The 64475-nt window shown below is 42.4% G+C and overlaps 5 protein-coding genes across 5 annotated transcripts; 3 read left to right on the top strand and 2 right to left on the bottom strand.

Annotated features, from left to right (window-relative positions):
- Nucleotides 1-11428: 11428 nt before the first annotated feature.
- LOC137065774 (alpha-2-macroglobulin-like) lies at nt 11429-20841 on the top strand. The gene is made up of 18 exons (XM_067437303.1): nt 11429-11768; nt 12720-12814; nt 12858-12887; nt 13089-13254; nt 13340-13424; nt 13494-13608; nt 13683-13803; nt 13890-14239; nt 14319-14504; nt 14569-14781; nt 14860-14998; nt 16862-16980; nt 19527-19736; nt 20032-20153; nt 20267-20348; nt 20436-20519; nt 20592-20697; nt 20778-20841. Exons 1-18 carry the CDS (start codon nt 11429-11431, stop codon nt 20816-20818), a joined length of 2604 nt encoding a protein of 867 aa, XP_067293404.1. The 3' UTR covers nt 20819-20841.
- Nucleotides 15880-17532, top strand: LOC137065794 (alpha-2-macroglobulin-like). Its single transcript, XM_067437321.1, has 6 exons — nt 15880-16073; nt 16161-16284; nt 16351-16472; nt 16554-16771; nt 16862-17245; nt 17339-17532. The coding sequence occupies exons 1-4, from the start codon at nt 16071-16073 to the stop codon at nt 16653-16655; spliced, it is 351 nt and encodes a 116-aa protein (XP_067293422.1). The 5' UTR covers nt 15880-16070; the 3' UTR covers nt 16656-16771; nt 16862-17245; nt 17339-17532.
- Nucleotides 20842-23426: 2585 nt separating the features above from the next.
- LOC137065793 (alpha-2-macroglobulin-like) lies at nt 23427-30882 on the top strand. Its single transcript, XM_067437320.1, has 34 exons — nt 23427-23610; nt 23745-23928; nt 23999-24155; nt 24271-24323; nt 24446-24466; nt 24565-24730; nt 24808-24892; nt 24963-25077; nt 25153-25273; nt 25357-25466; nt 25537-25707; nt 25786-26013; nt 26079-26291; nt 26370-26519; nt 26743-26904; nt 26984-27059; nt 27239-27326; nt 27410-27635; nt 27723-27846; nt 27917-28038; nt 28120-28171; nt 28254-28337; nt 28428-28604; nt 28736-28811; nt 28905-29061; nt 29129-29203; nt 29274-29436; nt 29512-29696; nt 29764-29985; nt 30051-30172; nt 30273-30354; nt 30442-30525; nt 30598-30703; nt 30785-30882. The coding sequence occupies exons 1-34, from the start codon at nt 23531-23533 to the stop codon at nt 30823-30825; spliced, it is 4278 nt and encodes a 1425-aa protein (XP_067293421.1). The 5' UTR covers nt 23427-23530; the 3' UTR covers nt 30826-30882.
- Nucleotides 30883-40647: 9765 nt separating this feature from the next.
- LOC137065773 (uncharacterized) lies at nt 40648-42830 on the bottom strand. The gene is made up of 2 exons (XM_067437302.1): nt 42572-42830; nt 40648-42089 (listed from the first exon to the last, which is right to left on the bottom strand). The coding sequence occupies exons 1-2, from the start codon at nt 42828-42830 to the stop codon at nt 40648-40650; spliced, it is 1701 nt and encodes a 566-aa protein (XP_067293403.1).
- A 12647-nt stretch (nt 42831-55477) lies between these two features.
- Nucleotides 55478-63646, bottom strand: LOC137065788 (alpha-2-macroglobulin-like protein 1). The gene is given in 33 exon segments (XM_067437316.1): nt 55478-55560; nt 55641-55746; nt 55824-55907; nt 55992-56073; nt 56165-56286; nt 56361-56582; nt 56650-56834; nt 57431-57593; nt 57667-57741; nt 57812-57968; nt 58041-58116; nt 58333-58509; nt 58601-58684; nt 58783-58834; nt 58916-59218; nt 59301-59526; nt 59623-59764; nt 59848-59941; nt 60013-60138; nt 60558-60707; nt 60786-60998; nt 61071-61295; nt 61377-61547; nt 61617-61726; nt 61801-61921; nt 61998-62124; nt 62197-62281; nt 62363-62528; nt 62639-62659; nt 62772-62824; nt 62946-63102; nt 63172-63355; nt 63447-63646. Coding segments are annotated over 33 exon segments (4383 nt in total). The 5' UTR covers nt 63530-63646; the 3' UTR covers nt 55478-55519.
- Nucleotides 63647-64475: the final 829 nt, after the last annotated feature.

Genomic DNA, 64475 nt, shown 5'->3' with positions numbered 1-64475 from the left:
GTGTGGGGATTTTAATGCATATAATACTTTATGGGGAAGTGGTAATACTGATCACAATGGTAAAGTAATAGAAGAAATGATGGATTTAAAGGGTTTGGTATGCATGAATGATGGTAGAGCTACAAGAATTGATGTAACTCGGGGTACTTGCTCACATATAGATTTAACACTGGTGTCGGAATGTTTAGCAGGGATGTGCGATTGGGATGTTTGGGAGGACTCTACAATAGGAAGTGATCATTATGCTATTAGTTGTAAAATAGGAGTGGTGGTTAGTGAAATTATAGAGGATAAGATGTGTAGATGGAAATTTAAAAAAGCAAATTGGGAGGCATTTAAATATGTTAGTGAAGTAAAGTTACAAAAGTTGTTTTTTAATGAGGAATTGGACAGTGTAGAAATGCATAATGAGAAATTATGTCAAATTCTGTATAGTACAGCTGAACAAATTATTGGTAGAAGCAAAGGAATAAAAAGAAATAAGTCAGTTCCATGGTGGACCGAGTTATGTAGTGAAGCAATTAAAGCTAGAAATAAGGCTTTTAAAAAGGTTAGAAAGAAGTATAAATTTGATGACCTAATTCAATATAAAAAAACACAAGCCAATGTGAGAAGGGTTATAAGAGCTGCTAAAAAGAATTACTGGAGAAGTTATTGTGATTCCATAGGGGAGAAAGTAGATAACAGTCTACCTGTTTTGAATAATGAGGATAGAATAGCTGTGACTAATGTAGAAAAGGCAGAAATGTTAGCAGAGGTGTTTGTTAAGGTACACAGTAATGATAACTGTAGCAAGTTCGATATAGTAAGGAAGGAAGAGGACACAGGGGTCGGCTGGACTGTTGATGCGTATCTTTATTTTCTCTTTCTCAATGTCAATAACACACTTCTTCGTGTGTTCTCAGTCAAACTCATAAGCAACAATAACTTCCGGTTCGCGGCACTTCCGGCTTCCGGGTAAACTCAGTCTCTGTGTTCTCGCACCAACAGTCCGACTCTCTCTCTCTGGTCTCCGGTTCCGCTGGTGTTTTATCCCGTCTCCGCGCTCATTACTGGAACAAGAGACAGGTGTTATTGATCTGCGTCCAACCCACTCACTTACCGCTCGTCCCGCGGCCCTCTCTCCCGCTGCAGACCTCGCTGAACCACGCCCCCCTTGCCACAATAACATATCAGAAGAAATGAAAATAAATTGAGAGCAAAGTATAAAGGAACATCCAAATATTATGATGGAGAAAGAGACATCCAATGATAATTTTGATGTGGAATTTTCATTGTATGAATTAAAGAGAGCAGTTGGGGGAGTTAAGCAAACATCTCCAGGAAAGGATGAGATATGCTATACGATGATAAAAAATGTATCCGATGTGTCTTTGAATTATATATTGCGTCTTTTTAATAAAGTCTGGAGAACAGGGAGACTTCCTATATCATGGAAACATGGGGTTATTATTCCTATATTAAAGCCAGCTAAGAACAAGCATAATGCTACAAATTATAGACCTATAGCGTTAACGTCGAATTTGTGTAAAATAATGGAACGTATGATTGTATTCAGATTGAGCTATTTATTAGAAAGGAAAGGAATTATTTCACCTCATCAAAGTGGATTTCGGAAAGGACGCAGTACTTTAGATGCTGCCATATGTTTAGAGACGGATATAAGAAAGGCTCAAGTCAATAAGGAGGTGGTAATAGGTATATTTTTTGACATTGAAAAAGCTTATGACATGCTTTGGAAGGAAGGGCTATTAATAAAGTTAGAACAATTAGGGATAAAAGGAAGAATGTTTAACTGGGTAAAAGATTTTTTGCTGAATAGAACAGTCCAGGTAAGGGTTGGAACATCATGTTCTAGAATATACCGAATAGATAATGGTACTCCACAAGGAAGTGTGTGCAGTCCAATATTGTTTAATATAATGATAAATGATGTATTTCAAAATGTCAAATTAGATATAGGAAGATCTCTTTATGCTGATGATGGAGCAATATGGAAGAGGGGGAGAAATGTATCATATGTAACACAAATCATTCAAACAGCCGTTAATGACGTGGAAAAATGGGCCAATAAATGGAGTTTTAAATTATCAATTGCTAAAACCCAACTAGTCTGCTTTGCGAAGAGAAATAATATCCCTGAAATAAAAGTGAAGCTGTATGATCAGGTTCTGGAACAAGTTAAAGTTATTAGATATTTAGGGATATGGATGGATTCTAGGTTGAATTTTAATACACATGTACAGAAATTGTTAGAAAAATGCAAAAAGGGTATTAATGTATTAAGATGTTTATCAGGGATGGAATGGGGAGCTAGTCGAAAGTCGATACAAAGAATATATTGTGCCTTGATCAGATCAGTAATCGATTATGGATGTATTATTTATGGATCTGCATCAAAATCGCTTATTAAAAAAGTTGAATCAATTCAGGCACAATCATTAAGAATCTGTTGTGGGGCTTTTAGAACATCTCCTATAGCAGCGTTACAGGTTGAGGTAGGAGAAATGCCCATACATACACGTAAATTGAAATTATCAATGAATTATTGGATTAATATTAAAGGGCATTCAGAGACACACCCAGTCAAAGAAATATTAAAAGAGTGTTGGGAGTATGGAAATAATAGTATTACTAGTTTTGGTTGGACAGCAAACAAAGATGCTTTGACTTTAGGTATTAAGGAAATTCCAGTTAGTCCATCTATTGTTATTTCAGATATTCCTCCTTGGTTGCTTCCTACACCTCAAGTCGATTTTTGTCTTCAATATAAACTCAAGAATGAAAAATCCATACCTAAGGAGGTTGTTGTAAAAGAGTATTTGGAACAAGCATATTCCTCAATGCTCCATATATATACAGATGGGTCAAAGGATCCTATAACAGGATACACAGCAGCAGCTGTATACATTCAGAGATTCCAGGTCAACATTCAGAAAAGAATAACTAATTATGCATCTGTTTTTACAACTGAGTTGATAGCAATTCTATTGGCGATTCAATGGGTGGAGGATGTAAAGCCAATAAGGGTAGTTATTTGTTCAGACTCTATGTCAGCATTAAATAGTTTAATATCAGGGCAGTCAACAACTAGAACAGAATTAATATATGAGATTCTAATAAATTTTTTAAGAATACAGGAAATGGGTATAGTCCTGAAGTTCATATGGGTACCTGCACATGTGGGAGTACATGGGAATGAAACAGTTGACAAACTGGCAAAACAGGCATTACAACATAACAATATTGAAGTACAAATTCCACTAAGTAGGGTTGAAATAAAAGGAAGAATTAAAGAATACATGAATAAAAAGTGGCAAGAAGAGTGGGACAGGGAAATAAAAGGCAGACATCTTTACAATATTCAAAAACGAGTTGGCAAAGGGAGAGAGTGTTTTAATAGTAGGAAAGAAGATATCATCATTTCACGACTCCGAATAGGACATTCTGGATTAAATCATTCATTGTTTATAATAGGGAAACACCAAACTGGATTGTGTACCGCATGCAGTGAAGTAGAGACTATTGAACATGTACTTTTACATTGTGTAGTATTTAGCAGGGAAAGAGAAGAGTTTATTAATAAATTGAAAGATATAGGATTAGTAAATTTTAGTATATCAAATCTATTAAGTTGTGCTTCAGGAGAATCAAGGATACAGAGGGAAATACTTAGTTATCTCAAAGAAACAGGATTGGATAGCAGAATTTAAAATTTATATATGGCATAAATATTATTTATTTATTTAATTACCTTTAATTTCCTTTTTTTTTTTTTTTTTTTTTATTTATTTATTTTTTTAAGTCCCTGTTGATGCTTCACACTCCAGTCCAGTTGGTGGCGGTAATACACCATAAGTTGGATTGTCAACCGCCATTAAACAATACAAGAAGAAGAAGAAGAAGATGATTCAGAATTAAGTTGTAGAGTAGCCTTGCAGGTTTTTGAAAGACGTCTGTGTGGTCTTGGATGATAGCTCCTCATGGCTGTGAGGGAGATTTGTGTTTGGAAAGGGCTTATCTTAGTGATGGTGAAATGAAGCTTTGTGAAGCACCGAGGCTTTCCCCTCAACTGTATCGTAAAAAGGTTCTTTACTCGAAGCTTTTCAACACAGTGCACGCTAACGACATATTGTGGTCATAAGTTGAAGAGCTGCTTGTGCCAGAGGACCCATTCATTTTTTGACTGTTTCATGTAACAATTTACTTTGTGAAATCCACAAAAGCAATAGAAAAAAAAAAATTCTTCTATTTGTTAATTTAGTAGAATACTTATGACATGTGAACAAACGAGCCTATTAATGAATTTATAATTATTATTTTTATAAATGGGACAAATTAACATGTATAGAAACATTTTTTTGTGAATCTGCTTTGATCAACACATGCAGCCTTATTTAAAGAAACTTTAGCCTTAGTCCTAAACCTATGAATTCATAAGCAAGGCTCATGTAGGCATATATAATCAAAAGAAAAGAAAATAATTGTAGAATGGTGAAGTGCTTGTGAACTGGGGAGTTTTAATTTTGTGGGTAATCGAAGAAATCAAAGATTTTTATTAAGGAACAGAACTTGTTCAACAGTGTGGGGGCTAAGTCTATTTCTTTTTTATTTACTACTTCCCCTGCCTTTGAAAATATTCTCTCACATGGGACTGAGGAGGCAGGAGTGCATAAAAATTCCAGGACAAGATGATGAAGATGTGGGTAGACACCCTTCTGGGTAGCCCAGAAATGCAGAGGATTTCTGGGCTTTGCACTTGCACTTCAACTGTGGCATCTGCAGTTGCATTTTTCATTTTCCTGGTTTCCACAACATGGGTGTCCTGTAGATCCCACATACCTAATAGACAGAACAAAATAAAACTTTGATGGAATGTAAATGAATTCTCTGCAATAGCTATGCATGATGCATGCCAAATACACACACACACACACACACAATACAACAAACAGTACCTGAATGGGTTACATCGCTGCCTGTGGCTTCTGTTGTTTCTGGTTGTGGTGAGGGGATTTGAGAGGATGTGGATTGGGTATTTTGGCCTGCTCTAATGATTGCAGCACATTCTGCTGTGAGACGTCTCACAGCAGTCTGTGCATTTGACTGGCTGCAGAAACCTATAGTTTTAAAGCGTGGACCAAGCAGAGTTGCAAGAATCATGACACTCATAGTCTCATATGTAGACATCCTCTCAGAAGAAGTCTCATGAGGTTGTTGCACAGTTGCAAGGCCGTCTCATCATGAACCTGTGAGATCTTTGTACTGATTGCATGCCTCAGCATTCTTACAAGAGGAATCACCTTTGACCCTGACACTCTCTTCTCTTCTGACAGTTCAGTAGAAGCCTCATTGAAGTGACACATTACACCAAGACATTCATTTACTTGCTGGTACTCTTCTGAAGTCAAAGGTGTGAGGTTGGTCTTCAGAGTTACCAAAGCAGCACCTACTGGCTCCCTCTGAGCAAAGAGATGCTCTAACATGGCATATGTGCTGTTCCAACGAGTATCCACCTCCTGGATCAACTTATGAGTAGGTTTGCCCATCTGATTTTGTAAAACCAATAATCTATCTCTTGCTGTTGTGCTAGACTTGAAATGAGCCACAATCTTCCGTGCCTTTAGTAAATGTAATGCAACAAAGCTGACAACCATAAAATGCAAGTAGGCTTATGTTCACGCCCCGTTTGTTACGTGTTTACCGAGGCGATCAAAGCTGCAACAGTGTTAGTGCTGTGAAACTCATTTATGTCGGTGCATTTTACAGATACTGATGAATTTCATGTGTTCACCTTGATAATAAAACATTAATGATGTGTGCGTGTGTAATTATTTCTTTAGACAAGGACAGAAGATCAGACCAGCTTTAAAAAGCTGGAAACCATCACAGAAATTCTAATGGTTTCTATTAAAATACTTTACTTTTGGCTTTTACCATTTAAACCACTACAGATTTTTTTTTTTCTTCGTGTGTGGGACATATTCCATTAGGATGTGATGCCCCCACCAATAGATCCCAACACATATCAGTAAACCAATAAAATTCCCATGAAAACCATTACATGCAATAGAATTTCAGTAAAAGTGTTTTTTATTTATTTATTTTTTGTTTTATTTATTTATATATTTTTTAGCATGGCAGTATCATGTGTGGAAGCACACAAGAAATACAGCCGGCAGGTTTCAAACCTGTCAACATTTGGGCTGTCAAAGCAGTTAGGTGGTTCACTGCAGGAGTAAAGCAGTGTGTTTGCCTCAGAAGGCATTTTCACGTGACAAGTGACGTAATGATACAAGCTCCGGAGCAGTGGTTCATTTCAAGGACCGTTCGAGTTTGAAGCAAGCTTCGGAGCATTGTCAGACGTATCATCACTAGTTGCAACGTCAAAGTCCCCAACCAAATCCGACAACTGATTCCCTTTCCTTTTTTCTTTTTCTTCATGTTTTCACAGATGATTTATGGTGATGTTCCCTGTAGTGACTGAGTCTGGATCTGATGCCAAATTGTGTGCAAGTCTTCTGAAACCGCAAGAGAGTCTCATGATGACCCTTTCTCTGCTCGATGACAAAAATGGCACGACTCAACTTGTGCAGCAGGTTTCTTCTAAGCCATTTCATCGCTGCTTTAGTTCCCTTTCGAGAGAGGTTCCTCGTATTACGTATGGGGAAAACTCCTTTTCTCGAGAATATGAAGCAAAACTTTATTAATAAAGGTATCCATGTAAAGCGTAGTGCCGCTGTACGGCCATAGCCCAGCGCGAGGAGCGCTCTGATTGGCCAGGCCGCGGCAACTGCAGGAGCCTATGGTGAGGCGGCTGAGAGGAACGAACCAATGGGGGGCGTTCCAGAAAGCCCGCCGTAAAAGGTGCTTATATTTGCATGCCTCGCCTTCGCCGGTCACCTTCACTCAGGAGGAACAGCGCCCCTCTCATGCAGCGGCTTGTTCGGTTTTCTTTCGGGGGCCCGTCGCCAGAGGAAGACAAGGACAGCCTCTCCACAGCCGCTTCGGGTAGCGAGTGGTCAGTTTCTGTCTCGGAGCCCCCCGCTTCAACGCAGACCGCCACGAGCTCCAAAACCAATGCTGACGCGGAGCTTATCCGCGTGCTCTCTAAGGCCGTGGAAGACCTCGGACTCGAGTGGTCCCAGCCCGAAGAGCAGCAGCAGACTGGACGAGTGGTACCTAGAAAGCCGCCGCCTCTCTTCTCCTCAGAAGCCCGCGCCTTTCTTCCCTGAGGTACACGACAAGCTTACTAAATCTTGGAAGTCTCCCTACTCTGCTCGCGCGAGATCCGCCTTTTCCTCAGCGCTCTCTACCGTCGACGGCGCCAAGGAAAAAGGCTACGAGTCTCTTCCCCCCCTCGAAGAGGCTGTCGTCATGCACCTCTGCCCGCCCTCCTCCAGAGGATGGCAGGCCAGGGCGAAGCACCCTTCCAAGCCCTGCGGCACCACCTCTGCTCTCGCTGGCCGAGCGTATGCCTCCGTGGCCAGGCTTCCGCGGCCCTTCACACCATGGCTGTCCTTCAGGTGTTCCAGGCCAGACTTCTCCGCTCTTTGGACGAGTTTTGAAGGACCTTCGCAGCGCGATGGACTTGGCCCTTCGTGCTACTAAAGCCATCGCGCAAGCCATTGGAAATAATATGGCTAACCTGACGGTCTTAGAGAGGCACCTTTGGCTGAATTTGACCGAGATGAAGGACGCGGATAAAGCCTCCTTCTTGGACGCCCCCATCTCTACTATCGGTCTCTTCGGTCCGTCAGTCGTGGGGTTCGCGGAGCGTTTCACTGAAGCGCAAAAGGCTTCTCAGGCTATGAGGCACTTCCTACCCAAGCGCTCCAGCTCTTCTTCAGGCTCCTCTTCTGGAACGCGCCAACGCTCCCGCTCCACGAACCGCAGCAGGCAGCCTGAACGCCGGGGACCTCGACCCAAGCTTGTGTTGAACCCCGAGCCTCCGAAGCCGTCCTAGCCGCAAGGAGAAAGAGGAGATGGTCAGGTCTCGCCTCGGCCGGACCCCCATCTCTCCCTCCCGGTCTCCCAGTTCCCTGCACCCAGGTGACTGCCGACCTCAGTTTCGCAGCCAATGAGCCCGTTGTCAAACGCACTCTTCTGCACACAAACGCCGTTATGACGGCGACCCAAATAAATCTCAAAAAGAGCTTTTTCTCTGTAGTAAATGTGCCCACTTATCAGTCTGCACTCCTACACTCATATACCCCTCCCACCCATGCTATAAATGTCCCGGCGCCCACTCCACAGTGCACGCCGCCACACATAAGCATTACCCCCTCTATGTCACAAGCACAAAATGGCAGCACTACCAAATTCCCTCTAGTAGGCGACCCTTATCCGCGCCGGCTCCAGCCACTATCGCGTCGGGCTCAGGCCTGGCAAGCCATGCCCGGTGTATCAAATTGGGTTGTGAACATAGTCGAAACCTCGGTGAAAAGCAGCGTCAGTCACGTGCTTCGCACCGAGATTTTGAAACTGTTAGAGAAGGGAGCGGTGGAGCCCGTTCCCCCATCCCGAAGCGAGTCGGGCTTCTACAGCCGATACTTTCTCGTTCCGAAGAAAGACGGAGGGCTCAGGCCCATCCTAGATCCAAGGCATTTGAACAAAGCTCTAATCTCGCTCTTTCAAAATGCTGACGGTGAAACAGATCCTCGCGCACATTCGCCCCGGGGACTGGTTTTTCACGATAGATCTGAAAGATGCGTACTTTCACGTTCAGGTAGCCCCCCACCACAGGCCATTCTTGAGATTTGCCGTCAAGGGGCAGGCTTATCAGTACACGGTCCTGCCATTCGGGTTATCCCTGGCGCCCCGCACGTTTACAAAATGTATGGATCCGGCATTAGCCCCGCTCAGGCTGAAAGGGATGCGGGTGCTCAACTACCTCGACGACTGGCTAGTGATAGCCCAGTCTCGAGCACAACTACTTACACACAGATCCTGGCTCCTCAACCATTTAGACTGTTTGGGTCTCAGGATCAATATCGCCAAGAGCTCGCTGTCCCCCACTCAAAAGATATCTTTTCTGGGCATAATTTTAGACTCGAGACGCATGAACGCGCGGCTAACGACACAGCGCGCGCTATCCGTCCAGAACATGGCGGCTTCATTCAAAGCCGGGACTCGTGTTCCCCTGAAACATTTTCAGAGGATGCTTGGCCTTATGGCCTCGGCATCGTTAGTGCTCAGACTGGGACTGTTACACATGCGTCCCCTCCAGCGTTGGCTACACGCCTGTGTCCCTCCTTACGCATGGAAATGCCCTAGTGGAAAAAAAGTATACTTTATTGTATTTCAAATATATTCTCTTTTCCGATAGTACATTAGAAATATACTTACAAAAAATGTACCATTTCTAAATATATAAAAAAATATATTAGCATCATATTTCACAATACAACTTTTAACACACTTTAAGATAATAGTATTTTAGTATATTTAAAAAAATATATTTTAGAAAAATATACTTTAAATGAAAGTTCAGTGTACTTTTGTAAAGTGCACTGATTTGAACATTACTTTAAAATATATTTTTTATATATTTTAAACTTATGCTTAAAATTGTCATTGTTAACAATGCACTAAAAGCATATTTTAAAAATACAAAATCAATATCATTAAGCTGTATAAAAAGTTATAAATACTGTTTAAGGTTATTTATTCATGTTTAACTGTTCAAGCTTAAGCATGAATAAACAAGTGATGATAAATTATTATTATATAAATATATTATTATATGGACTAAAAGCCCATTTTTCAATATACGCAGTGTATGCTATAAGCCCTACTTTAGTTGTGATTTAAGTGTAAACATGTTTATTAAGTTTACACTGGCAAAGAAGAATCCAACAGCACACTTAAAATACAACGCAAGAAAATATGGGTTAAATAGTTGTTTCTTATCGGAATTCAAATGTCTCTTCATTGATCTGTGACCAATCAGATTGTGTTGCTCAATGCCTGCAGCCAATCAGACGCAGAGCTGCTGACGGTACTCGTCTGTATGACGCTCACTCGCGGGAGGTTTGCAGCCTTGCAGGTGAAGCACAATGTTTCGTTACATTATTTATTTAATAAAACACTGCGAGCGGAAAGTACATTGCTCATTCTTCGGACCAGATCAATTACGCCACATCGCTGCCTGACCTTGATGGTGACGATAAACTGTTTTGAAATAAAATGGCCAAACGTTACGCGATCCCGAAAAGCACCGGAAAAAGTCCTTCTGTTTGGAGGTAAGTAGCCTAATATGTAATGTCACTAAACGTGATTAAAAAGTTGAATGAACATGCACTTGACCTTATCTCGTATATTCTGTTAACAGATTGGGTTCTTCACGAGTTTGCTGTCAGCTCCCTGATGATGTGTAAGCGGCCATCAGACGCAAGTGTAATGAGCAGCTCACCAGAAATTTGAATATAATGTGTAATTTATACTTATGTATAGAGATGGTCAGTGGAATTAGTTCAATGATATGTTTTCCTACATCTTCCAGTGTTAATTTAATGAAAATAATAGTAAGTTAATTTTGTTTAGCTTTGCTGAAACCATGTGAAACCATTTATAAAAATCGTTGGGCTTGTTTAATGAAATGTCTCTTCATTAGTTATGTGTGTTAGATTTGATTTCATTTATTGTAATGTCCTTGAAAACAAATGCATTCAACATTGAGAAAGTAAGTCAGTAAGAAATTCATTAAAATGTAATGTAGCACATTTAAAATACTGTATTGTGTGACATTATGTAATTCAAAGTATTTTGTACAATGTATAGCTAAGTAATAACACATTGTATTGTTATGGACTACAAAGTGTATATTTTTAGTCATTTGAATGAGTCATGGTAAATAAAATATATATTATATTCATAGTACATTGCTTGTGTGTTCTGAATATACTGGTAATTAATTTGTAATTTATTAAAACACAAATAAATTATGCTACAACACAAAGTGTACTTATAATACAAATAAAGTGTACTATAACACGAATAAAGTATACTTATAATACAAATAAAATATACTTAACACAAATAAAATATACTTATAATACAAATAAAGCACATTTAATATCACTAAAGCATGTAATTAGTCATTATGCTTAAAGTGTACTAAGTATACTTAAAGTTGTTCCAATTTAGCACACAAAAGTATACTAAATACACTTAAAGTTGTGCTTTAACACAATTTAATTACAACTTAAATATACTTAGTACAAAATTAGTTGTGTCAAAATAGCTCACTTCAAGTTAACTAGTCATTAACACACTTCAAATATACTGAAAATGAGTCGGCCGCAAGTATACTTAGTATACTTCTTTTTCACTAGGGTGGGGCCGTCTTCCCGTCAAAGTGAACCACAGCGTTGTCAAAGCTTTGGCTCCTTGGACGGGGACAGAGTGGTATCGGAGGGGCGTGCTTATGGGCACGGTTACGAAGTTGAAAGTGGTCTCGACAGATGCCTCCACTCGAGGGTGGAGAGCCCTACACGAGGGCAAGCCGATCTCTGGCCTGTGGACAGAAACAGAGAAACGGCTGCACATAAACTGTCTAGAGATGAAAGCGGTCGCCTTATCGCTGAGAGCCTTCCTTCCACATATAAAGAACCACCACGTCTTGGTTCGTACAGACAACATGTCGGTGGTAGCGTATATAAATCGCCAGGGCGGCCTGCGATCACATTCTCTTCACCACATGGCGAAGCATCTCCTTTTATGGGCAGAGCACAACCTGAGCTCCCTGAGGGCGGCTCACGTGCCAGGTATTCTGAATCTGGGTCCGGATATGTTATCCAGGGGACCCATTCCCCCAGGGGAATGGTCTCTTCACCCGCAAACGGTTCTCTTAACTTGGAACACCTTCGGCAGAGCGAAGGTGGATCTCTTCGCCTCAGAAGACAACACTCACTGCCCAATATTTTTCTCCAAATGCAGGGACGCCCTGGCCCATGTCTGGCCCAGTCTCCCGCTATATGCTTTCCCCCCGATCGCGATGCTGCCGCAAACCATCAAGAAAATCAGGGAGACAGCATCCACGGTGCTCCGATCTGATCCAGCTGTCAGACACAGCCCCATGGCCCATTCCGCTGAGGAAAGACCTCCTCACGCAGGCGAAGGGGAAGATCTGGCATCCCAGTCCCGAACTATGGGCCCTCCACATATGGCCCATCAACTGGGAAACCTCTCTGACAGAGTTATGAACACTATTGCGGAAGCTAGAGCCCCCGCGACTAGGCGGCTCTATACTCTGAAGTGGTCGGAGTTTTCTAACTGGTGTGCCGTCCGAAATATCGACGCACGCTCATGTGAAACAGCAGAAGAGCTCGCTTTTCTCCAAGAGCTACTGGACGCGGGTCGTTCCCCCTCCACGCTCAAAGTTTACGTCGCCGCCATAGCAGCTAACCACGCTCAGATCGCGGGACATTCACTAGGGAAAAGTGAGCTCATTGTACGTTTTATTAAAGGGGCTAGGAGATTGAACCCCCCTCGCCCTCCTTCGGTCCCTATTTGGGACCTCGCGGTGGTTTTAGACGCTATGAAGGGTCCCCCCTTCGAGCCACTCCAGACCGCGACCATAAAGCTCCTCTCTCTCAGGGAACCGAGGTTACGAAAGTTACCGAGTACGTTTCCAGGTCTGTTGTCATGAGACGTCAGGGGTTTTTTTTCTTTCTTTTTTTTCTCTCCCTTGTCTGGTTTGTTGTGTGTTAACTGAGTTTCTCTGCAGGCTCCTCGACTAGTTGGAGAATCTGTGCAGAAGCTGAAGGTGGAAGTTCAAGGGAGTGTCTTCAGAGTGACCAAAGAGAGGAAAGTCATGTTCAGACGTTACCTGCCTTTGACCTTCATCCAAACAGACAAACCCATCTACAATCCAGGACAAACGGGTGAGCAGTGCATGACCCATGGTTGAATATTAGAGTTGTAGAGAATCCATTTACACATGGAGTTGTCTTTCAGTACAATCTGGTGGCAGTGGAGGTAAGAATTTGCTCCAGTGCAAGTCTTTGAATGGAGCTGATGTTTTTCTTGAATGGGTGTCTTTTTTGTTTGTAGTTTTTCCTCTGATCTGTTAGTTGTTTTCATAGGACAATCATAATAACCGGATTGGCCAGTGGACAAACGTTTCCTCAACGGGGTGGATCTTGCAGCTTTCTCACAAGTTAAACCCAGAGGCTCAGATAGGGATGTATACAATAAAGGCTTTTATTGGTGACAGAATGATCTCCCATGTTTTTGTGGTGAAAAAATATGGTAAGTCGTTGTTCCTATAATGTACAGCAGCAGTTCAACGACAGATCTGGGCTCCTAATCTGGGCAAGTTTGTTTCCTGCTTTAGTTTTGCCCAAGTTTGATGTTACCGCAAACACCCCACAGACGTACAGCGTTGCCGCTGTGGGACTGAAAGTTGAGGCTTGTGCCAAGTGAGTAAGGCTTGTATTTTCTTATCTTGCGGATGGTCAATTTTTGATGTTACTTGTGACGTTTCCCAGATACACGTATGGCCAACCTGTACCTGGTCAAGTGCTGGTGGAAGTGTGCCGTGAGCCATTTTCATATGTTGCGGTGCCTGGCGTTACCCGCCGTTGCCTGAATAAAACTGCACAGGTTTGACTCCTGCCTTAGAATGGAGGGTTTTCTTCTGCTTGTCTTAAATTTGACCTCCTTTGTTCTGCTACCAGATGAATGCTACAGTCTGTGCTGTCCTTGTTGTCGACACATCAGTGTTTTTTGGCACTACGCTTGAAAATTATATGCAAGTCACACTACTTGTAAATGTGACCGTCACTGAGGAGGGAACAGGTGAGCTATTGGCTGATCTGAACCAATGGCTGTGTATGGAGGGAGTTGACTTTATTTTTTATTTTTATTTTTTTCTTCCTTCCCAGATGTAGTGATGTCAAAATCTGCAATGGTGTCCATTACATTTGAAGTTGGCAAGGTCACGTTTGTGGACCTCCAAGATTATTTTGAACCTGGATTAACAAATAATGGAAAGGTAAATGTCTCCCTGGTTGCAGAAGCCTTTAAATTGGTTCCCCTTCCTAACCTTGGTCATTTGTACCAGATATCCGTGTCTCGTTTCGATGGGACCCCAATTGCAAGTAAAGCTGTGTATCTCCTGGATGGTACCAGCTGGCCAAACAAACTGCTGCTGAATCTGACCACAAACCAGAACGGACTGGCCACGATCTCCCTCAACACTGCTAATCTTCCAAAAGCTGATCTCAATCTGGTGGTACGATTTGCTCTTTATATTTTGTGACTGTAGACCACTCACCCTTGCAAGAAACCAATTCCATTCACTGTTTCCGCAGGTGAGTGTGACTCCAGTGGATGGTTATGGTTACAAATCCCCATACTTCACTACAGATACGAGGGTTGTTCAACTGACTATAGTGACACTCGAGCAGCCGCTCAAATGTGGTGCTGTGTTTCCAGTGACCGTGAAGTATTCTTTTTTTGGAGAGACTGGCGACTACAGCGCTGATATCGTCTATATGGTGAGTGGACATTTAATTTGTGTGCTGGTCTGTTTGTTCAGCATCTTGTATTGTCTTCTGTCAGGTCCTCTCCAGAGGAGTGATTGTCCTTCATGGATTTCAGAGAGTCAGAGCAAGCGCTTCTAATACTGTCACGAGTGGCTCGGTGTCGTTCCAACTGTCTGTCAGTGTCGCTATGGCTCCAGCAGTGCAGATTCTGGTCTACTGCGTTCTGCCCAGTGAGAATGTAGTTGCAGCTACGGTGTCTTTTGAGACGGAAAGATGTTTCCAAAACCAGGTATGATGTGCGCTAGGATATTTTGGCTTTATGTGGGGAATGGTGACATGCCCTACAGAGCATTGATCCTTGTTCCAGGTGTCTCTACGGTTCTCTCCTGCTACAGCTTTTACTGCTGAGGGAAATGTTCTGACGGTCTCTGCTCAAGCAGGATCTCTGTGTGGCCTTAGTGCTGTAGATCAGAGCGTCCGGATCTTGGAGCCAGGAAGACGCCTGAGTGCTGAAATGGTATCCATGTGCAGTTGCTCTTTAAATCCTTGAGCTTGCTTGACATTCAGGTTCAGCTTTAGAATTTGAGTAGTGCTGACAAACCTAGCTATTATAGGGCTGTTATGATTACAGCAGTGTTGTACCTTGCGCTGTAACGCCTTACATTATAAACTCTGAACATAACATGCCAAAAGGCCTTTAGTGCAATATTTTTACAGAAAGCAATTGTTTCATGGTCCCAGGTGTTTGACTTGCTCCCAGTGCGCTCACTATCAGGTTACCCGTACAGTGTTGAGGATGAACCATGTTTTGGTTTTCCACCCCGTTGAGGCTACAAATCAAGCCTACACAGCATTCAAGGTAGAAAACATTCATAGCCATGTAGTCACTGAATAAGACTCAAGTCAACGACTATTGTTTTGACTCGTTACTATTACAGAGCCTGGGAATGAAGATCGCAACAAATTTTGCTGTACGAGCCCCTCCGTGCCGGCTGTATTCTCGCTTTCCAGACATAGGTTATTTTAGTGAGAATCTCAATGACCTGGTGAACTTGCCTTCAGTTATTGGAGCTTATTCCTCGTTCTTTGTGATATATTCGCATAGTCTGCAGAATAAATATTCTAATATACCAAGAGTGTGTGAAATTGCTTGTCCCTTTCAGTGGTTAATCGTTGTTTTTTTATTACAAGCAAGTGCTGGAGGCGACGCTTCCTCTTCTGATGTGACCATCAGGACTTACTTTCCAGAAACCTGGTTCTGGCAGCTTGCTCAAGTGGGGTTAGTGAAGGATCTTGTTCCTTCTGAAGTACGTATTAGTAAACTCACGAATTCCCCTTTGTTGCTCTTCTGCTGTCCTTCAGAGCCACTGGATCCACACAAGTTCCCCTCGCTGTTCCTGACACCATCACCACATGGGAGACTGATGCGTTCTGCCTGTCCTCAATAGGTTTCGGTCTGGCTCCTCCCGCTCTGCTGACAGTCTTCCAGCCCTTCTTCCTGGAGCTCTCCCTGCCATACTCCATAGTCCGTCTTTTGATCTGAAGGCCACGGTCTTCAGCTATCTGTCCAAGTGTATCATGGTCTGTCATGGTTTATTTACCTTTTATATAATGGATATGTATAGAGAAGGTCCCATCTTTGCTTCATGTGCTCCGTTTCATTGGCAGGTTAAAGTGACTCCAGCTTCATCCACAAACTTCACTCTTACAGAACATCCTGATCCGTACTCATCCTGTCTTTGTGCCAATGGGAGAAAGACCTTCAAATGGGTTCTCTCAGCTCCTGTTCTCGGTCAGTTTTGTACCGGCATTTTCTAAATTTGAAGCGGTGTTGCTCACTTCCTGTCTGTCACCACAGGAACGGTCAATGTGACGGTCAACGCTTCAGCTGAGCCATCCCGCACTCGATGTGGCACTGAGGCCGTGACCGTGCCGTCAAGAGGACGCGTTGACGTTGTCACTCAAAGTCTACTTGTCCTGGTAAGTGTAAAACGGCCTTCAGGAGTTTGACATTGGAACTCGTTCTGCTTTACTGATGTGATGTTTTATTGCTTTTTATAGCCTGAAGGAGTTGAAAGGACAAACACACAGAGCTGGTTACTCTGTCCAAAGGGTTTGTTTGCACTCAATGATTTATCCCTGTTCAGCCAAACATTAGCCTAATGTTCAACGCTGATCCTTTGTTCGGTCTACACGAAGCGTTCTTTCTGAAGACATGACTGTGACACTTCCGAGAAATGTAACTGAGGGATCAGCCAGATGCTCCGTTTCAGTCCTTGGTAAAGCATTTCATGGAGTAGAAAGTGACGCATTATGTTTGGCTGAATAACGTTGTTTCTGATGTGGGCTTTATGCTTATTCCCTTGTAGGGGATATAATGGGTCGTGCACTGAAGAATCTAGATGAGTTGTTACAGATGCCTTCTGGCTGTGGAGAACAGAATATGATCATTCTTGCTCCCAATATTTACGTCCTGCTGTACCTGAAGGTCACGGGCCAACTCACCGCAGCCATTCGAGAAACCGCCACAGGCTACCTTCGAATTGGTATGGATGACCAATCCACTTTAAATGTCTAGGAGCCTAAATGACAAGAAGGTTTAGTCCTGCTCTTCCCCTTAGACTATCAGACTGTCGAACTGCCTGACCAATTTACATGTGGCTTTTGACCTAATCCGGATATCAAGGACAACTGAACTACAGACACGAGGATGGTTCATACAGCACCTTTGGTCATGACAAATCCAATACATGGTGAGCTGCTTCCTGTTCTACTGTTGTGAGTGTATGAGCTGTTATGGCACTTTCGGTTTAAGTTCAGTTTGTCACCACCTTCTTCACGGCCAGGTTGACTGCCTTTGTCCTGAGGTCTTTTGGTCTAGCGGGGCAATTCATCTTCATTGATCCAAATGTCCTGCAGAGTGCAAAGGATTGGTTAAACAGCAAGCAGCGTTCAGATGGCTGTTTCATGCAACAGGGAACTCTGTACCACAGTGACATGATAGACACGTTTTAAGACAATAAACACACAATCGCGGCAATATATGGTTGGTCTGTGTTCTTTATGCCATGTTGGGTGGTTTCATAATAGATTATATTTATAATGCAATGCTATTCCACATAGCTTTTAGCATTGTATATTTTCTGTCAGATTTTTTGACCCGAAGTTACATGAGATCACATATTGTTATATAAAACACTCGACTTATAAATTATAAAGTGATATGAAGCAAGTTTTGAAGCAAGGTTGCTAGGCAACGTGGGGGAGAGGACGCTGGCGTTGTCTGTTCGCCGCTTCTCCACCCACAACAAATCATGTTAATGTACTATTAGATTTACATTTTATTTTATGTCCTTATGTTTGTGACTAGTCTAACAGTCAGAGCTACAATTGGGACTGTTGCTGATTGCTGGCAGCCACTGAGAGGTCGTTGAGAGGTCGTTGTTCGTCGTTTCGCCGTTTTCAACCGCTTCTCTAATGTTTACGTTTGAATTGCTGCGGTTGGTTTCTGGTTTGGAGGACATTTGATGTTTCTCGCCACTGGTGCTCACTGGTGGTCTCCCTTGGGCTTGGGCTGCATGGTGGCTGAAGTTTGCACCGGGCTAGCGTCATCCGGGCTCTCGTCGTCGGCGTCCGGCATGATGTTGGGATGTTCTGCTTCTCGGCTGCGCCGCTGTTCCGTCCTGCATTGCGACCGTGGAGCGGCTTGGACATCTGCGCCGGCCCCGGTGTGTCCACAGAAGTGCCCGGAGGAATGTTCTGCCTCCTGCATGGTGCTGCAGCGATCCCCATCGTTTGAATCATCATGAAGAAGACCCATCATCTGGTCTTCAGCTGTCGTGCCTCGGCGATGTCATCGGGACACTGCCGCTGGGAGAAATCTGAAACATGGAGTGGACCACAGTGTGCTGCGGAGCTAACAGTGTGCTGCGGAGCTAACAGAGACTTCCACCATCAGCTGTTTTCTGTCCACCATCAGCTCTGTTTCTGTTCACCATCAGCTCTGTTTCTGTTCACCATCAGCTCTGTTTCTGTTCTGTTTTCTGTGTTGGTTGATTGTTTGTAGTATTCTATATTTTTACTTGTTATTCAAACCCCCCCCCCCCCCCCCTTTGTTGCACTTTGAGATTCTTCGGAATGAAAAGTGCATTATAAATAAAATCTATTATTATTATTATTATTATTATTATTAAGTTTTGAATAAAACATGATTTTAATCGTATAAATTTAATCGTAAAAAAAATCGCTTGCCCTAGATGCACCTGCCACTGAGTAAATACTTAATTTTTATGAACATTTTCTAAATGTAAAACTACTGAAATGCTTATTTGGACGAAATGCATTCGATAGAGTCTCAGTGGGGGTAAAGTAAGAGGTTTGATTTAGAAATGAGGTTTGAATAGAACAGTTTGAATAGAGAGTCGTTAGTAATTATAATGCAGACAAAAGAATAATAATTAGAGCCACAACCAGTCCGCAGAAGTGTGAATGTGTGCCGGGGAGACAAACTGAATGGGGCAGTTTGCACCTCAAAACAATAGAGGCAATATACTGAATGAAAGCTGAGAAGACATGGCAATAAACATCAGTTGATATTTTAGAGATATCTCAAAATAAAATCACATGAAACGATCTTGTAAAACGTTTAATAACATTCCGAGTTTTAGACTTATCATCTTCAGATCTGAAATACAGTATAACATGGTCAGACTTGTGGCTTTAGCTGTAGTGCATTTCTAGATTCCTCCAAGGCCAACTTCAATTTTATTTTCATAAAGATATTTCATACAAATAAATTTCTAATAACTTTACAAAATTTTGAAGCTTATTATAGATTTTTTTGATTATAAAAAATATTATCATTTTGACTGTACAGTAAACTGCCAGGTGTCTGCTTTCAAATGAGACCATAATTATGCTTTTAGTGCAAAGGATTCACCAACTGTATTTGTTTCAGTCTGAGTATGCATTTCCTAGGATTTTTTTTAAAAGTTGTGATTCAGGTTAACAGGTTAATCTGGTGCTTGTTTTCAGGACACAGTGGTGGCTCTTCATGCCCTGTCCGTGTATGCTGCTCAAGTGTTTAGTTTGGACAGCTCCAGCACCGTTACTGTACAGTCCTCTGTGGTAGGAGGAGACTCTTATAGTTTAACCGTGAATCGGGACAACAGGCTGCTGTATCAGGAGAAACCGCTGAAGAACTTTCCTGGCAAATATAGTGTTAAAGCCTCAGGATCCGTGCAGGTCTGTATCTTCACCTCCTGTGTCTTGTGCAAACCCAGTTTATTAAAAATCTCTCCGTACGTAAAAAAAAAAAAAAAAAAAAATATTTCCCCCTCTATTTCTCCTTTCTTCTTTCCTTTTCTGGTCTTTGCTACTCTGAGCCGTGTACAAATCTTAGTATTTAGGGCACTTTTTGTGTTTCGTTGCCTCTTCTTGACGGATCGCTTCCTGTTCTCCTGAGTTGTAAGTCGCTTTGGATAAAAGCGTCTGCTAAATGCATCAATGTAAATGTAAATGTAAATGTAATGTACTATAGATTGCATGTTTCTACAACATCCCAACACCCGTTAAAGTCACCAGGACACTGAGTGTTGAAGCGGCGGTTAAGGGAGACTGCCAACGGCTGGGAGCCAATCTCAAGTTGAACTTCATAGTGAAGTGAGGATGGCTTTGGCTTGGTTTCCTGAAACCAGCTCTTGTTTGACTCTTGCAAAAGGGAGCTGTGGTGATCCGGTTGACTAAACTACTAATTTCCCCCATTACCCATTCAGATACAACGGTGTAAAAGCAAGCACTAACATGGTTATCGTGGACATTAAGCTCCTGTCAGGCTTCACCGCAGATACGTCACCGGTTTGTGTTCAAGATGATTTAGTCCCAAGATGCTAGAAGCTCCTTCAAATATAATTGTCTGTCTGTAAACTATGGTTTTCCCCTCAGCTTGGATCTCCACCCCAGTCGTTTGCTCCGCTAGTGGAGCGTGTTGACGCAGATGATGATCATGTCCTAGTGTATCTGAAAGAGGTGAGACCTTGTACACTGGGTATATTCACTAGCTGCCATCTTCGAATACTGTTCATCCTTTCGGTCTCGTAGGTTCCCCAAGGAGTCCCCATGAGCTACACTCTTCGGCTGAACCAGGTTCTTGCAGTGAAAAATCTCAAGCCAGCAGTCATCAACATTTATGACTACTATCAGCCAAGTACGCTTTCATCCTAATCGTGCTTTGCTCTGGCTGAACTCACTGAAATTGATCAAGCTCACTTCATGTTCCTCTTTCAGGTGACGCGTTTGAGACCACCTACACGTCACCCTGTCCATGATTTGACTCGGTACTGGCTGCAAGACATGACTCAAATAAAGTTGATTTTATACAATCAGTCTTTGTTGCCTCGTGTGCACTCAAATTGTCTAAAGATTTATGCATGATTACATGGTTTAAAGTTGCCCTAGAATGATTTGAAACAATATTTCAAATTGTCCTGATATCTAAATAGAGGGTATGTGGCTTATTTAAGGTCAGCTTGTCCAGATCCGGTTTTACAGGTCCATTTACAACCCTAGAAATTCTCCCTAGGATCTAATGCTCTGTTTTCGCCTTATTTGGAAGGGCCGTGAATATTAATGCAGAGTTCTGCTCTGATTGGCTGTTTCACTGCACCGCTAACACATCTATACCATCTGTCATGGCAATGATTTGACAATGATAGCTTCTTAACTTTGAATCACGAACTGAACTGGGTACCGTGTAAATATGTTGTTTGTACAGTAGCGTTACCGTTTGACAGTAGAGTCCTGATTTAAAAGTTGCTTGAGTTAGACAAACAAAGTAATGTAGAAGCCACTCAAAATAGTCAGTGTCATGTTTGCTACTCACCTGCTGCAAAATAAACATACTTCAGTCCTCAAATGTATATTTATTTCACAAGTTGGCTAAAGCCTTGTCAAATGACTATTGTTTCAACTTGGATGGTGGAGAAGGTGACGTTAGCTACAAGGATCGAGTGAGCGACCTGTGAGCAACTAAACAGTAGTAGTTAGATCTAGACAACACAGGATATTATTGTAATGTTGTCTTACTAAGAAACTTTCAATTTAATCAGAAATGGGTTCGTCAGTCAAGAAGTGGATACAATCACTACTTACTGTTTGCAGGAATTTGGTTGTTATCGACCCTTTCTTCAAGACACTGAGCGAATCCTGCTTGATATTGTCCCAGGTTAGAAAAAACTCTCCGTGGTGAAATGGGCTTAGCAAACAAACAACTTTGAATTAAATTGTTGCAGTATCCAATAAACATCAACCATGACTGTTGACTTTTTTTTTTTTATCTGTGGGAAGAGGATGAAAAGTCCTCACATCCCCTGCACAGCCTGGAACATGACATTTATTTCCATGATCTGCCGTTTTCGCTATCCTCGCGTGACGCTTGTTTATCTGCTGAATTCCGCCTGAAAATTAACATGGGCTGACATGCAAATCTTAGGGGCGTACATATTAAGGATCCCAGCGATTGCGTCACAGGTGGCGTTAGGTTGAAAATGGACTTTTTTTTCCGTGGTGTTTTTCACAAACAAGATTTACATATAAAGGAGAAGGCAATAGTGTTTGAGACTCACTGTATGTGATGGCCAAGTACTGAACTCTTTTTATTTAACTATGGCAAGGTTAGTTAAATTTTTCATTCTAGGGAACCTTTAACATACAAATTCCTGAACTTAATGTGCATATAAAATAAAGAAATTGACAACATATTCAAGAGATCACGATTTTGGGTTTTTGCAAAGATAAAAAAGGATGCAACGGTCAGATTAGTAGGGTTAAAATGTATTTATTATGCTACAAAGACAAAATAAATGGGCAGCTGTTTCTTAAACAAGACCACAAAATGAGCAAGTTTAAGCCAATATTAATATATAGAAGATAGATGAATTAAACCTGTCACACAAGTTGTCGCGCTTGTGATATCGTCATGGGTCACATGATAACGTCAACATGGCGCATAAAGTGCGGATCGCATTCATACTTAACGAGATCTGGGGTGCTTCCCAATTCTTATTTGTGCAACCTCATTTCCTTTCCTAGCTTCCGAGGAAAAGACGCGAGGGCGGAGGAATTGAATCAAGATATATCCTCGCTCCCTTTAACGTCACTTCAAAGCGGCGTCAATTAATGATGACAGCTGGATTTAGTCGGGATTCTTGAACATTAGAGATAACTATTTATATTGTAAGCTTCAGCCTCCACAAAATACCATATTTGTCCATATTTTAATCAATATTACCAGTTATTATTAACAACGAATTCCAGTTATTAACTGCTTTTTCGTTGTATAATATTAGTTTCTATTTGTTTCTTTCATTTTCTTGTGCTTTGATATAATTCTGCAACTGTCAGGTGTTGTTATTTGACAAAAATTTGTGTCTTGTACATGTAAATATGATTATAAATTAATAAATAAATGTGGCACGATGTGAAGGGGGAGGAGAATTAAAGCTTGCGTCACGTTTAGTCGATAAAACCCTTCCGCAAAGGATACTCCAGTGTATCCTCGCTCATGACTCCTTAGGAGGCATCCTCACTCCTCCATCCTCGACTCCTCACGGTGCAATTAGAGAATTGAGATCTACAAGATGGCTGAGCTCCATCAGTTTCCGGGTCATAGGATGGAGGACGGAGGAGCGAGGAAACGAGGAGGGATATTAAAAAGCACCCCTGAAAATATAGTACCTACTCTTTTAGCACTCGTTAAGTAAGTATTTATTGAAATTGAGCACCTAGTCAATGAGTATGCAGTTCCGAACGCAGCCCGTGTCACTTTGGCAACCCTGTGATTAATTACCGGGGCTCCGCCCTAAATACGCCCTGATTGCCTGTGAGTGCTAATTCAAACTGATCCCAATTATTAAGAGCCTTTCAATAATGTTGCCATCAGAACAAATAATTCAGAGTTAAGCTGTAGAGCAGTGTGAATCTGTACAGAAGTGCTGCAGGTTTTTGAGAGCCTTCTGTGTGGTCTTGGTTGATTTCTCCTCATGGCGGGGAGGGAGGTTTGTGTTTGGAAAGGGCTCCTTTTAGCTCTATTCCTCTTTGCTGTCGATGGACAGAAAAGGCCGTAAGTACCATGGGCTTTGAAGTGAACTGTTTTTTTTTTTTCCTCTCCCCCTTCTCCTTCACAGGTCTCCAACAACTCTGAATCCCTTTCCATGTTCAAGGATTATTTATTTTTTTCCCTTCATGTTTTCACAGATTATTTATGGTGATGTTCCCTGCAGTGACAGAGTCTGGGTCTGATGCCAAATTGTGTGCAAGTCTTCTGCAACCGCAAGAGAGTCTTACAATGACCGTTTCTCTGCTTGATGACACAAACAGCACGACTCAACTTGTGCAGCAGGTTTCTTCTAAGCCATTTCACCGCTGCTTTTGTTTCCAGGTCTGTTATCATGAGACTTGTGGCTTTTTCTTGTCTGGTTTGTTGTATGTTAACTGTAGTTTCTCTACAGGCTCCTAGAGTAGATGGAGAATCTGTGCAGAAGCTGAAGGTGGAAGTTCAAGGGAGTGTCTTCAGAGCGACCGAAGAGAGGAAAGTCATGTTCAGACGTTACCTGCCTTTGACCTTCATCCAAACAGACAAAGCCATCTACAATCCAGGACAAACAGGTGAGCAGTGCATGACCCATGGTTGAATATTGGCGCTGTAGAAAAAAAACACTAGCACCAGTTCTGATAATTTGTGTAATGCTATTTATGTGAGCGTTTGTTGCTGTTTTTGCAGTGAATTTCAGAGTTGTCACCATGGATGCTAAATTTGTGCCTCTTGATCAGATGGTAAGGCCTGACCATAATCAAACTGCAAATTATTCTTATGTGCAGCGTTTTCCTCTTTCTTCACTGACTACTGCATCAGTGTTCTCTTAAATGCCTAATATTCCTGTATTTGTGTCTTGCAGTACAATCTGGTGGCGGTGGAGGTAAGACTTTTCTCCAGTGCAAGTCTTTGAATGGAGGTGATGAAGGTTTTTGTACTCTGTTTGTAGTTTTTCCTCTGATCTGCTAACTGTTTTCATAGGACAATCATAATAACCGGATTGGCCAGTGGACTAACGTTTCCTCAACGGGGTGGATCTTGCAGCTTTCTCACAAGTTAAACCCAGAGGCTCAGATAGGGATGTATACACTAAAGGCTTTTATTGGTGACCAAATGACCTCCCATGTTTTTGAGGTGAAAAAATATGGTAAGTCGTTGTTCCTCTAATGTGCAGCAGTTCAACGACGGATCTGAGCTCCTGTTCAAGTTTGTTTCCTACTTTAGTTTTGCCGAAGTTTGATGTGACCGTAAACATCCCACAGACGTACAGCGTTGCTGATGTGGGACTGAAAGTTGAGGCTTGTGCCAAGTGAGTGAAGCTTTTTATTTTCTTATCTTGTGGTTGGTCAGTTCTAGACGTTAGTTGTGATGTTTCCCAGATACACATATGGCCAACCTGTACCTGGTCAAGTGTTGGTGGAAGTGTGTCGTGAGCCATTTCCATATGTTGTGGTTCCTGGGGTGAGCCGTCGTTGCCTGGCTCAAACTGCACAGGTTTGACTCCTGCCTTACAATGGAGGGTTTTTCTTCTACTTGACTTCAATGTGACCACTTCTGTTCTGCTACCAGATGAATGCTACTGGCTGTGCTGTCCTTGCTGTCGCTACATCAGTGTTTTTTGGCACTGCGCTTGAAAATGATATGCAAGACACATTTCTTGTAAATGTGACCGTCACTGAGGAGGGAACAGGTGAGCTATTGGCTGATCTGAGCCAACGGCTCTCTATGGCGGGAGTTGACCTGTTTGTTAGTTTTTTTGTTTTGTTTTTTCAGCTGTAGTGATGTCAAAATCTGCAACGGTGTCCATTACATTTGAAGTCGGCAAGGTCACGTTTGTGGACATCCCAGATTATTTTGAACCTGGATTAACGATTAATGGAAAGGTAACTTTTATCCCTGGTTGCAGAAGCCTTTACACTGGTTTCCTTTCCTGACCTTGGTCACTCCTACCAGCTATCAGTGTCTCGTTTTGATGGCACCCCAATTGGAAGCAAAGCTGTGTATCTCCTGGATGGTAACAGCTGGCCAAACAAACTGCTGCTGAATCTGACCACAAACCAGAACGGACTGGCCACGTTCTCCCTCAACACTGCTAATCTTCCAAAAGCTGATCTCAATCTGGTGGTACGATTTGCTCTTTATATTTTGTGACTGTCGACCACTCACTCTTGCAAGAGACCAATTCCATTCACTGTTCCCCAGGCGAGTGTGACTCCAGTGGTTGGTTATGGTTACAAATCCCCATACTTCACTACAGATACGAGGGTTGTTCAACTTCTCCGACCCGTTTCTCCTGACAACCCATCATTTAGTGAACTGACTATAGTGACACTCGAGCAGCCACTCAAATGTGGTGCTGTGTTTCCAGTGACCGTGAAGTATTCTTTTGTTGGAGAGACTGGCGACTACAGCGCTGATATCGTCTATATGGTGAGTGGACATTTTAATTTGTGTGCTGGTCTGTTTGTTCAGCATCTTGTATTGTCTTCTGTCAGGTCCTGTCCAGAGGCGTGATTGTCCTCCATGGATTTCAGAGAGTCAGAGCAAGCGCTTCTAATACTGTCACGAGTGGCTCGGTGTCGTTCCAACTGTCTGTCAGTGTCGCTATGGCTCCAGCAGTGCAGATTCTGGTCTACTGCGTTCTGCCCAGTGAGAATGTAGTTGCAGCTACGGTGTCTTTTGAGACGGAAAGGTGTTTCCAAAACCAGGTATGATGTGCGCTAGCATATTTTGGCTTTATGTGGGGAATGGTGACGTGCCTTACAGAGCATTGATCCTTGTTCCAGGTGTCTCTACGGTTCTCTCCTGCTACAGCTGTTCCTGCTGAGGGAAATGTTCTGACGGTCTCTGCTCAAGCAGGCTCTCTGTGTGGCCTTAGTGCTGTAGATCAGAGCGTCCGGATCTTGGAGCCAGGAAGACGCCTGAGTGCTGAAATGGTATCCATGTGCAGTTGCTCTTTAAATCCTTGAGCTTGCTTGACATTCAGGTTCAGCTTTAGAATTTGTAATGCTGACAAACCTATGCTATTATAGGGCTGTTATGATTACAGCAGTGTTGTACCTTGCGCTGTAACGCCTTACATTATAAACTCTGAACATAACATGCCAAAAGGCTTTTAGTGCAATATTTTTACAGAAAGCAATTGTTTCATGGTCCCAGGTGTTTGACTTGCTCCCAGTGCGCTCACTATCAGGTTACCCGTACAGTGTTGAGGATGAACCATGTTTTGGTTTTCCACCCCGTCGAGCTGTTGAGGCTGCTGTAGGGAGGATTTATCCTCCCTACACTGTTCCTACAAATCAAGCCTACACAGCATTCAAGGTAGAAAATATTCATAGCCATGTAGTCACTGAATAAGACTCAAGTCAATGACTATTGTTTTGACTCGTTACTATTACAGAGCCTGGGAATGAAGATCGCAACAAATCTTGCTGTACGAGCCCCTCCATGCCGGCTGTATTCTCGCTTTCCAGATGGTAGGTTATTTTAGTGAGACTGTCAATGACCTGGTGAACTTGCCTTCAGTTATTGGAGCTTATTCCTCATTCTTTGTGATATATTTGCATAGTCTGCAGAATAAATATTCTAATATACCAAGAGTGTGTGAAATTGCTTGTCCCTTTCACTGGTGAATCGTCGTGTTTTTTTTTACAAGCAAGTGCTGGAGGCGACGCTTCCTCTTCTGATGTGACCATCAGGACTTACTTTCCAGAAACCTGGTTCTGGCAGCTTGCTCAAGTGGGGTTAGTGAAGGATCTTGTTCCTTCTGAAGTACGTACTAGTAAACTCACGAATTCCCCTTTATTGCTCTTCTGCTGTCCTTCAGAGCCACTGGATCCACACAAGTTCCCCTCACTGTTCCTGACACCATCACCACATGGGAGACTGAGGCGTTCTGCCTGTCCTCAATAGGTTTCGGTCTGGCTCCTCCCACTCTGCTGACGGTCTTCCAGCCCTTCTTCCTGGAGCTCTCCCTGCCATACTCTATAGTCCGTGGGGAGTCTTTTGATCTGAAGGCCACGGTCTTCAGCTATCTGTCCAAGTGTATCATGGTCTGTCATGGTTTATTTACCTTTTATATAATGGATATGTATAGAGAAGGTCCCATCTTTGCTTCATGTGCTCCGTTTCATTGGCAGGTTAAAGTGACTCCAGCTTCATCCACAAACTTCACTCTTACAGAATATCCTGATCCGTACTCATCCTGTCTTTGTGCCAATGGGAGAAAGACCTTCAAATGGGTTCTCTCAGCTTCTGTTCTCGGTCAGTTTTGTACCGGCAGTTTCTAAATTTGAAGTGAACGGTGTTGCTCACTTCCTGTCTGTCACCACAGGAACGGTCAATGTGACGGTCAACGCTTCAGCCGAGCCATCCCGCACTCGATGTGGCACTGAGGCAGTGACCGTGCCGTCCAGAGGACGCGTTGACGTTGTCACTCGAAGTCTACTTGTCCTGGTAAGTGTAAAACGGCCTTCAGGAGTTTGACATTGGAACTCATTCTGCTTTACTGATGTGGTGTTTTATTGCTTTTTATAGCCTGAAGGAGTTGAAAGGACAAACACCCAGAGTTGGTTACTGTGTCCAAAGGGTTTGTTTGCACTCAATGATTTATCCCTGTTCAGCCAAACATTAGCCTAGTGTTCAACGCTGATCCTTTGTTCGGTCTACAGGAAGCGTTCTTTCTGAAGACGTGACTGTGACACTTCCGAGAAATGTAATTGAGGGATCAGCCAGATGCTCCGTTTCAGTCCTTGGTAAAGCATTTCATGGAGTAGAAAGTGACGCATTATGTTTGTCTGAATAACGTTGTTTCTGATGTGGGCTTTATGCTTCTCCTCTTGTAGGGGATATAATGGGTCGTGCACTGAAGAATCTAGATGGGTTGTTACAGATGCCTTCTGGCTGTGGAGAACAGAATATGATCATTCTTGCTCCCAATATTTACGTCCTGCTGTACCTGAAGGTCACGGGGCAACTCACTGCAGCCATTCGAGAGACCGCCACAGGCTACCTTCGAATCGGTATGGACGACCAATCCACTTTAAATGTCTAGGAGCCTAAATGACAAGAAGGTTTAGTCCTGCTCTTCCCCTTAGGCTATCAGACTGTCTAACTGCCTGACTAATTTACATGTGGCTTTTGACCTAATCAGGATATCAAGGACAACTGAACTACAGACACGAGGATGGTTCATACAGCACCTTCGGTCATGACGAATCCAATACATGGTGAGCTGCTTCCTGTTCTACTGTTGTGAGTGTATGAGCTGTTATGGCACTTTCGGTTTAAGTTCAGTTTGTCACCACCTTCTTCACGGCCAGGTTGACTGCCTTTGTCCTGAGGTCTTTTGGTCTAGCGGGGCAATTCATCTTCATTGATCCAAATGTCCTGCAGACTGCAAAGGATTGGTTGATCAGCAAGCAGCGTTCAGATGGCTGTTTCATGCAACAGGGAACTCTGTACCACAGTGACATGAAGGTGCCTTATACGTTTCTTAATGCTCGAACCAATAGACTTGGTATGTTCTAAATCTTTTGTTTTTTAGGGGGGAGTTGGCGACCACGTGACCATGACTGGCTACGTTGTGGCGTCATTGCTTGAATTAGGCGTCCCTGCCACGGTAAAACATCTCGTAGTTGTATGTGTTCCTTGCAGGTGACCTTGCTGCCTGACGCTTACTTTGATTTCAGGATCCCGTCATTACCAACGCTCTGTCCTGCTTGAGGCCTGTCATTGGGAACCTGGGAAACACTTATGCCACGGCTCTGCTTGCCTACACCTTCAGTCTAGCTGGAGAGACCACCACTCGATCTCAGCTTTTAACTACCTTGGACAACCTTGCCATTTCTGAAGGTGACATTTACACCAGCCTCTTGATATTGGTTATCGCCTTTGCCATCAACTTTCTCCCCTCCATCTCCTCCTAAGGCACTAAGCTCCATTGGTCCCAGACGACATCTGGTGATACTCTAGCGGTTGAGATCAGCGCTTACGTGCTGTTAGCGGTTCTCGCTGTTCAGCCTCTCACGACGGCTAATCTGGGCTATGCTAACCGCATTGTCAACTGGCTGGTGACCCAGCAGAATCCCTATGGAGGCTTCTCCTCGACACAGGTGCCTCTGACTACCAAACATGAGCACGCTCATTAAGTGGGGTTTTTAATCTGGTGCTTGTTTTCAGGACACTGTGGTGGCTCTTCATGCCCTGTCTGTGTACGCTGTTCAAGTGTTTAGTTTGGACGGCTTCAGCACCGTTACTGTACAGTCCTCAGTGGTAGGAGGAGACTCTTATAGTTTCACCGTGAATCGGGATAACAGGCTGCTGTATCAGGAGAAACCGCTGAAGAACGTTCCTGGCAAATATAGTGTTAAAGCCTCAGGATCCAACTGTGTGTCTGTGCAGGTCTGTATCTTCACCTCCTGTGTCTTGTGCAAATCCAATTTCTTAAAAAGCTCTCCGTACTATAGATTGCATGTTTCTACAACATCCCAACACCCGTTAAAGTCACCAGGACACTGAGTGTTGAAGCGGCGGTTAAGGGAGACTGCCAAAGGCTTGGAGCCAATCTCAAGTTGAACTTCATAGTGACGTAAGGCTATCTTTGGCTTGGTTTCCTGAAACCAACTCTTGTTTGACTCTTGCATTGATCCTGTTGACTAAACCACTTATTTCCCCCATTACACATTCAGATACAACGGTGTAAAAGCAAGCACTAACATGGTTATCGTGGACATTAAGCTCCTGTCAGGCTTCACAGCAGATACGTCACCGGTTTGTGTTCAAGATGATTTGGTCCCAAGATGCTAGAAGCTCCTTCAAATATAATTGTCTGTCTGTAAACTATGGTTTTCCCCTCAGCTTGGATCTCCACCCCAGTCGTTTGCTCCGCTAGTGGAGCGTGTTGACGCAGATGATGATCATGTCCTAGTGTATCTGAAAGAGGTGAGACCTTGTACACTGGGTATATTCACTAGCTGCCATCTTCGAATACTGTTCATCCTTTCGGTCTCGTAGGTTCCCCAAGGAGTCCCCATGAGCTACACTCTTCGGCTGAACCAGGTTCTTGCAGTGAAAAATCTCAAGCCAGCAGTCATCAACATTTATGACTACTATCAGCCAAGTACGCTTTTTTTCCTAATCGTGCTTTGCTCTGGCTGAACTCACTGAAATTGATCAAGCTCACTTCATGTTCCTCTTTCAGGTGATGCGTTTGAGACCACCTACACGTCACCCTGTCCATGATTTGACTCGGTACTGGCTGCAAGACATGACTCAAATAAAATTGATTTTATACAATCAGTCTTTGTTGCCTCGTGTGCACTCAAATTGTCTAAAGATTTATGCATGATTACATGGTTTTAAAGGTGCCCTAGAATGATTTGAAACAATATTTCAAATTGTTCTGATATCTAAATAGAGGGTATGTGGCTTATTTAAGGTCAGCTTGTCCAGATACGGTTTTACGGGTCCGTTTACATCCCTAGAAATTCTCCCTAGGATCTAATGCTCTGTTTTCGCCTTATTTGGAAGGGCTGTGACTATTAATGCAGAGTTCTGCTCTTATTGGCTGTTTCACTGCTCAGCTAACACATCTATACCATCTGTCATGGCAATGATTTGACAATGACAGCTTGACTTTGAATCGCGAACTGAACTGGGTAGTGTGTAAATGTTGTTTGTACAGTAACTTTACAGTTTGACCGTAGAGTACTGATTTAAAAATTGCTTGAGTTAGCCAAACCAAGTGGTGTAGAAGCCACTCAAAATAGTCAGTGTCATGTCTACTACTCACCTGCTGCAAAATAAACATGCTTCAGTTCTCAATGGTGGAGAAGGTGACATTAGCTTCAAGGATTGAGTGAGCGCTCTAAGCAACTAAACAGTAGTAGTAGTGTTGTTGGCTTCTAAACTGTGTTAATGATGAAATGTAGGCTAATTTAGATTTCACTCCGTCAAAAGGGATCGACATGTGTCTCTACTGTTGTATTTTATGACAACACTGGCAGGAAAATTACCGGTTGTCATTTGACAAACTGTTGTGTGCAAGTTTCCAATACTAGCATCTTGCGTTCGATCGAGACAACACGGGATATCATCGGAATGTTGTCTTGGTAAGAAACTTTCAATTTAATCAGAAATGGGTTTGACAGTCAAGAAGTGGATAAAATCAGTACTTGCTGCTTGAAGGGCCGATTCCAACCATATTCCTGCAAGATGCTGAGCGAATTTTTCATTCTAGGGCATGTCTTTTTCATTCTTGTCTGTTGTAGCAACGGCATATATTTGGCTTTAGGATCAATTTAATAGGTCAGAAGTAATATAATGACATGTTCAGGGAATCTCTAATATGAAGCTAGAAACCCACGACTGCCTGTGACTGTGGTTTATTTGAGTTCTTTAACCAAATAAATCAAATTAAACTCAAATTATTTGAGTTCTTTAACCAAATTAACCTCAGCCGGATCGTGGGCGGGAAGGTTGTCGCAAGTGGGCGTGTCTCTACTTTTAATTATACAAACTATTCAATCAGCTATCCCAAACTATGCATCACTTGAAAGCTAAAACAAGATTCATTTTCTCAACTCGTTTTTGCAATAAATACACCAGAGAGGAAAGGGTTTAATGAAATGCTAAAGCACTAGCTATTTAAACGTTAGCGTAATAAACGCGGTACTCATCTTTAATCTCCCTTTTGTGCAGATCAGATCGGACGAGTCCAAGAAACAACAGCATAGTACATGTCCGTGTAAGAGTCCACTCTTCAAAATGCATCTCACTTTTTAATCCAAAACAACGAAAGAATAAGGGCAAAAACTAAAAATCCTCTGTTGTTTGCATGAGAGTAATCAATCATGTCCATTTTCGAGTTTTTGTCACAGTTTTTATTTTGTGTTTTTTTGCCAGTTAAATCCTGAGGAGGATCTTGGATTTTATAGAGGAATCATTTCAGTTGAAAAACAAGTGATTTAATTTATTTAGTGAATTTTTATCTGTCACGATAAAGTGTTTTGTTTAATATCTAGATGGTTTGCAATGATAATTACGTAACTGCAGAACACCCGGAGATACGGAGTGTTGATGAAAAATAGAGGGGCGGCAGTGGCTCAGTGGTTCATGTAGTTTGTCTACAAACCAGAAGGTTGGTGGTTCAATCCCCGGTTCCACCTGACCAAGTGTCGAAGTGTCCATGAGCAAGACACTTAACCCCAGCTGCTCCCGACGAGCTGGATGGCGCCTTACATGGCTGACATCGCCGTCGGTGTATGAATGGGTGAATGTGAGGCAAAATGTAAAGCGCTTTGGATAAAAGCGCTATATAAATGCAGTCCAAAAATATCCAGTGAACTATAATGTTGGCTAATGAAATTATATTGAGTTAGATTCCATAAGGTGGTGTTTTAATGTAGGGCACTTCAGGTTCACTCACAGAATCTCGATCATCATCCTCAGAAACACTGTCCAACTGTGAAACAATCTCCTCTTTGGGGAACGACGGCTTGTGGTACCATCACAGAGAGCTTTTTCATTGATTCCAGAATCGATCCCGGGATGGGGACCTAGTAACATTGCCAGGATCAGTCTCGGAATGCTCCCTGTGTGGTGAGTGTAAGTGGTGGTGTGTCGCAGTGATGGCGCTTAAGCATAATGTAGGATATTAATGTACATTGCTTGAGTGGTTAGGCACTTACAATTATACCCTATTTCTTTTCAGTCCTCCTAGCAAACGTTGACAGTGTAAACTCCACCTGTTTGGCCCAACGTAGGAATCCAACAGCTGGTCGAAGGAATACTGCATGTTCGTCTTTTCAGGCGCTTCTATAAAGGACACTGGACTTCCGGTTGGAGCGGCGCCATGTAAAGACGTAGAGTTGTCGAGCTCCCCACAAACGACTTCAAATTCCGTTTTATATAGCTCTTATTTTATGTACTAGCATCCTAAAGCTGCCTTTGTGTGCAAGTAAGGGCTTAACAGTCGGTTTTAATCCAGTTTGAGCCACTTTTGAAGCGAAATGAACAAGAGCCGGAGTAACCGCAGAGATGCAGAATCTGCTGCTAGCACAAATGCTAATGTCGAACCCCAAACTACTTCAAAGAAGGACGCAACGAGCGATAACTACGTTGTTCTCCAAGCAATCAATTCACTCAAAGAGGACCTGATTGCAAAAATCGAAGAAAACGCTGCTGCCCAATCATCTGAACTCTGCAGCCAAGTTGACCAGCTCCGGACCGAGTTACGCAATGCCGTGGAGCACGTCAATACCAGAGTGGAAGCAGCGGAGGAACGTGTGACTGGACTGGAGTCCGCGATGGGGGGATATTCGGACTCCATTACTACCCTTGAGAAGGAGTTTATCGCTATGAAAAAGGAGTTGGCCGTACTGAAAGAACGGAGTGAGGATCTGGAGGCGAGGTCACGACGCTCAAACATTCGCATTACAGGAGTAAAAGAGGGACGAGAGCACGGCAAACAGATAACTGAGTTTGTGGCCGGTCTCTTGAAAGAGGCCCTCAACCTCGAGAAAACTCCACTCTTAGACCGAGCACATCGTACCCTTCGCAGCAGACCAACTGACGACAATGAACCACCGCGCGCCTTTGTGGTGAGGTGTCACTATTTCCCTGAAAAAGAAGACATTTTGAAGAAAGCCACGGAAATGAAGTTAGTCACTACAGTCCACGGCGATCGAATACGGATCCTCCCCGATTTCACCCAGATGGTGAGCAAACAGCGAGCAGCTTTCAACGAGGTGAGGAGCTTACTCCGCAATTGTGAGGGGGTTCGCTTTGGACTGAGATACCCTGCAATTTTGAGGATCACGACACGGGATGGGAAAGAGACAAGCTTCAAGGACCCGGTAAAAGCTAAAGACTTCATTTTGAAGAACCTGACTAGTAAGGACAAGTGACGATCGTGCATATACCAGACGCTGGCGGTTGGCTAAACATGAGCAGCAGGTTATTGACTGGGTAGTCCAAGTTTATATTCAGGTTATGTTACATTATTATGGTTACCCGATGTTAAATCTTGCTCATTGTCTGCGTATTATTTACCCTACGTTGATATTGAGTCCTGGGTAAGCAGCCGACGCTATATGCTATATAAACGCTGTATCTAGGGGACACTACAAGTGGATGCGTGTTTTCCGTCTCTGACAACTGCGGCTCAATGTTTGCTAAGGATTCTGGTTTGAAGAGCCTAGCCAGTGGAGGTGATCAGCAGCCGCGTGGCTAATGAAGCGTTTAACGCCAATGCCGAACTTACAACTTTGACGGAAAGACGCTACTTCTAACAGCATCACCTTTTTGCTCGTTCTTCTAACTAACACATATGTTCAATGTCATCACTTCTGGGGTTTGGGGTTCAGCTTGGAAGTTTAACTATTATAAGAGCCTTATACTATTCTTTTTCTAAGTGAGGGCTCACATGGTAAGCTATTTGGGAGTAGGGTTAACTGGAAGAAACTGCGGTTTCAAACGCAAGGATTAATAATATATTTTGTTTAATGTCAGTCTTTTGTTCTGTTGTGGATAATCATGCCTGTGTTGTCTGTGTGTTTAGGGACCCCAATACATCGGTGTATTTTTTTTCTTCTCCTTTTTTTTTTTTTCTTTCTTTCTCTTTCTTCACAAAACCATGGCCTTCTTAGTACTGCTGATGAACCAACATAAGTAGAGGCGAAACGAGGCTAGTCAGTTGGAATGTACGGGGGCTAAATCACCCAGTGAAACGAAACCAGGTATTCACCCACATTAACAATTTGAAATCTGACATAGTATATTTACAAGAGACTCATTTATTGAACAAGGACCATGTCAAACTACACAGAGGAGGCTTTACACAAATATACCATTCTAAATTTAATAGTAAGAGTGGGGGGGTTGCTGTTATTATACATAAGAACGTACAGTTTGTTGAAGAGGCCACTTTGATGGATAAAAATGGTCGATATGTAATAATTCAAGGCAAACTTTTCAACATGCCCGTGGTCATGGCCAATGTGTACGCACCCAATTGGGATAATGTACAATTTTTTAGTGATCTCTTCTCACTTTTACCCAGTCTTGACACATATAATTTAATTTTAGGAGGGGATCTGAACTGTGTCCTACACCCAATTCTGGATCGCTCTAGTTCCACAATTATTGCAGAAAGTAAATCGGCGCAATGTATCAATTCATTTCTCCAGACATATGGTGTAAGTGACCCCTGGAGATTTAAGTATCCATCATCGAAACAATTTTCTTTCTATTCACCGGTACATAAAACGTATTCCAGGATTGATTACTTTCTGTTGGACAGGAAACTACTCCCCCTAATGACACAAGTAGAGTATGGCAACATAGTTATTTCGGATCATAGTCCAGTAGTACTAAAGCTTTGTTTCCCAGGTAATGTAATCCCCCAGCGTACATGGCGCTTAAACTCAAGGCTTCTGGCAGATGACTCTTTTGTTAAATTCATAGATGCTCAAAATGACTTCTTTCTCGAGACAAACGAATCCCCAGAAATAAGTTATAGTATTCTATGGGATACTTTGAAAGCATTTATAAGGGGACAAATTATCTCCTATCAAGCTAGCGCAAAAAAAAGGAAATCAAAGCGGATTACAGAAATAATAAATAAAATAAATACAATTGATCAGCCACATTCAACATTGTCTTCTGATGACCTGCACAAGGAGAGACTCCTGTTACAAACGGAATTTGACTCCCTGACTAGTGAGCATGCAGAAGATCTCTATTTGAAATCACGTCAGATTTATTATGAACATGGTGAACGGGCTGGCAGGCTCTTGTGCTATCAATTGAAACAATCTAGAGCAGAAGGTTTTATTCCGGCAATTGGAGACAGTGAGGACAACATTATTACAGACCAGCAGGGTATCAATGATCAGTTTAAATCTTTCTATGAGGCGCTATATACTTCTGAGGTGAGTGACATTAAGCGAATAGAAGAGTTTTTCAACAACTTAGAGTTGCCATCAATTGATGAATCGGACAAATCCGCGCTGGAAGGCAATATAACAATTCTCGAGATTGACAGTGCAATTAAGAAACTAAAATCTGGAAAAGCACCGGGTCCTGATGGCTACCCGGCCGAATTTTATAAGAAATTTTCTGCCAAATTAACGCCTCTATTGAGTAAAGTATTTGAGGAAGTCCTTGATTCAAAGTCTCTTCCCTCAACCATGACACAGGCAACCATATCAGTCCTTCTTAAAAAGGACAAAGACCCACTTAAATGTGAATCTTACCGCCCGATCAGTTTACTTTGCTGTGACTATAAGATCCTAACCAAGGTGCTGGCGACCAGAATAGAGCCAGTCATGAGTACGATAATACATCCTGATCAGACTGGCTTTATTGCTGGTAGACAGTTATTCAGTAATCTCCGTCGCTTATTTAATGTGATCTACTCACCCAAAGATAATACTACTCCAGAGATCCTAATATCCTTAGATGCTCACAAGGCATTTGATAGAATTGAATATGACTACTTGTTTGCAACACTTAGAAGTTTTGGCTTCGGTCCCATGTTCTGTTCTTGGATCAGGATTCTATATACCAGGCCTCAAGCATTTATTCGAACAAACAATACAACATCTAAATACTTTTCTCTCTCTAGGGGGACAAGGCAGGGATGCCCTCTGTCCCCATTGCTTTTTGATGTAGCTATTGAACCCCTCGCAATTATGCTAAGGAATACGGCTGGTCTGACTGGAATACAAAGGGAGGGACACAGGCATAAACTTCTGCTTTATGCGGACGATCTCCTCCTATTTTTGTCTAATCCAAATTTCTCTATACCAATTGCTCTTTCAATTATTTCTGATTTTGGGAGAGTTTCGGGATATAAAATTAATTTAACGAAGTCTTCTTTTTCCCATTAATGAAAAAGCACATCAATTGTCATTCCAATCTTTTCCATTTTCAGTAAGTCTTGACAAATTCCCTTATTTAGGTGTGAGTATAACACGCAGGTATAAGGATCTATTCAAAAGCAATTTTAAGCCAGCATTAGAAAAGGCTAAAAAAGACATGGTACGATGGTCAACCCTACCCTTATCTCTGGCTGGGAGGATAAACTCCATTAAAATGACAATTTTACCAAGGTTCCTATTTTTATTTCAGACAGTGCCAGTCTTCATCCCTAAATCATTTTTTAAGGATCTGAGTAATTGTATTTCTATGTTTATTTGGGATAAAAAAAATCCTCGCATAAGGAAAGAATATCTGGAAAGGAAAAAAGAGGAGGGTGGATTGGCTATGCCAAATTTTTTGTATTATTACTGGGCAGCTAACCTTCATAAATTGACATTCTGGCTCTGTGATACATCGAGTGAGGAAGCTCCAGTTTGGTCACTTATGGAGCAGCATTCATGTAATCCAGTTTCATTGCGTTCGCTGCTCTGTGCCCCAATACCCCTAAGCAAATGTTATTCTACGAATAACCCAATTATTCGTGCATCACTCAAAATATGGTCACAGTTCAGACTTCACTTTAAAAGTAAACAGGCTCTGCCCTCTGCACCTATCCTATCGAATCCTATGTTTCCTCCCTCCCTTATAGACTCTGCTTTTCAACTATGGTCCAGAAATGGAGTCAAATATGTTAAGGACCTTTTCAAAGACGGCACGTTTATTTCATTCCAGCAGTTAAAAACCGATTTTGAGATCCCTCAGTCCAATTTCTTTAGGTATTTACAGGTCCGTAGCTTTGTCAAAAAACATTTCTCTCCTTCTTTAAACCAACCAGATGGTGGCTGGATAGATGATCTGCTAAACATGGACCCTTCACTTAGGGGCATGGTATCAATCCTGTATGAGAACATCCAAAGAACCGCTTCCCCATCTCTCAATCGTATAAGGAGGCAATGGGAGGAGGAATTGGGATTGGAAATCTCAGATTTATCTTGGCAGTGGGCAATAAAATTGGTGCACTCATCTTCAGTATGTATTAGACATGGGCTCTTGCAGTTTAAGGTGCTCCATAGGCTCCATCTGTCTAAAAGTAAGTTGGCTAAAATATATCCAGGGTTAGACTCGATGTGCCCCAGATGTAGTCTTGAACCAGCAGATCTGAGTCACATGTTCTGGGGATGCCCCAGATTAACAAAATTCTGGTCAGACATTTTCAGAACATTTTCATTTATATGCAAGAAAGATCTCGATCCGAATCCTCTGTCTTCCATCTTTGGTGTAGTGCCAGAAGAAATGCATCTAACCACTAATCAAATAGAGCTCATCGCCTTCTCCACTTTATTGGCTAGACGCCTGATTCTTCTTAGTTGGAAAAAGGCAATGCCCCCATCTCATAAACACTGGGTGAAAGAGGTGATGTCATATCTCAAACTTGAACACCTTAAATATACTATCCGAGGTTCCTCTGGAAAGTTTTATGCGGTTTGGCAACCCTTTTTATCCTATTTTGAATTTTCATTAGGGGTGGAATAGTATAATTCCCCCCCCCCCCCCCTGTTGGCATATTATTATATAATTTATTATTTCTTTGTATTTATTTTATTTTATTTGTATTTATTTATTTATTTATTTATTTATTTATTTATTTATTTATTTATTTATTTATTTATTTATTATTATTTTATTTTATTTTTTTGGGTTGTTGGGGTGCGTCTGTGTGGGTATGTGTTAAGATGTGGTATATGTATATGGATCTGAATTAATGTTGTATGTATAAATGTTGCATAAGGAAAATCAATAAAAAAACATTTGTATAAAGGACACTGTAATTTATTAAAGTGTGAAGATCCAATTTTAAATCTGACTCCATGTTTTAATTTAATCTGACTCTAATTGTATGTAGTTTCCTTGAGTTTGTTACGTTTATAATTACAGCTGATCGTATGATTAGTTGTGATTTAATTTAGATCTTTGATCTCTCTGAGTATCTCTACTTCTCACTATCTTCGTTCATCAAGGGACCGGACCCGATATCTCTTAGAGATATGTTTCGCGAAATACATTCTCAAACACAGACGAGCCGGTTCTGATATTAGTCAGAGGATTGCAGAGTGAATATTTTACCTTTAAGTGGTTGCGCCTGCTTACTCATCTTAAAGCATAATGGGAATAATAATCACAGGAACTGCAACTTGCTAATACAGTGATAGTCAGAAATCAGATTATCCCTAATGTTGTGCGCTATGCTCCAATTCATTGAGTCCTGCTGTTTGATCTACGCCGAGACAACGCCTGCGGAAATACCAGACTTGGAGACCGATTGATCGTACTAAAAGAAGCGGCCTTAGAATAATACAAGATTAATCAAAGTTAATGTTTATTTAGCCAGGCAAAATCATCAAAATATAGTCAAATTAAAAGACAATGATACACAACGGATCAGCATACAATGTTACTCAAGTATAAAATAATATAAACATAGTTTCAAAGAGTCATCATTTTACCTGGCATATAGAAACACACGGGGACAGTGTGGGAAGTTCTGGATACAGATGCTTCCTTGAGCGGTTTGCTCCTTTCCCTTAAATACTCCACCAGATCAAAGAACAATAAACATTTAGCACCCAAATATTTATGCAGATCTTGGTTCTTTTCTCAGACCCAAATGGTCCCACCTATCCTTGAGGCCTGACAGCAAATGTTTATCAAAAGATCTTTATGAGCATCTCCCCACACCAGAGGAACAAACCCGGTTGTCCTTCTTTTACGACCTGTTTTACTAGAGCTGGAATGTCACCAGTTCCCCTGATGTGAGGATGAAACCTGTTTACCAATCACACCAAAAGTATTTATATTGACCATACAGAAACAGCTTGTGGCAGTATCTGTGATATTTGCATGTGACCCAGAGGGTGAGAGGGTCATATCTCGGCAGGGGTGAGGAAATAGGATTGGGCCAGGTGCAGTCTTGTTTACTCTTGCATTCGGATAGTGAAGTTTTATTGTCTTTATTTCAGCTTTAATCAATCCCTTTAGTTTGTTCTCAGGTGAAATCCATTCTTACAGTTCCGCACTTGGTCCCTTGGAGCAGAGACAGAGCAGTCTCCGAGGGGCCACCACCAGGGATTTCTTTTTTTTTTTTTACAGCTGCACTTTCCGTAGGGCTGGTATCTGTAATGGGCTGAGTGCAATGGCCATGTTGGTTGAAGTGCGCATTGCTCGAAGAAGACTTCTGAAGTAAAAGCACTGACAGAGTGTGAATAAAAAGATGAACACACTGGCCATGGCACATCCACGGAACATCCAGTCCCACCATGTGTACGCATACTGTGCTGAACGCGTAGAAGAACTGGACAGGATCTCGGCAGTCTTTTTCGCCAGATTTGCCTCCACTTGTGCTTGGTTGAGATGGTATTCGGTCTGCAGGATCATTTCTTGTACTAAGTCCATTGTGTTGACCAAATCTTGTGTGCTTTGTTCATAAAAAGTGTCCTCCCACCAGGGGGAAACATCCGCGTCCATTGGTACCCTTCCCAGGATGTTGATCTGACCCATTGAAAAGTCTTCTTTCACTTCTAAACAGAAAGTGTGGTTAGCAGGGCAGGTCAGACCTCCGTAGGTGAAGGAATTCATCTCACTGACGATGCACCACTGTGTGTGAGACACTTGAACAGCATCAGAATGTCCATGCAATGACTGGACGTTAACAAGCTTAGAGTCATTGGCAGAAAAAGGCTGTAAAGTGTTGCAGGTGCAAATAACGTAACTTGATGTTTCATGACAACAACTGCGAGTGGTAAACAAGGTTTCAATGCCCCTCAAAGTCATATACCCCGTAAGATAGTCCCATTTTATGATCTGATCCTTCACTACAACGCCAATAGAGCGTATGGTAGTGGAATTTAAGTAAACTTGATCTGGGTGAATTAAAGGGAAAGTGGCAAAGAACCCAATACAGCCAGTACATTCATTTCCAGTATACATCATTAACGTTGATAATAATTCAGAGTATTTAATATTTTTCATTTTCTCTGATGCAAGCCATCTATGCAGATCTAAGATTTCAATAAGATCATTTAGAACATGTCTAGGTGTTTTATAGAGACGAGGATCTAAAATCTCTTGTCTCGCTGCAGTAAACAAATCCTGTGCATACAACCTACAGGCTAAGTCATGCTCGATGGTACGGGTCTGATTGAAAATTGTCTGGCTGGTCGTCAGAAGCGCCTGCGCCTCAGATCTGACCGCTTTAATAATATTTTCATTACTATTAGTGATGTGTTGAAAACCAGTGGCCACCTGATTTGCCAACCATGTTGAAAATTGAGATTGACCTGTTATTTTGTAATTGTTGGATATAGCTCGTTTAGTGCGAACAGGTGGAATTTGGACTGCAAGTCTATTTTTGTAATCAGAAACTAAATCATCGATGCGTGACTGTAGCCATGTGTATGTTTTGTCATTAATATCACAGTGCTTTTCGTAGGCAGACAAAATATTAGAGATGTTATACGTCACATGTGTTATCACAAGATTGACATCATGAAGCAAAGTCTTATTCACATTTCCTCTGATCAGACCACCTGGAGGAGTGGGATGTAATTTTGGACACTGTGTGGGTTTCCTGTATCCACAGGTAGTCAAATTAAAGCAATGGTGTAAAGTCCATGAGCAATTGTGAGGGCTAGTAAAATTTTCCAGATTTGCCTCACATTTTCCCACACAGTATGTTCCTTCTTTCCGACTAGTCCAAACAAATGTTTTTACAATACTGCTCGGTGTCCGTTTTGTCAGATTGAACAAAAGTTCCGTAAACTTCAAATGTGTGTCGTTATGCGATGTTGTGTGAGTGCACCTATATGTTGCTGGTTCCAGATCCGTACTTGAATAACATTTTTTAGGATCTGTGCCATAATTATTCTTCTCATAAAATGTGTGCAGTTTACCAATTTCTGAATCTGGGAAAACTTTAAGTTGTTCCCAGGCCGTAATGTTATGGTGAATTTGATTATTGGTTTTTGGAGGGCTTCCGGAACGACAAATTTTCCATCTCGGAGTACTATGCCTTCAATTACATTCACCATCTGATCATGTTTCAAGTGTGGCACAAGTTCTCCCTCAGAGACCCACAGCTCTTGTTGATACTGTTTGAGGTCAATGGGTGTGACTTGGGCAGCACTTGCTACAGAAGCAGAGGATGTCTCTTTTTGCCACTGGTCGCCTTTGACTGCGGCCAGCTTAGCCAGTTGGTCAACAACATTATTGTTTTTCTCGTGCACATCTGGATTTTTGCTTATGTGTGCGCGTACTTTCACAATGGACATGGGGTTTTTTCGCGCTTGGACTGCTTTCCATATTGACGTTATGGTGTTGAAATGTTTTATAGGCGTTCCAGCAGAAGTGAGGAATTTTCTCAATTGCCATTGAGCCATAAAATCAGTTACAACCCCAAACGCATACCGACTATCTGTATACACGCAAAGTGGTTCAGGGTGTGCCTTAATCGCTTATAGCAATGCAATGAGCTCGGCTTCCTGTGCGGATACGTTAGACGGTAATTTAAACAACAATTGTTGTCCAGCATCTGTGTCTGGAAGATTGGGGGCCCACACTGCACATCCAGCATAAAAATGACCATTCTGATAGAATCGTGAACCATCTATGTATACAGGTGCTTGGCCTGGTAATGGTTGGTCATGAACAAGGCTTTGTGCCTCTTTTACAGGCTGGCATGTGTGTGGATTTCCCTCAACATCCCCGAGCAGATGTGGCAAAATTCGTGTGTTTTTTATGGTAATGTCACGCGCTTGAATGTCGGCTAGCCATCTCGCTAATCTTTGGGAAGAAACTCCCTTGATTCGGCCCTGTAACAACATTCGTACAGGCGTGTGCATTGTGTGCACAACAACAGGTTGAAAACCGACAATGGGCTCTGTTGTTTTTAGCATCCAATGCACCGCTAGCACGTGTTGCGTACATGGGTCGAATCCTTGCTCGACCAGAGATTTTTTCCGACTGTAATACGCGATTGGACGCAGTTTTCCCCCATATTCCTGAGCTAAGACTCCGCTTAGTGTTATTTCATGCGTGTCTACTTGAATGTGGAAAACTTTTGATACATTGGGCAATCCAAGGGCAGGCGCGGCGCACAAACGCTGTTTTAAATCAATAAATGCTTGTTCATGCTCGTCAGTCCATTCAAGGACATCATTTGGTTTTGTTTTTCCTTTTAGAAGCGAATACAACGGCGCAGCGGTGTTTGCATAATCAGGGATGAAGTCTCGTAAATAGTTTGCTGTTCCCAATACTTTTTGTAACGAGTTTAAAGTATGTGGTCGAGGCAGTTCGGCGATGCATTTCTTTCTATCGTCTGTTAAGGCTCTGTGGCTTTTCGTCAGAGTGTACCCTAAATAGTGTACCTCTTTTAGTGCAATTTGGGCTTTTTCTTTGTTCATTTTAAAGCCTGCGTCACCTAACCTTTGTAACACCTCGTCAACCAGCTGCAAATGGTTCTCAATTTGTTTTCCTGTAGCTATCAAAATGTCATCCACATAGTGAACGACCTGGCCAGTCCCTAGTAAGGGACCGAGGACATCTGCCACAGCTCTGTGGAAAATGGCTGGGCTGTTGTGTAGGCCTTGTGGCATCCGCTCCCAGGTATACTGCATTTGATTTACAGTAAATGCCAATTTCCATTGGTCTTCTCGTTTAACTTTAAGAGACCAAAAACCATTTTTGATGTCAAGCACTGTGAACCATGAAGCATCGGTTGAAACTTGTGATAAGATGGTAGCTGGATTTGCCACTATTGGTGTCGCTTTAGGTAGAACTTTGTTAAGACGCTGATAATCTATGCACAGACGCCATTTTCCATTAGGTTTTGGCACTGGCAAGCACGGTGAATTCGTAGTGGAACTGCATCGTCGAACTATTCCTCTTGCCTCAAGCTGTTGTACTATCTCATGAACAGCGACCTCTGCCTCTGGCTTGATGCGGTATTGCTTTTGCGGGGGAGGGGGCTCTCCCTCGATGCATACCTCAAAGTCAACAAGGCCGCAATCGTGCTCATGATTAGCTCAAACATTGCTGTGTTTGCTGATGAGACGTTGAATTGGATCTGTACTGGACATGGACATAATGTTTGCATTGCCTTTAGGCAAACTTCCCTTTGTAGTTTTATATGTTCGTAGTTCAATTTGTTTTTCAAAACAATGAATCACAAATCCATGCTTTCTCATAATGTCCATTCCCAGCACAGTTCCTTCACTATTGTCTGGTAAATACCAGAATTGTTCTGTTAGCATAACCACGCCCAAATCAAGTTTAACTGGTTGTGTTTGCGTTGCGGTCATCAAAGTATCGCCTATGCCTTTAATTTGAATAGTTCTCGTGTTTAGGGGTAACGGAAGGTTTGTACAAGAGCAGGCGGCTCCAGAATCAATGAGAATGTTAACTAACCGGCCTCCGAGATTAGCTCTTATTTTGATTCTGTTACCGCTTGTGACAACGCTTCCCATAGCAATGGAGGCCACGCACCCCTATTGGGGCCTTTTATGTTTTTCTAGCAGGGCAGCGAGCTCTGTTTGGAATGCGTCATCTTGGGTCAATTTTCTTTCTTCAGATTGCTTTGCGCTGTTTTCTGAAGTGTTATTCTTTGCAATCAAATCCCCTAAACGCCTGAGTATTCCATTGTCGTCCTTAGAATGCGTTTCCTGATTTAGTTTGCGTTTTAATTGAAAACAGGTTTTGATAGTATGGTTGTTTTTCTTACAAAACTGGCATCGAGGTTGAAATTTAGGGTCAGGATTTTTAGCACCTCTTCCTTCGGTTAACCATTGTGTTGTTGCCACAGAACGGGTTTTGTTTTGTTTTAGCCTGGCCTCTATTTTGGAAGCCCAATCCACCAATGACCGGTAGGTATTCTCTGGCGGATCGGCTCCGTGAACTAATGCCTGCTGTATATGGGGACCGGCGTTATTTTTCAGGAGTTGTAATAAAACTTCCTGATCGCGTTGTGCATCCTCTAAACCTGAATGCTCTTTGTATGTCACCCATAAACGTTCGGCATAAATTTCAAACGGTTCTTTGTTAGTCTGTTTAATCTCTAAAATCCTATTCCACTCAGCGTGTGTTGGTCCCCTTAACTCTAATAAAGTTTCCTTTAATCTTTCATACACGTCGTCGTCATCTTCATCTTCCTGTTTGATTATGATTTCTCCATTTCTTAATTCGCGGGGAATTTTTGGTTTTAGCTCGTCTGGAATGGTAAGAAGGGCTACTTGCCAAACATCTCTGATCTCTAATTTGTACACCGATGCCTGTAGCATTAAGTTGTCCCAGTAGGGTTGGAAAGGACCTTTTCGTGGCATCATTCCCACAACTTCTTTGTGTTTCGTGCATTCTTCGCAAGTTAAAGGGCGGCTAATGGTAGTGACTTCATCATCTGCATTCGTCATTGTTTTAAGCACAGCAATTTTCACCGGTTTTCGGAGAACCAAGCCTGATTTAACTCAAGTTATTATGGGACTGCGTTGTTTTCGCTCATCGGATAGTTTTTGCTCTTTCGCGGGTCCTGGAGAAAGCTCACGCTCTCTCAGGTCCAGATGGCCTTGCAAACTGCTCGACAGAAGTGCAACATCATCTTCGTCACTATCGCTATTTTGCCCGTTAGCGTTACCCATTTTACTGCTTATCGCCGCGACTACCGCAGATACAGGAAATCCTGCTGATTCGCAGCAATCCTCAAGCGCGGATGTGTAATCTTTATCTAATTTAAGCTTCTTTTCAAGCTTTTTCATTTGTGATTCGATCGCGCTGCCCTGTCTTGCCCATGTTTGTTTATCATACACAAATGCTTCGACCTGCGCTCTTAGCTTCTTTAACTCGTCCGATCGTTGCATTTCTAGCTCTTTTATATGGGCTATTACACGTTCGTTTTCTGCAATAGTTTCCAAATCATTTCGACGCAGCAGATAAACGATCGCGACCAGAATTTTCTTAAAAGGAGCCTTTTTTTCCAATTTACGGCCCTCAGTCTGGTACCAAGCTAGAATTTTATCATTGTTCCACTCAAAATCTACAGCTTTGTTGCGCAAGCTAAGGAGGAGATCTTTAATGTTCACTCCAAGCGTTTCCATTATCTCCTTATCTACACTCAAACTGCCGCTTCCCTGATAAGCCATGTTGTTATCTAATAACCTTAAACACCACCGGATTTCTACGGTCTCCGGTCTATTGTGGGTATACCGACCCGTTCAACAAATGTGTCTATATTGGGTGCGTCTAGGCTTTCCCTCAACACTTTCTAAAAGGTAAACAAAAATGGACTTACCAGGACATTTGTAGACAGAAAAGTAGAACTTCAAACCTCATGCTCACTCGGGTGGATCTGAATTGTCGCGCCAAAAGACGTCACTCGCCTGAGACTGGGAGATCACGTAGGGCGGGGTCACCTCTTTGTAAACTCCACCTGTTTGGCCCAACGTAGGAATCCAACAGCTGGTCGAAGGAATACTGCGTGTTCGTCTTTTCAGGCGCTTCTATAAAGGACACTGTAATTTATTAAAGTGTGAAGATCCAATTTTAAATCTGACTCCATGTTTTAATTTAATCTGACTCTAATTGTATGTAGTTTCCTTGAGTTTGTTACGTTTATAATTACAGCTGATCGTATGATTAGTTGTGATTTAATTTAGATCTTTGATCTCTCTGAGTATCTCTACTTCTCACTATCTTCGTTCATCAAGGGACCCGATATCTCTTAGAGATATGTTTCGCGAAATACATTCTCAAACACAGACGAGCCGGTTCTGATATTAGTCAGAGGATTGCAGAGTGAATATTTTACCTTTAAGTGGTTGCGCCTGCTTACTCATCTTAAAGTGTAATGGGAATAATAATCACAGGAACTGCAACTTGCTAATACAGTGATAGTCAGTGTAACAACAATGACTATGAGTTTAATGTATCGGGGAATAATTAACTCAAAAGGGATTTAATATTCAATATTCATGAATTTATGAATATAATTTGCCAGTCATTCATTACGTATTAAAATTTTCCGATAGGGAAAATTGTTTAATTATATACAAGTAACCCTTTACGGAATTGCTTGAAATTATCCTACTAAGTTTGTCCTGCAAATTAGTTATAGACTTTTCAAATCAATTCTCAATAAGGGATTACTGCTTTACGAGCGCATAAGAAACATTAACTTTACTGATCAGGACAAGTTCAATATTTCAAATGGTCATACAGTTTACTTTACTAACATAGTAGCATAAGCAGTTAGGTAACGTTAGATCGGAAGTTTCATTGACTTTGTGTATGTGGCAGAATAACAGATTCAACTCATTAAATGTCTTTTGGAGGTTTAATAAACACAGACTAAAAATAACACTACAATTCACACAGAAAGTACATACTAAATATGCATCAAGAGAGTAGAAGTATAGATATTAACGAAAGAATACATAAAAGTGAATAATGAATAGACTGAAATTAGAGAGAGATAAAAGAGAGAGAGAGAGAGATGAGAGAGAGAGAGAGAGAGAGAGAGAGAGAGAGAGAGAGAGAGAGAGAGAGAGAGAGAGAGAGAGAGAGAAAGAGAGTGGGGGGATAAGAAACAGCTTTCCTTCAGTTCATCAAATACAACCTTCATGGAGTTAACTTGTCCCAACGGGAAAATAACACACCCTCTTTACAGCAGTTTGAGTTTGGAAGATAATACTTGCTCTAGTTGTGGCTTCTCACGTGTGTGCATGTTCCGATTTCAAATGCCCTGCGTGTCCGGTGGTTCTTTCCGAGGTCGAGAGGGAGCAGCTGGTTGCTTTTAGGAGACGCTCCGTGTCCTCCTTCTGAAGAATGCCCTTGGGGCTAGTAAGTTGATGACTCAGTAGGGAAGCGAGGAGAACCAGGGAAGAGGGGAAGAGAGGAAGAGCTGGGGCCTGCTTGGAGGGCCTGCATTGGTGGCATGGCTTAAGTGCCAGCCACCGTGGGTGTTGGCTCCCACAGGGAGAGAGTTGGAGAAGTAAGAGAACTAAGTCAGAGAGTTTCAGATTGTCTCCACTGGTCTTTTAAGGTCTAGAAGTAGTCCCACCCTCCAGGGTTAGACTTAACCAATGAGATTGTTGGGATTTCCAGGCGGGAAATTCCTCAGCAGATTTTATGGCCCTTTGTTCCAAGGCTCGAATCAGTGGGTCTCTGGCCATTCATATTTTAATTAATGCAACAAACACACACTGCATTTTCTGAATAAGTGATATACATGGAAGTGTAAGTCGTGAAGTGAGCATTAATTTGATAGGAGACATGACATATATGAGGTTATCTGAACTAGTACTTGGTTAAGACAAAGACAAAAAGATGTAAAATACCATTCATTACCGTTCATTTATAGATGGTTTGTCTATAATTTGAGGCAAAAGCTCTGTGTCTTAAACTCTTTGTGTCTGAAACTTCATGTGGCCAAATTCTTTTGGGCCATAAAACATCTTATCAGATGGTTTCCAGGGTAACGAAGAGTCTTTCTCTGTTGTGTTGGGGGAAGGTCTGCCAGTAAGCACACAGCTTTCACAACATATTTGTTAAATGTAACTGGCGATTGTGTGTTTGATTCGCCTGAGTCGCTACATCAGAAAACAGATTATCCCTAATGTTGTGCGCTATGCTCCAATTCATTGAGTCCTGCTGTTTGATCTACGCCGAGACAACGCCTGCGGAAATACCAGACTCCGATTGATCGTACTAAAAGAAGCGGCCTTAGAATAATACAAGATTAATCAAAGTTAATGTTTATTTAGCCAGGCAAAATCATCAAAATATAGTCAAATTAAAAGACAATGATACACAACGGATCAGCATACAATGTTACTCAAGTATAAAATAATATAAACATAGTTTCAAAGAGTCATCATTTTACCTGGCTTATAGAAACACACGGGAACAGTGTGGGAAGTTCTGGATACAGATGCTTCCTTGAGCGGTTTGCTCCTTTCCCTTAAATACTCCACCAGATCAAAGAACAATAAACATTTAGCACCCAAATATTTATGCAGATCTTGGTTCTTTTCTCAGACCCAAATGGTCCCACCTATCCTTGAGGCCTGACAGCAAATGTTTATCAAAAGATCTTTATGAGCATCTTCCCACACCAGAGGAACAAACCCGGTTGTCCTTCTTTTACGATCTGTTTTACTAGAGCTGGAATGTCACCAGTTCCCCTGATGTGAGGATGAAACCTGTTTACCAATCACACCAAAAGTATTTATATTGACCATACAGAAACAGCTTGTGGCAGTATCTGTGATATTTGCATGTGACCCAGAGGGTGAGAGGGTCATATCTCGGCAGGGGTGAGGAAATAGGATTGGGCCAGGTGCAGTCTTGTTTACTCTTGCATTCGGATAGTGAAGTTTTATTATCTTTATTTCAGCTTTAATCCCTTTTGTTTGTTCTCAGGTGAAATCCATTCTTACAACAGCATGATTTACTTGTTGAATTAGTGACACGTAGCCTACTAATTTAAATATGAATATGGCAACATTATTGTTTTAAAACCAGAGACCCCTCCCCTATCAGCCAATCACTGTGTGTTTAGTTAATAAGCGTGATAACATCATCCATAGCAATTAGGTCAATCCTGCCTTACTCTTAGTTTAAGACTTCTCTCTATTCCTTAATAAAAGTTGGCCTCAGCAGCTTTGGGAAGAGTTTATTTTTTAAGAGAAAAATCTTAAATAAGAACTTTTACTGCTATTTTGGAGAACTCTTAGTGGTAAGGTAAAATGTTTTGTAAATACGGCCCCTGATCTGTGGTGGGTTGCATGAAATTTGAACAGTTATTCGAGGAGTGCTTAGTGTCTTCGCAGTAGGGGCAGTAAGGCTTTGAAACAGCTTTCATGGTTGGAGATGATGAAAGTGTTGTCTCAGTGTTGTGCAGATTGTTAGCACTCGTATGAGAAGACTTGTGCTCCATGCATTAGGCCATCTATGTTGACTGGTTACAAACCTTGAAGTGTCCTCCTGTGTTTGGATTTCATACTTCAACCATTCAGAAACTGGTAGAAAATTGATCTGAGATCATGCAGCAATTCCCCCAACAGTGTAGAGACATGGGTTCTACACTGCAATTTGTGGTGATGGTGCCCTTCTTTCCTAGTTGCCCCAGCATGCCAAAAAGAGAGCTAACTTTGGGCCACGCATAAGTTCTGCTGATCTTTGGGCCACGCATAACTTCTGCTGATATTTGGGTCACGCATAATTTCTGTTGATCTTTGGGCCACGCATAACTTCTGCTGATCTTTGGGCCACGCATAACTTCTGCTGATATTTGGGTCAGGCACAAGTTCTGCTGATCTTTGGGCCACGCATAACTTCTGCTGATCTTTGGGCCACGCATAACTTCTGCTGATCTTTGGGCCACGCATAACTTGTGCTGATATTTGGGTCAGGCATAAGTTCTGCTGATCTTTGGGCCACGCATAACTTCTGCTGATATTTGGGTCACGCATAAGTTCTGCTGATCTTTGGGCCACGCATAACTTCTGCTGATATTTGGGTCACGCATAAGTTCTGCTTTTTCATTGTAAGGCAAGCTGGTGTGGCTGATCATAATGCGGGTCCAGTGCAGCCATCGTTGAAAGGGTATTGAGAATGGCTATATGAATCCGTAATGAGTAACTCTTCGAGTTTGAGATGGCCGGTGAGGATCTGGGCCCGTATTCTTAAAGCTTCTAAGAATACTCTCAGAAAGCTCCTGGTTGGTTGTCCAAGAAGGAAAAGGAGCGCTTTTAAGTATAGAGTCTACATAAACCTTCACTTTGAAATTACAGGCGTCATTTGACCTGTTTTACCGTACACTCTGTTTACAAAATTAGCCCCTGATTTACTCAGCTTCAAGTCATCCTAGGTGTATATGACATTCTTCTTTCAGAAGAACACAATTGGAGTTATATCAAAAAATGTCTTGGCTCTTCCAAACTTTAAAATGTTAGTGAATGGCTGTCTTTGTCTGTTTTTGAAGCCCATAAAACTGCATCTATCCATCATAAAATAAATCCATACGGCTGCGGGGAAGCGAATCGATGCATTTGTGTAAGACAAATTTCCATATTTAACATGGAGGACATCAGGTTTATTCTTATTTATTGGGAAAATAAAAATTCCCCCCTTACAAGTTGTAACCTCCTCACTTCTCTATGGGACGTTTCCAAACTCCCTTTAAACCGCAGTAGTTAACCCTTTAGGCGTTAAACGTTTGATTTTTGACATCTTAATCTTAAAAGTGATAAAAGATAGAGACTTTCTGTAAATTAGAGAAATATTAAGGATGATTAGATTTTCCCATCTAATTTGCATATTATGACGTCATACGGTGGTGTCCAGCTTGTATTATGGAATTTTCATAAAAAAGTCACATGTTTAAATGATAAAATGCAGCACTTCTTTCCCCCGCAAAATGTCCCTCACCTTCTGTATTGCACAGTACTGAATGTTCAGGTAAATAGTAAACAAACTGTGTAAATCTTTACTAATAAATGGTAGAAGCAAACCGTTTGAATGAATGTAGCGGTTGGCCTTTTGCTGTAGAGATGTTCCATTCACTACATACAGTAGGCACTCTGAGTCCATGTATGGGGCACATATATATTATATATTATGCATAATAGCCCCTCTGCCCCGTGTCACACCGCATCCGCTCCTGCTACGAGTGTGCACAGCTCGGACGGACTAACAGTTACTGTCATGGTCATTGCGACTCCCCACCCTGTCTCCACGTTGCCCCCTAACTGTCCTATGAATACTTTGACCTCGTCTAACATACCCAGTGTCATTAGACAAAGTCTCCAACACAATACTATCGCTGCGATTGCGGAGAGGCACATGGTCAGACAACGCTTCATGGCTAGCGCGGTAAAAATTTCCCACGGCCGCCTCGTTCCCCACAACACTAACACGCCTGCTAACTTTGCGATCAACACTCCGACCCCGGGAAACATTGTTCCCACCGCTGACATTGGGCAAAGGATTCACCATTTGTGTTTGTTGTAGGGCTATACTTTCACTTTCAGAATCACCGTCATCTTCTGAAGGCAAATATTCCCCTTTAGAATCAGGGTCCGCGAATAGAAAACCCAACACTTCATTGCGGGAAAGCTTTATTGATGCCATTAGAAAATAATAATCTAATGCAAACACTCGCTGACGTTGACAATATTGCTCTCACTCGAACACTAGCTCCACTTTTGTTCGCACCATAGGTTCGCACTGATTCAATGCGCTCTTGCTCGAAGATGTTCTCTCAAAAATTCTCCAGTTTTATTCAGTGCCGCATCTGAGGGTTAAGCCTCTCCTAAAAAAAGAGAAATCTGGATAACTCCATATTGAGCAACTACAGAGCAATCTCGAATCTCCCCTTCATAGGCAAGATCATTGAAAAAGTTGTTTTCAGTCAGCTGAACAAATCCTTAAGCTCGACAATTTTCAATCTGGTTTTATCCGCATCACAGCACAGAGACAGTGCTCATAAAGATTATAAATGATATTCGGTTAAATACTGATACAGGCAAAACATCAATTCTGGTACTACTCGACCTCCGTGCTGCATTCGACACTGTTGACCACAACATACTTCCTGGGATGGTCCTCAAATGGTTCAGGTCATACTTAGAAGGGAGAGGTTATTATGTGAGTACAGGCGACCATAAGTCTGAGTGGACATCCATGACATGCGGAGTCCCACAAGGGTCAATTCCTGCACCACTCCTATTCAACCTGCATATGCTGCCACTGAGCAAAATAATACAAAATAAACAAAATTGCATACCAAAGCTATGCTGACGACACCCAGTAGTCATGAGTTTCAGTAGTTATGTCAAAGCAATAAGTAAATCAGCATAGTATCATCTGAAAAATATTGCAAGAATTGGATGCTTTGTTTCCAGGCAAGACTTAGAGAAACTGGTTCATGCTTTCATCACCAGCAGGGTGGACTATTGTAATGGCCTTTTCAAAAAGACCATTAGACAACTGCAGCTCATAAAGAATGGTGCTGCCCTGATTCTGAGCAGAACCAAAAAAAAAAAAAAAAAAAACATATCACACCAGTCCTCAGGTCTTTACACTGGCTTCCAGTTTCATCTAGGACTGATTTTAAAGTGCTATTACTTGTTTCTAAATCACCCAATGACCTGGGACCTCAATACATTGCTGATATGCTGATTAAATACAAACCCAACAGATCACTCGTCCATCGGGATCAAGTCAGTTACCAAGAGAAATACCAAGAGTTCCCTTAAAGCAAGCAGAGTCTACTTTTAGCTATTATGGGAGCCGCAGTTGGAACCAGCTTCCACCAGTAGCCACATTGAAATCCAGACTCAAAACACTGAGTGAGCACTGTGCCACTGTACGTCCGACTGATTGCACCTTATTTTATCTCTGCATCATATTTTGTATTCTTTTTTATAACTGTTTTGGTTCACCTTTGTTCTTATCTTTGGATAATTTTATCTATATATCATATTATTTTCTGTATATTTCAATTTTGTATACATCTGTTGATTATTATTTTTGGTTAGGGCTGTCTGACTAGAAGAGATTGGAAAAGGAGAGCAGTGTGCTTTGCTTCATTCTGCTTGTGGTAGCAGACAGCGTAAAGAAGCGGACTCTAAAGGAAAGGGGAGGCCCTGCAGGGCAAATGTAACGTCCCCTACAGGAGCTCACTTGTAAGGTCCAGGAGACATTGCGAACCTGCTCCATCTCAGACCAGGGTACCCGAATTTAAAATGAGGCAGATTGGGATCTATGTATCACTTTTTTTTTTTTTTTACACAACTGTTTTAATTATAAAAGGTGAAACGTATATTATATAGACTCATTACATGCAAAGTGAGACATTTCAAGCCTTTTATTTGCTATCATTTTGATGAGCATGGCTTATAGCTTATTTTTTAATATAGCTTTATTTTTTATTTTTTAGTTATGAAAACCAGGATGCTTCAATAGCAGCCTTCAGCTCGCCTGCATTGTTCGGTCTCATGACTCATCTTTCTCCTGCTGGCCAATCAAGCACAGTAGATCATTGAAAAAGTTGGTACTTTTGGCAGTGTGGAAGCGCTCTAAAATGTCCTGGTAGATGGCTGCCCCACACATTTGAATGGCCTTTTCCTGACAATCCTCTTCAGACTTTGGTCATCCCTGCTGCTTGTGCACCCTTTTCTTCCACTTAACTTTCTATTATTAATGTGCTTTGATACAGCACTTTGAGAACATCCTAAAAAAAATTCCATAATACTTCAGTTGCCATTCCCTTTTGAGTCTTTCCTGCCTTGTGGTGTGTGTGAATGATGGTTTTATGCACAACTGTCAGGTCAGCAGTCTACCCCATGATTGTGGCTCATACTGAACCAGACTGAGAGACCATTCAAAGGCTCAGGAACCCTTTGCAGGTGAGCCTACGATACAGAACCTTGTCACAATATTCTGAGAGTTTGAATTTGGGCTGTTTGTAAGCGGTAACAAAGGCTTGAAATCTCTCACTTTGCATGTAATGAGTTGATACAATATATTTGTTTTTAAATGACCTTTTGCACAAGAGTCAAATTTCACCTGTATATTGTAAAAAGCACTATATAAATCAAGGTGACTTGCACCCTCCTGTCATACTTTGACAGATTAGGGGGTGTCGGATTGCATGGTGACATGGGTTCAGGATACAGTTTGGGCAGGGCAAAGCCAGTGAGGTTATAATCAGGTGGGAAGGCCAGTCTTCCTTCTGAAACACCCTCATCTCAAGGACCGTGAAGACATTCAGAGTTGTTGTTCTGGCATTTCTCACCCCTGAAGAGTTTGCTTCTAACTTTGGTTAAGACTAGTAACGATATGCTTGATGTTCAGTTTAGGAAACCACTTCTATAACAAAACAGTGACCTGCAACACTCGTCATGTTAAACAAAAGGCAAACAAGTGATTGCATAAAATCATTTATTTTGAGTCACGTCCTATTGCAGTGTCATGGACAAGGAGATGTGTAGGGGGTCTCAAACGAATCACCTGAAAGAGGAACATGAAGTGAGCTGGATCAAGTTCAGTGAATTCAGCCAGAGCAAAGCTCGATTAGGATGAAAGCATACTTGTCTGATAGTAGTCATAAATGTTGATGACCGCTGGCTTGAGATTTTTCACTGCAAGAACCTGTTTCAGCTGAAGAGTGTAAGTCTTGGGGACACCTTTGGGAACCTGCGAGACAGAAAGGATGAACAGCAGCACAAACAGCATTTGACAATGTGGCAGCTAGTGATTATACCCAGTCTCACCTCTTTCAGATAAATTAGGACATGATCCTCTTCAGAATCAACCCGCACCACTAGCGGAGCAAACGACGCCGGTGGAGATCCAAGCTGAGGGGAAGAGACCAATGTTTAGAGACACGATTACATCTGAAAGAGCCTCAAGCATCTCAGGATTTGCCAAGTCTTGCATACCAGTGATGTATCAGCCGTGAAGCCCGACAGGAGTTTAATGTCCACTAGAACCATGTTAGTAGATGATTTTGCTCCATTGTATCTGAAAACGAATAAAGTTTAGTCAACAGGATCAAGCGGTTCCTCTTGTCAGAGACATAAACTGGTTTCAGGATGAAGTCAAAGCCTCTTACTTCACCGTGAAGTTCAACAGGAGATTGGCCCCAAGCGGTCGGCAGTCTCCGGTCACCTTTGCGTCAACGCTCAGTGTTTTGGTATCTTTAATGGGTGTTGGGATGTTGTAGAAACATGCAACCTAGAATACAAAGAAAGCACAGTAGGCTTTTGATGCGTGCAACAGAAAGCGTAAAAGGAGCTGAAGATACAGACCTGCACAGACACACAAGTGGATCCTGAAGCTTTAACAGTATATTTGCCAGGAACGTTCTTCAGCAGCTTCTCCTGATACAGTAGCCTGTTGTCCCGATTCACAGTGAAGCTATAAGAGTCTCCTCCTACCACTGAGGACTGTACGGCAACGGTGCTTGAGCCGTCCAAGCTGAAGACTTGAGCAGCGTACACAGACAGAGCATGAAGAGCCACCACCGTGTCCTGAAAACGAGCACCAGATTAAAAACTCCACTCAATGATTGTGCTCATATTTGGTAGTCAGAGGCACCTGGGTGGAGGAGAAGCCTCCATAGGGATTCTGCTGGGTCACCAGCCAGTTGACAATGCGGTTAGCATAGCCCAGATTAGCCGTCGTGAGAGGCTGAACTGTGAGAACCGCTAGCAGCACATAAGCGCTGATCTCCACCGCCAGAGTATCACCAGATGTCGTCTGAGACCAGTGGAGCTTAGCACCTGAAGAGATGGCGGGGAGAAAGTCAACGGCAAAGAACCTCAAATATAAACCCATTCAAGGAGAAAAACGACAGCGTCAGTTTTAAGGTGAATCAGTTCTGATATTGGTGTAGGGCCGCAACGCGCCCTGAACGCCAACTGTTTGAACAATAGTGCAAGATTTTATTCCATTTTTTGAGTGTTCAAATGTGGTTTGTGATCAAATGGCCAACGAAAAGGGAGCTTGCTCCATTCTTCAGTGTCATGATCCTTCATACATTTTATGATACTGATTTGCTACTCAACTTAATGAAGTGTGGAAACTGCCATAGCCAATGTACAAGTATTAAATGCAAAATGCACTGAGCAATGATACATTTGTATAGCAAATTGAGTGAGCGATGTTCACATTGAAAGTGTCGTTTGCAGCTTAAACCTTGTGCAACCAAAGTACAGAATACACTTAAACTTCATAAAGGCTTTGTGCATGTCAACCTATTGCTCGGTGTTTATACAAAACTCCTACCTTTACAAAAGTCCTTTCTACTAAGAAAGTTGACATTCGAGGCAATGCTTAAGACTATACACACACCACTCAAGATCCTGGTGAATTTCACCTTCAGAAATGGCAAGGTTGTTCAAGGCAGTTAAAAGCTGTGATCGAGTGGTGGTCTCTCCAGCTAGACTGAAGGTGTAGGCCAGCAGAGCCGTGGCATAAGTGTTTCCCAGGTTCCCAACAACAGGCCTCAAGCAGGACAGAGCGTTGGTAATGATGGGATCCTGAAAGCGAAGCAGATCTCAGACAACAGCCAGAACCGCAAGGAGCTCATACAACTACTGAAAGGGTTTTTACTGTGACAGGGACGCCTATTTCAAGAAGAGATGCGACGATGTAGGCGGTCATGGTGACGTTGTCACCAACTCCACCCTAAAATACACAAAAAAAAGCCTCAGACAGAGCTTATGGTTTACGGTCCATTTGATAACCATTGATGTACCTTCATGTCATTGTGGTACAACGTTCCCTGTTGCACGAAACAGCCATTAGAACCCTGCTGACTTATTAGCCAGTCCTTTGCACTCTGAAGGACATTCGGATCGATGAAAACAAATTGCGTTGCCAAACCAAAACACCTCATGACAAAGGCGGTCAACCTGGCCATGGAGGAAGCGTGTTAAACTGCTGGTGACGCAAGTTACATAAAACCACAATAGCATGAAACTCACCATGTATTGGATGCATCATAGCCAAAAGTACTGTACGAGCCATCACTGTGCCTGTAGTTCAGTTGTCCTTGGTATCCTGTTCAGGTCAAAAACCACATGAAAATTAGTCAGGAAGGGTCTCAAGCAATGATTGACAACCGGGGGGGGGGGGGGGGGGGGGGGAATGGGGCGCCACCTATCCATCCCCTCAAACTATCAAGTTTTGGAAAGCCTTTATGTCAGGGAAATAGAAGCCCTGCAAAGAGTTTTCCATGATGAATTTAAATTCTTTAATGGATCTGTTCAGCCATACCGATTTGAAGGTAGCCCGTGGCGGTCTCTCGAATGGCTGCGGTGAGTTGCCCCGTGACCTTCAGGTACAGCAGGATGTAAATATTGGGAGCAAGAATGATCATATTCTGTTCTCCACAGCCAGATGGCATCTGTATTAACCCATCTAGATTCTTCAGCGCACGACCCATTATATCCCCTACAAAAAGGACAGACATAAAACCCACATCAAAATCTAATTGATTCTGCAAATCACCACCTGTCAGTTTCTACTACTAGAAATGCTTTACCAAGGACTGAAACTGAGCATCTAGCTGATCCCGGAATCACGTTTGTTGGAAGAGTCAGAGTCACATCTTCAGAAAGAACGTTTCCTGCGGACCAAACAAAATGGATCAGCATTAGGCGCTAGGCTAATGTTTTTGGCCGTGCAGGGAGAAATGTATTGGGGAATCATTGAGTGCAAACAAACCCTTTGGACACAGTAACCAACTCTGGGTGTTTGTCCTTTCAACGCCTTCAGGCTTTAAAAAAGGCAATAAAAGCACGTCAGTATAACAGAATGAGCTCCATGATCAAACTCCAGAAGGCTGGTTAACACTTACCAGGACAAGTAGACTTCGAGTAACTACGTCAATGCGGCCTCTCGTCGGCACGGTCACGGCCTCAGTGCCACATCGAGTCCGGGATGGCTCAGCTGAAGCATTGACCGTCACGTTGACAGTTCCTGTGGTGACAGACAGGAAGTGAGCAACGCCACATTCACTTCAAATTCAGAAACAGTCCAAAACAGAAGCTGAGAGAGCCCATTTGAAGGTCTTCCTCCCATTGCCACAAAGACAGGATGTGTACGGATCAGGATATTCTTTAAGAGTAAAGTTTGTGGATGAAGCTGGAGTCACTTTAACCTGCCAATGAAACGGCACATGGAGCAAAGTCGGGACCTTCTATACAGAGCCATTATATAAAGGAAAATAAACCATGACAGACCAGGATGCACTTGGACAGATAGCTGAAGACAGTGGCCTTCAGATCAAAAGACTCCCCACGGACGATGGAGTATGGCAGGGAGAGCTCCAGGAAGAAGGGCTGGAAGACCGTCAGCAGAGCAGGAGGAGCCAGGCCGAAACCTTTGGAGGACAGGCAGAATGCCTCAGTCTCCCATGTGGTGATGGTGTCAGGAACAGTGATGGGAATTTGTGTGGATCCAGTGGCTCTGAAGGATAGCAGAAAAAGAGTGAAATAATGGGAATGAGAAGTAAATATTGTGGGCAGCTAGCTTTAGAGATGGAACAAAAGAATTCACACCAACCCCACTTGAGCAAGCTGCCAGATCCACGTTTCTGGAAAGTAAGTTCTAACGGTCACGTCAAAAGAGGATGTGTCACCCTCACTTTCTTCTAATGGAAGAGCAGCAGCCAATACCATAGGTTCAGGGAACCGGCGAAAAAACACTGCAGGACAATTGTGTTTATAGCAACTGAATCTGCAAGTCATGTAGCAATTTCCAGAGCAAGAGTCAAAGTAACAGACATACCATTAGGGAAGTTGCGATAATATTCCAGGCCTCTGTACGTCAGACACTGAGGTGCTCTGATAGGCAAATTTGTTGCAACCTTCATCCCTGCATTCTTCCAAATGAACAAACAAACATAAGATTTTTGAAAAATGAAGGAGGATTCAGTAATGATAAACTTTCTACCTTGAAGGTTTCGTAGGCTTGTTCTGTAGGAACAGCTCGACGGGCTCGAACATTCAGACACTCCTGTTCATCCTCAACTTCATATGGATAATCTGATTGCAATCGCACTGGGAGCAAGTTGAACACCTGAGAACAGGGGGTGGGGGGATAAAGCACATGGATCATTTAACCACATTAATCTAGTAAACATTAGTTAAGCCGAGTTAAATGGGAGCATGTCTATGAGTAGACAACAGATTTAAAGGGTATGTCATCAAATGAAAGTTAAGCATCCTGCCATTATAAAAGTAAACCACATGGCTCCAGGGGGTTAATGAAGTCCATCTGAAGCAAATTGATGGTTTTTGTAGGAAATCCATTTAACTTTAAAAAGTAGAGCAGAGCTTCCAGCAGACCACCTTCAGTCACATTTGATAGGTCTACATTCATTAATTCGGCAGATGCTTTGAACCAGCGACTTGTTGCACTAAACACAACTTTAATGAACTGATAAAATATTACAGCCTAAAAGAAAAAGGATCCTTTAAGTTTGTTAAAAATGATACCATTTCAGCACTCAGACGTCTTCCTGGCTCCAAGATCCGGACGCTCTGATCTACAGCACTAAGGCCACACAGAGATCCTGCTTGAGCAGAGACAGTCAGAACATTTCCCTCAGCAGGAACAGCCGTAGCAGGAGAAAACTGTAGAGACACCTGAAACAAGGACCAACACGCTGTAGGGCATGTCACCATTCCCCGCATAAGCCAAACAGATGCTAGTGCACATCATACCTGGTTTTGGAAACACATTTCAGTATCAAACGACACACTAGCTGCAGCTACATCACCACTGGGCAGAACGCAGTAGACCAGAATCTGCACTGCTGGAGCCATAGCGACACTGACAGACAGTTGGAATGACACCGAGCCGCTCGTGACGGTATCAGAAGCCCTCGCTTTGACCGTCTGAAATCCATGGAGGACGATCACTCCCCTGGACAAGACCTGACAGAAGACACACAGGTGGATACAAGGCGCTGAACAAACAGACCAGCACAAATTAAAATGTCCACTCACCATATAGATTATGTCAGCGATGTAGTCGCCAGTCTCTCCAACAAAAGAATACTTCACGGTCACTGGAAACACAGCCCCACATTTGAGCGGCTGCTCGAGTTTCACTATAGTCAGTTCACTAAGTGATGGGCTGTCAGAAGTAGGTCCGGAAAGTTGAACAACCCTTGAATCTGTAGTGAAGTATGGTGATTTGTAATTATAAACAACCTCTGGAGTCGCACTTGCCTGGGGAACAATGAACGGAATCAGTTTCTTGCAAGAGAGAGATACATCTTCATGTCACAAAATATAAAGAGCAAATCGTACCACCAGATTGAGATCAGCTTTTGGAAGATCAGCAGTCTTGAGGGAGAACATGACCAGCCCATTCTGGTTTGTGGTCAGATTCAGCAGCCGTTTGTTTGGCCAGCTGTTACCATCCAGGAAATACACTGCTTTGTTCGCAATTGGAGTCCCATTGAAACGAGACACCGATATCTGTTGGGAACGATCAAGGTTAGGAACCAATTTAAAGGCTTCTGCGACCAGGGATAAACTTTTACTTGCCTTTCCATTAATCACTGATCCGGGTTCAAAATAATCCGGGAGGTCCACAAACGTGACCTTGCCGACTTCAAATGTAATGGACACCGTTGCAGACTTTGACATCACAACATCTGGACAGGGAACAAATAAATCAAGCCATCCAATTCAAGCATGTGCTGTTGGTTCAGCTCAGCCAATAGCTCACCTGTTCCCTCCTCAGTGACGTTCACATTTACAAGAAAGAGATCTTGCATATAATTTTCAAACTTGGTGTTGAAAAATACTGATGTGTCGACAGTAAGAGAGGCACAGCCCGTAGCATTCATCTGGTAGCAGGAGAGAGATTCATATTAAAGGCAAGCACAAGCAGACAAACCCTCAGCACTAAGGCAGCAGTCACACCTTTGCGGTTTTATTCAGACACCGACGTGTCAAATCCGGAGCCACATCATTTGGAACAGCATATGGAAAGGGATCACGGCACACTTCCAGCAATGCTTGACCAGGAACAGGTTGGCCATATGTGTATCTGGGAAACCGCACAAGGAGCAGGATCAAGAACTGACCAACCACAAAACAAGAGAACATAAGCCTCACTCACTTGGCACAAGCCTGAACGGTCAGTCCCACATCTCCAACACTGTACATCTGTGGTACGTTTAGGGTCACATCAAATTTGGGCAAAACTAAATCAGAAAAGAGATGCTTTAGATCACAACCGCAGATATATCATCGAACTGCTGTACATTATAGGAACAACGACTTACCATATTTTTTCACCTCAAAAACTTGGGACCTCAGTCGGTCACCAATAAAAGCCTTTAGTGTATACATCCCTGTCTGAGCCTCTGGGTTTAACTCATGAGAGAGTTGCAAGATCGACCCCGTTGAGGAAACATTTGTCCACTGAGCAATCCGGTTATTATTATTGTCCTATTAAAACAATTAACAGCTCAGAGGGAAAAACTACCAACGGATGACAAACAACAACAACAAAAACGCTTCAGCTCCATTCAAAGACTTGCACTGGAGCAAATCCTCACCTCCACCACCACCAGATTGTACTGCAAGACACAAAGACAGGAATATTAGGCATTTAAAAGCACAAGCATTGATGCAGCAAAGTCATTAGTGAAACGTGCACAACTGAAACCAAAGTCCATGGTCAGGCCTTACCATCTGATCAAAAGGTACAAATTTGGGATCCATGGTGACAACTCTGAAATTCACTGCAAAAACAGCAATAAACACTCAAATGATTTGCAGCATGCATTTGAAGATGATCAGAACCTGTACCGTAAGGGACTGTCTGCAGCCCTTATATTTAACCAAGGGTCACGAACTACTCACCCGTTTGTCCTGGATTGTAGATGGGTTTGTCTGTTTGGATGAAGGTCAAATTCAGGTAGCGTCTGAACATGACCTTCCTCTCTTCGGCCGCTCTGAAGGTCCTCCCTTGAACATCCACCTTCAGCTTCTGCACAGATTCTCCATCTACTCGAGGAGCCTGTAGAGAAACTCAGTTGATATACAACAAACCAGACTAGAAAAAGCCACATGTCTCATGATAACAGACCTGGAAATTAAAGCAGCGGTGAAACGGCAAAGAAGAAACCTGCTGCACAAGTTGAGTCGTCCTGTTCTTGTCATCAAGCAGAGAAACCGTCATCTTGAGACTCTCTTGGGCTTTCAGAAGTGTTACACATAATTTGGCATCAGAGCCTGACTCAATCACTGCAGGAAACGTCACCATGAAGAACCTGTGGAAAAATAAGTTACAATTAAGCATTTGTACAAGGTTTTTGTTTTTTTTACAAACCTCTTCACTGCAAACATTTAAATGATACTTACGGCCCTGATGTCTGTCCGGCAACAGCAAAAATGAAGAGAGCTAAAATGAGCCCTTTCCAAACACAACTCTCCCTCACAGCCATTAAGAGCAATCATCCAACACCAAACGATTATCAATCGGCTCTTTCAGAAACCTCGCAGAACTTCTGTTAAGATCTACTGCTGTTGTTTACTGCTCAATAGCTTCTCTCAATCATCTCCGCTGACAATGGCAGTGATATTTAAACACTTTTAATCATCAGCACACTTTATCATCAGGCAATAGAAACATATTGAGGGAGGCGAAAATGAATTGCAGGTGGTGGTTAATCAGTTAAGTCAACGAGATTCATTCCTCGAGTGATTAAAGACCCCCTGGGGTGAAAATCAAGTTTCTAATGTTATCTATGTCTATCGTGCGCTTCAAGATCAACCATGTGCAAATTTGGTATTTTCTTCTTCAAACTGCAGTGTAATAAAAGTCAATCAGTGTGGTTTAAAACCACTTTTAAGGGATTTTCCCAATATTTATTGGAGCTGCTGTCCTGAGACTGCTGTGACATATGTTTCTGCGGTTGGTTAGTATAGACCTTATTCACAGTAGCGCCATCTTTGATTTTGAACAGAAATTAAAGCGAGACTGTGAGAGGTAGTAGCTATACATCTCATTAGTGGGTTGAACTAGACTGGATGCCAGCTGCAGCCACAAAATTTGAGGTAGGGCAATTCGGTCTGGACTCGATCCATTGAGGAGTAATTTTGCCCGAGCAGAAACTGTTCAGACCAATCAAATAGTCTTTAAAATATTGAACACCTCTATATTGCCAAAATGGCATGATCCTCATTTCATATTACCGACTCGACTCTGCATTGGCTACCACTCGCTGCTCGCATCAAGTTCGGGGGTCTCATTTATAAAACTTTGCGTAGATTTCATCCTAAAAGATTTATAAAACCATGCATACAACAAAACCAAAAACCCCTTTATAAATCAGGAACCTAAGCTCAACACCATGGACTTTCTTGGACAAGAGCATCCTGTTGAACCTT

The sequence above is a fragment of the Pseudorasbora parva genome, unplaced genomic scaffold (assembly GCF_024679245.1).
Source record: "Pseudorasbora parva isolate DD20220531a unplaced genomic scaffold, ASM2467924v1 scaffold_31, whole genome shotgun sequence".
In the NCBI taxonomy this organism is placed as follows: domain Eukaryota; kingdom Metazoa; phylum Chordata; class Actinopteri; order Cypriniformes; family Gobionidae; genus Pseudorasbora; species Pseudorasbora parva.
Note: the sequence above shows the minus strand (reverse complement) of the source record. Positions and strands in the feature narration are given on the sequence as shown.

Bases quoted from the DNA above. Each gene is read 5' to 3' on its own strand.
- LOC137065794 (XM_067437321.1), top strand. The intron at 16,285-16,350 runs GTCAGTTTTGTA...CTGTCACCACAG, and splicing joins TCTCTCAGCTCCTGTTCTCG to GAACGGTCAATGTGACGGTC. The intron at 16,473-16,553 runs GTAAGTGTAAAA...TGCTTTTTATAG, and splicing joins CTCAAAGTCTACTTGTCCTG to CCTGAAGGAGTTGAAAGGAC.
- LOC137065773 (XM_067437302.1), bottom strand. From the start codon at position 42,830: ATGTCCATTGTGAAAGTACGCGCACACATAAGCAAAAATCCAGATGTG. The intron at 42,090-42,571 runs GCATAGTACTCC...CCACTCCTCCAG, and splicing joins GATGGTGAATGTAATTGAAG to GTGGTCTGATCAGAGGAAAT.
- LOC137065793 (XM_067437320.1), top strand. From the start codon at position 23,531: ATGGCGGGGAGGGAGGTTTGTGTTTGGAAAGGGCTCCTTTTAGCTCTA. The intron at 26,905-26,983 runs GTAGAAAATATT...TTACTATTACAG, and splicing joins AAGCCTACACAGCATTCAAG to AGCCTGGGAATGAAGATCGC. The intron at 28,605-28,735 runs GTATGGACGACC...TGACCTAATCAG, and splicing joins CACAGGCTACCTTCGAATCG to GATATCAAGGACAACTGAAC.
- LOC137065774 (XM_067437303.1), top strand. From the start codon at position 11,429: ATGGGCACGGTTACGAAGTTGAAAGTGGTCTCGACAGATGCCTCCACT. The intron at 12,815-12,857 runs GTCATGTTCAGA...TCATCCAAACAG, and splicing joins GAGTGACCAAAGAGAGGAAA to ACAAACCCATCTACAATCCA. The intron at 13,425-13,493 runs GTGAGTAAGGCT...GACGTTTCCCAG, and splicing joins AAAGTTGAGGCTTGTGCCAA to ATACACGTATGGCCAACCTG.